The following is a 72089-nucleotide window of genomic DNA, read 5'->3' on the forward strand; positions in this document are numbered from 1 at the left end:
ATCAGGCTTCGGCCATATGGACCCAATGCTGCGGTTACTATTGTCCCCTTTCTCCATTCCAAAGGTATTATATTAGTATTGATGGTTTAAGCTTTCACTTTTCTCTCTGGGAATCTCTACACGCATTTGCGTTAGTTTTTCTGGTATTTCCTCATCTCCCACCCACTCTCCCATTCAAACACACACACACACACACCAGTGAAACCAGATTTAATAGCAGTGACTATGAGAGGGATCTTAGAGTCTTAGTGGAGAACCAGCTAAATATGATCCAATAGTGTGCAGCGGCAGCCAAAAAAGCCAATGCAATCCTAAATTGCATTAATAGAGGGATACAATCAAGATCAAGTGAAGTGCTAATACCACTCTATTAAGCTCTAATAAGACCACACCTAGAGTACTGCATCTAGTTTTGGTCACCAGACTATAAAAAAGATGTTGAGACTCTAGAAAAAGTGCAGAGAAGAGCAACCAGGATGATTAGGGGATTGGAGTAAAACATACGGTTCCACCACAAAACCACGGTTGACTAAAGCACGCTCGACGAAACCGCGTACCTGACGTCATCACAGCGCGACGAAAAAAGCACACTGTGAGCGGTAAAGCTAAAATTAACACGTAAACCTAAACCTAACCCCCCCAAACCTAACCCTAAACCTAACCCTAAACCTAACCCTTAACCTAACCCTAAACCTAACCCTAAACCTAACCCTTAACCTAACGCTAAACCTAACGCTAACCCTTAACCTAACCCTAACCCTAACCCTAACGCTTAACCTAACCCTAAACCTAACCCTAACCCTTAACCTAACCCTAACCCTAAACCTAAACCTAACCCTTACCTTAACGTGAATTGGCTTGCTTTAAAAGCGCTTTTTAAAGCGCCCTTTTTTCTCCGCGGTCGTTGTTGTCGCACTGCTGATGATGTCAGCGACTCGCTTAAATCGGGTGCGCTTTAGTGGACCGCGGTTTTGTCGTGCCATGAAACATACAGTATGAAGAACGGTTACAGGAACTAGGCATGACTAGTCTAGTAAAGAGAAGGACCAGGGGAGACATCAGAGCAGTGTTCCAATATTTGAGGGGCTGCCACAGAAAGGAAGGAATCAACCTATTTTCCAAAGCACTGAAGGCCAGACAAGGAGTAATGGATGGAAACTGACTAAGGAGAGATTCAACCTATAAATGAGGAACTTTCTGACAGTGAGAACAATCAACCAATAGAATACCATTTCCGATGGTAGGGAAGGGGACCACCTTTTGGATTGCCATAGAAAATAACCTCTAAACAATAGATAATACAGGTAGCCCTCGACTTACAACAATTCATTTAGTAACCTTTCAAAGTTACAATGACAGTGAAAAAAGTGTCTTATCACCATTTTTCACAGTTACGATCTTTGTAGCAGCCACACAATCATGTGACCAAAATTCAGGTCCTTGGCAATTGGTTCATACTTATGACCATTGCTATATCCTGAAGGACATGTGATCCCCTTTTGTGACCTTTTGACAAACAAAATCAATGGGGAAGCCAGATTTCGCTTTACAATCCTGTTACTAACTTCTCAATTGCAGTGATTCACTTAGCAACTGTGGCAAGAAATGGGGCAAAACGCACTTAACAACTGTCTTGCTTAACCACAGAAATTTTGGGCTCAATTGTGGTCATAAGTCAAGGACTACCGGTACATTCTCCCAGAAGTTTTCACCTGCAGTAAATTCTTGTTTATTTCTTCAGGTTTTGATCACCTCCTTTTCCTACATTTAGTCAAAGTAAGGGGAAAGAGTCTTCCCTTCAGGACTTTTCTTTTTTTTAAATTATCTTTATTATACTTTTTCCTTTGTTATACATAACATTTCCATTTCTGCAACGGCAGTGTGCTGTCTGCATCAAGTCTCTTTTAAATACACATAATTTTATACACACCATAATTATAACCATTATTCTCATAATACTTACAATATAATCTTCCCTTCTAATCATTCTATACAATTTAATCTATAATGAAATGTAATGGTATTATTGCTTATATATATATATATATATATATATATATATATATATATATATATATATATATATATATATATATATATATATATATACTTTTATTTTATTGATCATCCTTAATTATAAATTACTAACTTCTGTTTCTATTTTCTAACCATTTATAAAATAGGTCCCAAGTTAAATAGTACTCTGTTTCCTCTTTATCCTTCATTTTCATCATTAGCCTGTCCATTTCGGCACAGTCTAATATTTTCTTTATTACATTTTCATCTATAGGTATATTTTCATTTTTCCAATTGTGTGTGTACGTAATTCTCGCTGCCATTACCACATGTAATATTTAATATGTAATTCTTTTACTATATTTTCCCGGTAATATACCTAGTAAGAATTAGACTATTGGCAAAAACTCTGGGAAAGAAACTATAAACTAATGTTGTCAACAACATAGTAAATCTTTATAAAATACAATAATACAATAAAATAGCAGAGTTGGAAGGGATCTTGGAGGTCTTCTAGTCCAACCCCCTGCCTAGGCAGAAAACCCTATACCAGTTCAGATAAATGACTATCTAACATCTTCTTAAAGACTTCCAGTGTTGGGGCATTCACAACTTCTGGAGGCAAGCTGTTCCAATGATTAATTGTTCTAACTGTCAGGAAATTTCTCCTCAGTTCTAAGTTGTTTCTCTCCTCGATTAGTTTCCATCCATTGCTTCTTGTTTTGCCCTCAAGTGGCTTGGAGAATAGTTTGACTCCCTCTTCTTTGTGGCAACCCCTGAGATAGTGGAACACTGCTGTCATGTCTCCCCTAGTCCTTCTTTTCATTAAACTAGACATACCCAGTTCCTGCAACCTGTCCTCATATGTTTTAGTCTCCAGTCCCCTAATCATCTTTGTTGCTTTTCACCCCTGCCTGACACTGACACCCCAATGGTGGGAGGGATGTTAGTAAAGTTCATGGAGTTGCAGGGAGAACAGGATTTTTATTTTTTCCACATGGCAGTTGCTGATTACCTTAGGTTAGCCAAACTAAAATTATAAGAAACTATATAACTAGCTATACAACTTGATAGAGTTTCAGGGGTATACATTTGCCACAAATCCTTTAAGATGAGTAATGGTTTATCCAGTTTTTCATCCAAGTCAGCTTCTTATAATTAATTGCCTCACTTTAAATGGCTATTATGCAACAGATTTAAGGGGAGAGGATGTATAGGAATCTGGCTACATATCTACAATTATAAGTATGTTGCTTAAGAATTGTGATTGATGCTCTGGAACTCAGTTTGGATATACTGAAGTGGCTTCAGGAATCTTAATGCATCTTAACAAAAGTTATTTACAAATCACCTGAAATCGTCTTCTTCTCTTTTAAGTTATGTTCTATGATGCTCTTGCCCTAAATGTATTAATTATTCATCCTTAAGTACTTGAGCAAAATGGTTTGGTTGAGCACTGCATATATGGGACTGATTGGCATAGATTTTAGGGGTGACACCAAAATATTTTTTCCATATTTTATCTATATCTTAAATTCGTATTTTATTCCAATTTAATTTTAGACTGTATTTTATTCCAATTCCATTTTTTTTAGCAAACTTTAATAATAATTTATTTCTGGAACTCTACACTTTGATATGGCCCAAAGGCTAATTAATCAATCAATAAATAAAATCTAATTATTCATCCAATAGTTTCTTGAGTTTCTTTGCAACCAAGGCAGACTTCCCAACATTAAAAAGGTAAAGGTTCCCCTCACATATATGTGCTAGTTGTTCCCTACTCTAGGGGGCGGTGCTCATCTCCATTTCAAAGCTGAAGAGCCAGCGCTGTCCGAAGACATCTCTGTGGTCATGTGGCCAGCATGACGAAATGCCAAAGGCACACAAAATACTGGTATTCCTATTTTTTCTACTTGCATTTTTACATACTTTTGAATTGCTGGGAGAAGTTGAGACAAGTAACAGGAGCTCACTCTGTTACACTGCACTAGGGATTCAATCTGCCGAACTGCCAACCTTTCTGATCAACAAGCTCAGCATCTTAGCCACTGAGCCACCCCATCCCGACATTACATTTATATAATTGTTTTGGGAGGAGAGATGAATATAATGTATCATTTTTCCTCATTTTTATCTCTACCCACCATTCTGTGAGATAGGCTGGGTAGACAGATCAAAACTGGTACAGTGTTGCTGCACTCTGTGCCCAGGATTGGAAAAAAACCAGTGTTTTTAAACTTGGCCCCTGTGAGTTGTGTGAACTTCATCTCCCAGAATTCCCCATTTTGACCTTTAGAATTACTTCCAAGCTTTACTTGCTCTAGGCTCCATTATCAAGTTGAATTTCAGTTTCGCTACACCACCTTTCCTAATGAGTATCATCATGAAGCATGCAGCCGAACTGTTGATGGAAATCAATTTGCTCTCAGTCTACTTACTTCTGAACCAATCTAGCCTTTAGATAAGGCACATTTTGAGAACTTAATTAATGCCATTTCTGAAAACCAGATCCACAATGTCTTTACAATAAGTATTTTATTAATGCATTTTCAACAAAAAGATAGAAAATCATAGTGGTTACTTCCCCAAATATTTTCTTTCCTAAAACTGTATGCGCTAAAATTGATCAAACACTGTTTTTTCTCCCATCGTTCCTTGCTTCGTTCCCACTTTCATACAAACCAAAGAAGGTTGATCAGTCTTACTTATTTTGCATTTAAACTTAATGTTATGCTTTGTAGGTCATACCACTAATATAATTAGCGGAATAAAATTGAGTGTGCTTTTGCTAGTTTGATGACTCAACGCAACTACTTGGAAAAAAAAATACAAGTTTTCTTGGAGAAAAGTAAATAGCCTTCAAGGAAAAATAATAAAGGTTAGCCTCAGTAACCATGTACGTGCATGTCTGACTGCTCTAAGTTAAGGATGCTGTGGGAAGCAGCATCGGTCCCAACAGGCTCTGGCTGCCATATAAATGTCAGCAAAGGAGGTCACACTGGGTCTGTTTGTCTCACTACCTGCACACTTTGGGTGTTATTTGAAAACCTGGAAAGCTGAATCACTAATCTAATGTTTGCCATTGATGCTAGAGGAGATTTGAGGTGAAAGATAATTCCAATGGTCTCCCCAGAGGTGAGTTTCTACCGGTTCGGACCGGTTCAGCTGAACCGATAGTAGCTTGGCAGCCTGGGTCACTGGAACCGGCAGTGACCCAGGCCTGCCACACCCCCAAACCAGTTCACCCAGCAGTGCCATAGGAGCTGCCATCTTGTTTTTTGCTTCTGTGAATGCACAGAGCTATTTTAGTCATACTGCGCATGCGCACATGCGCACCGCGCCCCTGAGTGAACCAGCAGTAACTGTCTCTCTGGAACCCACTCCTAGGTCTCCCCAAACATTTCCCCTTGCAATTGTGTGTGCACACATAAAAAGGCATTGGTATGGCTCTCTTTCTCCATAACCTAAGCAGTCCTGTGGCTAAAAAGTTGTTTTGCTTTCCTGCATTGTAGTTGACGAGGGGAAAGATAATGCTAGGGCACTAAGTTTAGCAACTACAGTTTGGGTTTGATTCAGTATTTGAATCCCTAAGAAACATTCTGTGAATTTCAGACTATAAATATTATTTTAATATTATGTGCTATATAAACAGCTGCTTACTGTTAATTTAGAGATCAATTGCTCCTAATCATGTGAGCCAAACAACTTCAAAGCATCTTTACTAATAGTTGCAATATTTTTAACTGCAGTTTTGTCATTCTCAGTCCATCAGAAAACCTACAACTTTCATCATTAATTAAAGTTATAAAATTCTACTTAAAACCACTGGAGGCTGCGCGACATTCTTCAAAAGTAATGAAATCCATTCAGCACTGATTTTAAGGGGATATACTGTAAATGTCTAAAGTCATTCTTATGATACCTACCAATATAGACTACACCAGTAATTAAAAAGAGATTGACATAGCTGATATATTTTCAGAAGAAACAGCTTTGGTAGTTCCAAGTAAAACTTGTCCTGCTTTCATTTATTTTTAATTCCAAATTCTTGATAAGTAACAAGACACATGCGACAAGTTGGGGTTCCAACAACAGATGCAGCTACATTTTGGAAGCTTCCCACTGAACTCTCCGGACCAATGTTCTGTCTATTGCTTCTACACTTGGACAACCTAGACAAGAAAAAGATGAATCGTTATATTCAAAATAATAATCCAACAAGCGTTTCCAATAACAGTCCTGAAATTGATTTTTGTATGTATTTACACAAATCATCGGATCTCCTGCTCTATTTTGTAAAGATAAGTGGCTAATAACTAACGCCTTTTTCTCAACTGGTATCCCTTTGGAATAATCTTCCTTAAAGAGGTCCATATGGTATCATAATGTTTATCTTTTAGATGCCACATAAGATTAATTTTATTTCTGAGTGCTATTACTCCAAAGATGTTGGAATGAGGTGAGATTTTTCATAAAACAAATACTATACCCAAAAGAACTTTCCTTGGGAACACAGTACAGCATGTTCTCTTCTCTTGTCTCTGTACTTATAAGCTCTGTTACCATTATCTCAGTTAATTCTATTTGCATTTTTGAAATCCCTCAACTTTAACTCTACATTAATAGCCAGGCTTAGTTTGGCCCTACAGAATTTCATTAACAATAGTTGTTGACTTATATTATGATAATATAATAATATTATTAAATTTTAGGAAGGGGATGGCTACAACTAAGTATCAGCATTCATAATTTATGTATAAAAGATTCAAATAAGTGCACTTGAAAAGATCAAGTAAAAGTGGCTGAGAAAGCTTTCTAATACACAAGCCACCAACATGAGGTGCCCATGTGAGCTACGTGTAACATTCCATTGTACAAATCCTATTTTCCTATCAAATGTGATCAACATATAAAGGGTAAATAAAATAATCCCAATATAGATAGTCCTGGATTTATGACCATAATTGGGACCAGGATTTCTGTTGCTAAACAAGGCATTAAGTGAGTTGCACTCAATTTTTACAACCTTTTTTGCCATGGCTGTTAAGCAAATCACCAAAGCTAAGTGAATCAATCTTCATTAAGCGAATCTGGCTTCCCCCATGGAGTTTGCTTTGGGTTGTTTGCTGGGAAGGTCGCAAATGGCAGTCACATGACTCTGGGATGCTGCAACTATCATAAATACACATGACGGTTGCCAAATACTCAAATTTTGATCACATGTGATAGCTGTAAGCATAAGGACAGGTCATGTCACTTTTTTCAAGAGCCGAGGTGGCGCAGTGGTTAGGGTGCAGTACTGTAGGCCACTTTAGCTGACTGTGATCTGCAGTTCAGCGGTTCAAATCTCACCGGCTCAAGGTCGACTCAGCCTTCCATCCTTCCGAGGTGGGTGAAATGAGGACCCGGACTGTGGGGGCAAGTTGCTGACTCAATTTGCTAAAAAAATTGTAAACCACTTAGAAAGGGCTGAAAGCCCTATGAAGCGGTATATAAGTCTAATTAATAAGTCTAATTAATAATAATTTCAGTGCATTTGTAACTTCAAATGGTCACTAAACAAATTGTTGTTAATTGATTACTACCTGTATGCTTTGCATCTTACCAGAGAGCGCCATTGCTAATTTGAATTCTTCTTTCAGTATCTGAAGAACTTCCTTCACACCATCTTCACCCTGATTAAATTAAAGTACATTGTATGAATATAAATGTAGTGGTCCTAGCTTTGTCCCAACTGACAAACACCTTATTTGTCCAGTAAATTAATCTTTCTGAGCCAAGGTGGCGCAGTGGTTAGGGTGCAGTACTGCAGGCCACTTCAGCTGACTGTTATCTGCAGTTCGGCGGTTCAAATCTCACCGGCTCAGGGTTGACTCAGCCTTCCATCCTTCCGAGGTGGGTGAAATGAGGACCCAGACTGTGGGGGCGATATGCTGACTCTGTAAACCGCTTAGAGAGGGCTGAAAGCCCTATGAAGCGGTATATAAGTCTAACTGCTAACTGCTTTCTTTACTCTCCACAACTTAGCTTACTGACAATTTCAGGTCCAGCTGTTTTGAAAAAGAAGCTGAAACCTTCCTATGTTTCCTATTGGACCATTAGGAAAATGGCAGAGCATACCAAGACATTTAATTGACCTCATGAGCTTTTTTTTTTAAGACATCATGGTGCACTATATTTAGGCTGACTTAAAGGTATCCATAATATGGTTTGGTCGTTTTGGGCTTAGCATATGATGGATTTTGGCACTTTGGTGTGTGTACCATCATGTTCTGGCTTGGAATTTATGAGACCAGTGGGTTGTGTCTTAAAAATCATTGTTAAACAAATAATAATGTAAGATTAAATCTAAAATACAAATTGGAAATCCATTATTTTTAGCCCATTTCTCAAATCTATTAAGTTCATCCTTAGCTATGTAGAACATTCCCAAATCCAATATATGACGTTGCCGTCTTCAAATTTATTTCTTCATATCTTCATTCATGCATGTCTTCTTCATGTCTTTCTTCTATTTTCCTCATGTCTTCATTCAAATTATTAATACCCATATGGTAGTGGCCTCAGGATCCAGCTATGCAGTTTAACCAGTCAGATCCTTTGGGTTATCCTTTTAACATTATAATTGTCATTTTGTTGTTTTCATCCAGAAGCACTCCAATGACTGCTAAAATGCAGAAGGAGATGTCTTTCAGACAAACACTGAAGAACAAGAATGATTTGCATTACCTGGTAGGCAAGACCCCAGATTACAGGCCTTCCTACAAAGACCGCTTTGGCCCCAAGAGCCAGGGCCTTGAGAACATCTGTGCCTTTTCTTATTCCACCATCTAGAAATACTTCAGTCTTCCCTTCCACCGCATCTATTATTTCAGGCAGGACCTCAATCTGTAAATGAAAATGAGAAGGGAGGAGAATTCCATATTTGACATGCCACATTTTTCGTAGTATAAGACGTACTTTTTCCCCCCGTAAAAGAGGGTGAATATTTGGATGTGTCTTATACACCGAATGTAGCCAAAAACACAAGGCACGGAGGAGGCGATGGTCTGTAGCAATCCCTGCAACCTGGAACAGCTGATTGGGGGTATTCCGGGAGGCAAATCCACCCGCCAATCAGCTGTTCATGCTGAATCAGGCTGCAATAATGTGCTGAAGCTGACCTGGCTATTCACTATTTGCTGCAAGGAAGTGCCAGAGTTTGCAGTAGCCATCACATTCAGAAAGCACACACAAGTAACTGATTCAGCAGAATTCAATAATTTCTTTTTATATATAATATAACACATTAAGTAAATATACAATACTAACAGCAGGTTTTCCAATGTGGCAGTTCAGCAGAGGAGGGAAGTTTCACTTTCAGTTTTAGTTTCAGATATCAGCACAGCATACAGCTTTAGTCACACCCTGGCTCCTTGCTGTCTCCTTCCTTGTTGCTCACACAGCAAGTACTGTTTGTTTCCAAACAGTCCTCAACTCTCTCACACATTGACAGGATGCTAGCCAGATGAATACCATGAATGGTGGTAGGCAAAGACAGAATTTTTTTTTCTTATTTTCCTCTCCAAAAACTAAGGTGTGTCTTATACTCCGGAGCGTTCTATACTCCAAAAAATATGGTACCTGCAGAAGAATCTTTGAGATCCAACATTTAAATATTTAGAAGCCATAAATGCTGTGGCATTTTATTATCCTGTTTGATAAAATTCCAGCTAGCCTGCTTCAAATGCTAAAGTAAGAACTATATATCCAAGTGTCTATTACTGAAATCCCTAAAGCTTCTGCACATTCACTGGGAAACCACAGGCCATGTTCAGCACCATATAATTACTAACTGCAACTTAGACTCTCAGTGACACCTCATCGTATTAAAATCCATCATTATTATAGCCTTGCTGACTCATTCTCCAGAAATCAGTTGCTAGGTTCTACTGAATCTGCCTTCCAGGGATTAGGGAGTGTCAACTGGCAGAAAGTCTGAGATGTATAATTAATGCTTGAAAGTTTCTGTCACAGAGAACTACAAACAGAATAGAGATCCCAGAGCAGCCGCTTCAAATTTGTTGGACGGCATTTGCATAAGTCACAGGAAATTGTAATTCAGTCAATCTGGACTGATGGAACAGACTTTTCAATATATAGGTAATCCTTGATTTACAGACATAATTGAGTCCAGAATTATGCTGGTCATTAAGGAATTCATTACACATTATACAAACCCAATTTTGTGACAAATTTTGTCATTCATTAAGTGAGTCTGCAATGAGGGTTTTTTTTGCCAAAAACTGGAAGTAATTGCAGTTTCTGGCACAAAAATGTTATTAAAAAGAGCCATGGTGGTGCAGTGATTAGTATGCAATACTGTAGGCTAACTCACTGCTCACTCCAGAAGTTTGATTCTCAGCAGCTCAAGGTTGACTTAGCCTTCTTTCCTTCCAAGGTTGGTAAAATGAAGACCCAGATTGTTAGGGGAAATATGTGGACTCTGTAAACAGCTTAGAGACGGCTGTAAAGCACTGTGAAGTGGTATATAAGCCTAAGTGGTATTGCTATTGTTATAAATCACAGTCACGACCACAGAATGCTGCAAATAGCTGTAAATGTGAGCCAGTTACCAAGCATCCAAAATGTTCTGACAGTTGTCAGAATCACATATCTGAGATACTCTTTTTTAGGTCTGTTGGAATTTTGAATAGTCGCTAAGCGACCAGTCATAAATGGACAACCACCCATAATAGATAAGTATTAGGCTTTTTAAACAGGGGAGCTAGATAACTGAAAATTAAGAATATTGTTTATATTGACATTGCCTGTGGTTGGTTCCAGGATCCCATATGGTGTTTCAAGATTTAGATTCTAAATCAGGGAGTGTCCAAACTTGCCCACTTTAAAACCTGTGGACTTCAACTTTCAGAATTCCCCAGCCAGCTTGATTGGCTGATGCATTCTTGGTCCACAAATCTTCAAGTTGCCAAGATTGGACACTCCTGCTCAGAGGTGGGTTCCTACCAGTTCGCACCTATTTGGTAGAACCGGTTTGTCAAATCTACCGAACCAGTTAGAAGAGGTTCCATCAGTGGACCCGGAAAGCAGGCCACACCTACAGAAGAGGTTCCAAAAATTTTTGAAACCCACCACTGGTCCTTGGATATGATTATTCTACACTATCATGCTCATATTTATAAAACTCAGTGCCTCTGTGAAAGGTAAGGATGACTACTGCATTTGTGGTGCAATCAGAACATTGTGTGTGTTGAAGTTGTTTTAACACAAACCAAAGATGCCTTTTAAAAAACAAGTTTACATCATATTCTTATGGATGCCAGTGCTGTGTCTGAGGTAATTTAAGGTGGTTCTGACAAGTGTCGTCGGCATCTTCATATCTGGTCACATGGGCGGCAAGCCACTCCCATCTGGTCACATGGGTGGCAAGCCATTCCCACAAAGGAGGCCACACCCACAGAATAGGTTCGAACAATTTTTGAAACCCACCACTGATCCTGCTCTACATAGATCCTCAAGCACAACCTATAATTTTATTGTCTGTTTGTTTTTTCGACAGGCCTGGTTAGACTTTTCCAGAGCTGACAAGATATTTCCTTTTTTGTTTTCCATTGCTGTCCTTTCTTCTCTCTCCTTCTCTCTATCTATACAAAGAACCGCAGATATGTAAGTATACATATACACAATGCTTTAGTATAACAAACATATACTTTTAAGTTTTTTTATCCATTTCAGAACCATTCTACGTATATCAATTACATTTCACATTCTCCTGTTCCTCAAGCATTAATTTCTTGAAGCATTATTACAGATCCAAATTCTTGGTGAGCTGTGAATATTTGAGTGTATATGGTTTGCAGGGCCTTAGATATTGAGGCAGTTCTTGGCTTACAACCACAGTTGAACCCAAGAGTTCTGTTGCTAAGTGAGACATTTGCTAAGTGAATTTTTGCCCAATTTTATGAGCTTTCTCACATCCTTCATCCACCAGCCCAAAACTACTTGGCTTCTTTCTATAATAACATTAGGGTTTAAGTGAAATGCAAGTGAGAAAATTCACGGGCTGACAGGCTCCAGCTAAAAAGTTTCTTGCTTCAAAGGGGATCAAGAGCTGTTTCTATCTGACTCAAGATGATTAATTAGTAATTTAATCAGCATTATCAAATACCTTGATTCTTTTCCCTTTTTTTCTCTCTTTCTTTTTTTATTATTTTTATTTCTTATTTTAGATTAAGTAATTCTTGCCTAAGGAAGGAAAATACATGTTTAAAGGGAGAGAAAACCCAAATCCAGGATTAAGCTAGAGAGAACCAAAGAGATAGGGAAAGTCTGTTCTAGCCATGTTATATAGGTCTAATTGGTATTTAGAAAAATGTATGTCTTTGTATAACACTAAAATTATGAAAATAGTGATTAATGAAGCGAAGTGTAAGCTGGATGGTCACATCCTTGAAGATACAGTATGCAGCAGCAGCATTAGTGGCTTTCCTGCTGACAAAGTAGAGATTGCCAAGGGTTGATATTTGCCTATTTCCTTAAATCTCAAAGGGAATTCCCAGATATCGCCAATACAAATATTTTCCTGCTAAATCTGTCATTGTTTTAACAGGACCCACTAATTAGCAGTACAAATGGGGAGGCACAGGGGGGATGTTTGCACATGTTGTTATGAAGGCAGCCCACTTGTCTAGTAGGCTTGGTAAATCTATCAGCCAGCCAGATATGCTTGCTAACCACTATTTGTTTGTGTACTTGTTGTATTTTTGCAGCCACCCATCTTACGAAACACAATTCTGGGAGGATTCCCCAATAATAAAAGGCTAAGACATCCAGAGCAACAAGTCTCCATTCTATCTAATAATACCATCCTTGGGCTCCAACTTTATTCTATCCCAATGCTGGAGGTGGGGGGAAGGGAGCCAATCTTTTACAACTTTCTGTAAGGCTCAGAGAGTAAATTTCTGTAAATCTCAAGGAGAAGGTGTTTCACAAGGTAGAGGCTGCTGTAAAAAAGACACACTACCTGATCCAACTAAATGGCAGCATCTCAGAGGAAGCGGTGACTCAGTGGCTAACATGCTGAGCTTGTCGATACGAAGGTTGGGAGTTTGGCGGTTCGAATTCCTAGCACCATGTAATGGGTTGAGCTCCCGTTACTTGTCCCAGTTTCTGCCAACCTAGCAGTTCAAAAGCACGCAAAAAATGCAAGTAGAAAAATAGGCAGGGACGTGCAGTCACTAGAGGCAATGGAGGCGGAGCCTCCCCAGTCTCCTGAGAGAAAGGAAAGAGTTTTAAATATTTTTTAATGAATTAAAGCCAGGATAGTTGCTACCAGATTTCAAGTCACAGTGGCTTGGTGTCTGCTCTCAGTGTTAACTAGGAGGAGGCAAGAGAACTCGGAGCCTCTTTTGCTTAAGGAATTTTTCGCCTTTTAAAAGTTAAGGCGGAGTTAAAAAGCAAAAGATTTAATATGCCAAAGAGGCACTGATTCTCCCGCCTCCTGATCTGGGAGCAGCGAATCATGTCTTGCATTTGAGCGACTGCGCAAGTGCAAGGGTGATTCTGGAGAGGTTTTTCTTTCACCAGCCGCCATTTCTTCTGCAGCCAGCCCAGCACCGAGTGGGGAGGACGAGGAGGAGGAGGAGGAGGAGAAGAGCGGTGAGCCCTTGTGGCTGGCTGGGGAGGGACTCACCGCTCTTCTCCCAGCCAGCCAGCCACTCACCCCCACCCGACCTGCTCCCTGCCTGGCCGGCCAGCCAGCACAAAGACAAACCGTTCTTCTCCTCCCAGCCAGCCAGCCAGCCACCCCCACCCAACCTGCTCCCTGCCTGGCTGGCCAGCCGGCACAAAGACAAACCACTCTTCTCTTCCCAGCCAGCCAGCCACCCGACCTGCTCCCAAGAATGTCAGCAGGGACAGAGGAGGCAGGTGGCGAGGTGGCAGAGCGCAGCAGCGGCGAGAAGCAACACCCCTGCCGCTGTGTCCAACAGGCATCTCGCATTTATGTCCATCATAAATGAGAGACGCCTGTCGGACACAGCGGCGGGGACGTTGCTTCTCGCCGCTGCCGCGCTCTTGCCTCACCAACGATATCCCTCACCGCACGTCACTGAAAATAGGGATCACCTTTGGTGAGAAGGTAACAGCGTTCCGTGCAGCTTCAGCATTTAGTCATGCCAGCCACATGACCAAGGTGACATCTTCAGACAGAACTGGCCCTTTGGCTTTGAAACAGAGACGAGCACTGCCCCCTAGAGTTGGGAATGACTAGCACATATATGCGAGGGGAACCTTTACCTTTAAGAGGAAGGATCTGAAACGTGCCACCCAATCTAATCTGATAGGGCAAGTAGATATCTCCAAGAAGAGGCAGTCTTACAAATAACCTGGCTCTTTGCCTTGTTAGGGCTTAAAGGTAATAATCAGTTTCTTGAACTATATCCAAAAAGAAACTGTGAGCTACTAAAACTCACACAATAGCAATGTGATTTGAGCAACTGAAGAAGCCGCCAATACTGCATGTATCACTGTATTCTGGCCCTGTTCTAATTTCTGAGTAGTATTCAAGGGCTGTCCCATAAATCCTACACATTGCAATAGTCCAACTGGGAAGTGACAACAGTATGCCTGATTGTGAACCCACAATGGGCTCAATTGGCACCTAAGATATATCTGTGCAAAGATTACTCTAGCCATGGCTTCCACCCCCCTCCTTGAGCAGAAGTCACAAATTGAGGAAACCCCTCCTCAAATTGTGTAGCACCTCTATCCAGGGAACAGAGATAATATATCATCAGACCAAAACCTCCAAAGCACTCTATCTTGTTGGGGCTTAACCTGAGTCAGTTCTTCCCTATTAAGAGCTTCACAGCCTCCAGATAATAAGAAAGCACCAGAATCATCTTTCCAGCAAGAATTGGAGATGTTCAACTGGGTATTACCAGAATACTGATTTAGAATTTAGAATAGAATAGAGATGGAAGGGACCTTGGAAGTCTTCTAATCCAGCCGCCTGCTCAAGCAGGGGAACCTATGCCATCTCAAACAAGCAACTGTCCAGTCTTTTCTTAAAAACCTCCACTGATGGAGCACCCACAATTTCTGAAGACAAGCTGTTCCACTGGTTAATTGTCCTCACTGTTAAGAAGTTTCTCCTTAATTCCAGGTTGATTCTCTCTTTGATCAGTTTCCAACCGTCATTTCTTGTCCTGCCCTCTAGTGCTTTGGAGAATAATTTGATCCCCTCTTCTTTGTGGCAGCCCCTCAAATACTGGAATACTGCTATCATGTCATGATGATGATACCACATCCCATGCTTGAATTTCCTCACCCAGCAGGTTCAAGTAGATCTTAAAGAGGAATGGTGGGAGACCCAAGCGCTAAGCATCACACAATGCAAGGGCCTAGGGTTAAACCACTTCCCACAACAACACACCAATAGGAACTGGCATCTTCACAATTAAAAGTGTTTTCTGTGCTTTAAGCTTAAGCAGAAGATGGAAACTGCAAACACTTTGAACCCAATTTAGAGAGAATCAGTCAATGTAATAAGTAAAATAAGTACATGCAATGATTATTCCTACTAAGTAATAGTTGGGGAAGATATTGAGGGGAGACGGGATGTTAATAAAAGCAGAATTTGAGTACGACTCATGTTTTCCAGTATTTTTTTAAAAAACTTTTGCTAGGTAAACAAATTCTGGCTTCTTACACTGTGACATTTTCTGGGGAAAATCCTCCTTAACCCCACTCCAAAGGTGATGTAATTGGTTAGGATGAATTCTTCAATAGTTTACTTTGACTCATATAAAAGTAGTGCGTAAAAAGCGGTGCCGTTTATCAATTGTACAAGCTGCAGCATTCTCTGTGTTAGACATTTCCAAACCCTTTTCTTTGAACAGGACAATATAATCATCTAACAAAAAGGTTATTGTTTAACTGCTTCAATAAGGATAAAAAATGGCTTTTCTGCACACGAAAAGCCACAATGTCTAACAATTCAGCTCCTTGCTCATAGATATGATTGGACATGACACGAAATCATGACAGACGAGTTCCATGTCTTAAATTGCATGTCAACAATTCCTCCCAAGTCTAATATGTTGATATGCAAAAGAGCAAAGGAATATTTGTATGTATAAACTTAATTTTTTCATATTCTGAAAATGATGCTATAAGAAACAAGCAGCGGCAAGAGTGATTTCTTTGAAGACAAAATCAGTGGCCCGAGGGGGATCAAAACTTGCAAGTTCAATTTGCTATATTCCAGTTGAGGTTTTCTAATCATCTGGCACATAATAAAAGAGATTGTTTACTCTCTTTAGGTTTTGCTTTCGAGCCAGAAATATTTCGGTCCCACTTCCGTATATGTACACTCACTGTCATATCCAAGCACATTGCCCCAAGTGCTATTCCTTTAGTACTATGACACAAGTCATAATTAAAGCAATCATTTCATCCATTTATAACCAGGCTTAGGAAACAGCCACCGCTTTGGAACAGATTTGCTCTGAAGAGTAAGCCAAACTTTATAGACAGGTTTCAAGGACCTAAAGGCAACTATCAGAATTTTTAAGTAATTATTGTATGATCATTCAGATATTTCATGATCATTCAGTGACATCTTTTGCATGTCTTGGATCACAAGGCTGGTCCTGGCATCTACCATTTAAAGAGGCACCTCAGCAGGGCAAATCTGGTAATCCAGTAAAACAGTAGGATAAATCCAGAGCTTTGGGGAATTGCTGCTATTTAGAGTAGACCAGTGACTTTTCCTCAAAAGTAAGGCAATCTCCATTTGAGGCAGACTGGCATTTCAGGGGGTTTATCCTGGTGTTGTGGCCCGCCAGTGGAGCTGATGGCAGACTCGGACAGTGAGGAGGTTGGGGAGAAACATGGGCCAGTCCTGGAGTCTGCGGAAGGCTCTGATGAGTGATCTGCGTCAGAGGCAGAGATGGGGTCAGGGCCGTCTGACAGTTATCAGCTGCCTTTGGAGTCAGAGATAAGTGGGGCTGAAGAGTAGCTGAAGCCTGCTCCTGATGTGCAGACGCAGAGCTATCAGGAGAAGGTAACAATTAAGGAAAAACGTGGACTCGGGAATAAAGGCACAAGGGACACTGAATCCTACCCCCCCATAGGAAATAAATAGGAGCAAAAGGGGAGTGGCAAAGTCATGTCCGACCTATCGTGACCCCATGGACAATGTTCCTTCCTGTTCTCTACCATCCTCTGGAGTCCATTCAGGCTCACGCCTACTGCTTCAGTGACTCCATCCAGCCACCTCATTCTCTGTCGTCCACTTCTTCTTTTGCCCTCAATCTTTCCCAGCATCAGGCTCTTCTCCAGTGAGTCCTTCCTTCTCATTAGGTGGCCAAAGCATTTGAGTTTCATCTTCAGGATCTGGCCTTTTAAAGAGCAGTCAGGGTTGATCTCCTCTAGGACTGACCGGTTTGATCGCCTTGCAGTCTAAGGGACTCACAGGAGTCTTCTCTATAAACCATTATAAATGACTATGTTATAAGGTCAGAAGTTTTGCTTTTTCACCAAGTAGAACATATTCCTTCCAGTTAACTGCTGAATAGGACATTGGGACATTGGCCATCTAGATTAGGGGTGTTAAACTTGTGACGACACGTTGTCACATGACATATCACAACTTTTCCCCCCTTCGCTAAAATGGGGGTGGGCCTGGCCAGCGTGTGACGCATCCAGCCCTCAGACTGCAAGTTTGACACACCTGAACTAGATGACCTGGCAAATGGTGAGGGTGGGACTTGTTCTCTGTCTACCTGTATAATAATAATTTTCATCTATTCCACCAGACCTCCCATGTGGACATTCTAGATTTTATGAAGCAAAAAAAATATTTGCAGGTCAGAGATTTGCTGCTATGATAGGATTTTCTTAGCCCGGGGGAGAGGGGACCAAAAAGCAGACGTTTCCAAAATATTGCAGAACAAAAAACAGATGGACATTTTTGTGGTCTCAAATCACTAATTAGCATCCTGCCCATTAAATCAAGACTAGATTATAAAGAAGATCAAAGGCATTAACCAGGCCCTGCCTTAATGTACTTGCTGATAATTGATGGCCAAAATATACATATTCAATTTACAGAGATTCTGGAACCTTGCCCCCTTTTCCCCCCTGCAATAAACCTGCCCATCTGTAAGAATCTTGCTTTCTTGTTGTGAGTCTTCGTAAGAAGGTTTACAGCTGGACTCCAGCACAATTGCCTCTCCCATCTGGCCATTGTGCTTGGCACATTCAAATCCACATTTGCTGTGGCTGTAAGAGGGATCGGACACCCTACTGGCATAGCCTATTCTCATTTTTTTTTTTAATTCAGACATGGGAATACAGGTAGTCCTCAACTTACAACAGTTCATTTAGTGACTGTTCAAAGTTACAACGGCACTGAAAAAGCGACTTATGGGCATTTTTCGCACTTATGACGGTTGCAGTATCCCTAGGGCCATGCGATCAAAATTTGGACAGCTGACTCACATTTATAACAATTGCAGTGTTCCAGAGAGACGTGATTCCCCTTTTGCAACCTTCTCGCAAGCTAAGTCAATGGGGAAATCAGATTCGCAACAACCATGTTATAAATTTAAGAACTGCAGTGATTCACTTAACAAACATTACGAGGAAAGCCGTAAAATGGGGCAAAACTCACTTAGCAAATTTCTCACTTAACAAAATAAATTTGGGGCTCCATTGTGGTCATAAGTTGAGGACTATCTGTATTAATCTTATGGGCGGGAGGAGGAACATGTTCCATTTACGGCTGAATATTTATGATATTTATAGTAATGTAGGACATTTTATTACCAACAGGATGACTCAATGGAGAATATAGCATTTCTAATCATCACAACTCGCACACCTAACACAGTTCTTCCAGTATAAAGAATTGGGGTTTTCCTTATGCATTATTACAGTTCGCTGCATTAATGTTGCTGTAATTTGCTACCTATAAAAACTAATTGTACAATAATATTCTGCCTTCACTTAGTAACAATAGCAACTAGTCTTGATTAATGTTCAGATAAGTAGTAATAGCCTGTAGCCTGGAAGTCAGATCAAGATAATTTTTATACACTCAGCTAATTTTTCATGCTTTCCTCACATATTCCCTCATGCTGAAAAACTCATAGTTTCTTTTTAAATATACAACAAGGAGTTACTAATAAGCCAGTGTCAGTATTGGACATTTACATTTGTAGCAGCTTTGGAAACAGCATTCAAAGTATCCTCCTTTTTCCATTCAGAGATTGTATACCTGATTGTATGCACAGTTTCACACTGTTTTTAGTTTAAATAATTTACCCACTTAATTCTAATTTTGAAATGCAACATTGTACCACTTCAAAAAAAAATGCTTAAATATTTTTTTCCCTTTCCCTTTTCCAGAATGATTAATCTGTTCTGAGCCTGTTAAACTGTCATGCCAGCTGCAATAAAGTTATTTCTTTATAGGTATAGATGTGAAAAAAGAGTCATTTTTTCTGAAAATAAAATCTATCAATGCATGCTTATCTTAAACACACCAAAGATAAACTTGATTATCCCTCCCCTTCCATCAAACTGCCTTATAATTACATAACTAGATCAGGAGTGGGTTTCAACCAGCGTTACTCCTCGTTTGCTCATGCGTGCAGCTCGCAGGTGCTGGATGAGTGCTACACGGGCAAGCACAGTTCATTGGAAATTGTTCTGCACATGCGCAGAACTCAAGAAAAAGATGGCGGCAATGGTGGCGGTGGCCAGGAAACTGGTTCAGGGGTGTGACCAGCCTGGGTCGCTGCTGGTTCTGCATATGACTATCAGTTAGGCCAAACTGGGCTGACTCAGTAGGAATCTACCTGTGGATTAGGTTCATGCAACATGCTGAACCCAGATTAAACAAACATATTCTGGATCTCCATTATAAATTACTTCCAAATGAGCAGAATATATTAGGGCTTTAATGCGCTGTGGTGTACATTACATACAAAATATCAGCTTTTGAACTTAGTGTTGGATAAGACTTCCAAGGGTACCATGGACAGCCAAAAAAAAAAACACCAAATAAATGGATCATTGAACAGATCAACCCAGAGTTCTCAGTCGAGGCACAAATGATCGGGCTTAAATTATCCTACCTCACATCATTCTGTGAAAATCTACCTCTCTGGAAAAGACTCTAATGTTGGGAAAGGTGGAGGGAAAGAGAGGAAGAGAATGACCAGCAGCAAGGTGGATGGACATGGTTACAGTGGTGGTTTGGGAAACTTGAAAGAACAGGGATAGATCATCTTCTTAGGAATCAAAAACAATTTGATGGCAGATAATCAAGCAATTATCAGACAACATGCTATGTCAATTGCTGGATTTATGTAATTTTCTAGATCACACATGGCCAACCTTCATCCATTGACAACCAGCGTATAGCAATAGCAATAGCAGTTAGACTTATATACCGCTTCATAGGGCTTTCAGCCCTCTCTAAGCGGTTTACAGAGTCAGCATATTGCCCCCAACAACAATCCGGGTCCTCATTTTACCCACCTCGGAAGGATGGAAGGCTGAGTCAACCCTGAGCCAGTGAGATTTGAACAGCCGAACTGTAGAACTGCAGTCAGCTGAAGTAGACTGCAGTGCTGCATTTAACCACTGTGCCACCTCGTATGCCATTGACATGTCAAGAATACACTTTGACTGTCCCTCCTGAATCTGTGGAACTGAAAAAGATTAGAATATACTTTTCTCCATTGATTGTTGAGGGTAATAGGCTGACTCTGTAAACCACTTAGAAAGGGCTATAAAGCCTTTGTGAAGTGGTATATAAGTCTAAGTGCTATTGCTATTCTAGCCTAGGAAATTGAGAATAAAGCCAAACTTTATACTAGGACCTTACATATCTTATTAGCATAGCAAATTTATTGTTTTCCCCCTTTGGGAATCACTCTCTTGCTTTTCACATAATTACCTTGAGCATCTAAGATAAATCAACTGGTACATTAACTAGAGTAATTAGCATTTATTGGGCCTGCATTTCATTTAATACTTTTAAGATTTAAGTTTGCCATGTTAATTACCTTTATTTAAAATGTTTCTTGGGAATACTTTACAGCAAGTAATTAGTTTACAGTTTTTCTGAAATACAGCACTATAAACATTAAAGCATCAACAGGAAAGGGAGTCACAGATTATTGATAGACTGCAAAAATAACTGCTAAACACGCTAAACCTTATTTGAAGTAGTTCTATGTTTAGCCAAGCTGAATCAGTTCCAGCCACACAGAGACTTCCAAGCTTCTTTTATATCCTTTGATAATCACGCTATCAAGACAGGGTAGATTATTTTATGATGAAAAAATAATTAGCAGATTAATACTAGTAAAAATATGCATAGGCTTGTAACATTTTGCTTTATGATGCTCTGGCAAACAAAAATAAGAAAACTATCCTTTTAAGCTTGAAAAAAAAATAAGGTTACATTTGGCACCAAAGAATAAAAGCTAATATTAGACAAGCAAATGATTTTATTTAATATTATGTGCTTTTCCAAAAACCAAGCGAGTCAATATTGTTCACTAGTATTGAATATTAGCAGGGCAGCATTTCTAAAAGCCAAACTGTTTTCTGATTTTAGAGGAATACCAGCTGCTTGATGGCTCTAGCTTTATTCAAATGATTTGTCAGTCCCTAATACCAAGTCTTGATATTTTTCCCCTTTAATACTCACAGTAGCTGGTACACCATCCAGTTGACGTGCGCCATGATTTGATACCAGAATCCCATTGACGCCAACCTTTACTGCTTCTCTAGCATCGTCAGCTGGGGAAACAAAATGCTGATTTTTTTAAAGTTGCAGCTGTCATTGTGGAAACTGCGACATGCATTAATGCCAGTTTTTCAAAAACAGAAAGCAGCCTGAAAAATGCAATTCAGCAATTGAAATGATCCTCAGAACCAAGCTAAAAAGGTAGCCTTGTTCCTAGGTACAAGGCATTGTTCATTCCTTTGAAAGGACAATCAACCGCACCGATAAGCAGGGATATGCAAAGCCTGTTGTACACAGACTATGGGTTGATCTGTGCCATGCCTGGCTTGGGTGATTGGGCCCATATATGGGACTGAACAGGCTTCTTGTTTTAGTTTTAGTTATAAACTGAAATATACAAGCAGTAGAAGGGGCAGTAGTGGGAAGGGAGGGAAATTAAGATGCCAAGGAAAAATGTGTGGTTGGCAGTTTAGGGAGACATGCCACACTGAGACATCAGCAGTGGTGAAGGGGAGGAAAAGCAGGGGTGAAATGCTACCGGTTCGGACAGGTTCACCTGATCTAGTAGTAAAAATGCTATCAGTTCACCCAAACCTGTAGTAAAAAAAATGCTACCAGTTCGGGTGAACCATTTTTTTCGATGATCAGCTGTGACGCATGATTTATATTAGCTTGAAAGCAGGATTTCCTGCTTTCTAGTTAATCTAAATCACATGTCATGGTGGACTCCCTCCCCTTCACTGTTCACTTATCTTTGCAGGCGCACTCGGTAAGAGGCTCCACCCACCCACCTGGATGTCATCACATCTATTTTGGACACTGTGCGCATGCACAGAAGATCCTCACCTGCACGCTCACATTGCTACCAAATCAGTAGCAAAGGTAAGTTGATTTCACCCCTGAGGAAAAGGGCTGAGTAGATGGGATGGATGGGTGGTCCAGTACAAGGCCATTCAGATGAAAGAGAAGAGGGACTGATGTGCACCAGTTTTGTTTTCCCGACCTTGCAAAATCACTCTGAGATCCCTCCAGTTGTTGTTTCAGTTTTGTTTCTGTTGAATTCAACCAATCTAAACAATTCGGCAGAATTTCTGGAATGTTTCCACTTCAAAACAAAACTTAGCTTCCATGTTGTGCACATTTCTTTTGATAAATATTCATCCTCGTCATCACATCAAAACCATCCCTCTACTACGTGAGAGACTTATTCCAGACCACATTTCATTATTTTAATAAGTTATACAAAAGATTACATCAATTACTTCATGTTGATTAAATGTCTTCATTATCCCAAAGAGAACAAAGTAGACTTAATCTTTCTATATACTATAGGCAAGCCAGCACAAAAGGACATGTACCTATAAAGAACTAAATATATTATTTTTATATTTATTTTATTATATCTAAATAGACCAGATCCTTGAGAGTTGTAAGAAACTTATATCAGAAACTTATCTTGGCCACAGTATCTTGGCCAAGATACTGTCAATCTTACATGGGAAAAGATCCGAATACGCCAAGACAGACAGACAGACAGACAGACAGACAGACAGACAGACAGACAGACAGACACACACACACACACACACACACACACACACACACACACACACACACACACATATATATATATATATATATATATATATATATATATATATATATATATTAGATTTTACAACGCCCGGTATGCCCAAATATGGGAGGAAGGTCACTACTTCCATTCTCTGTCCTTCGGCTCGTCACAAGAGACCATCCAGGCAGAAACCCAATATTTTTTACTGTTGCCTTTTTGTTACATTTTTTGTTGTTGTTGTTGTATTTGTGCTGATAAATAAAGGGAGACTAGTATAGATCTATTTCAAGCTATTTAGCTCTCATCAGCTAGCCATACAAATCCCAGTAAGGGTATGGCTAGCTGATGAGAGCTAAATAGCTTGAAATAGATCTATACTAGTCTCCCTATATATATATATATATATATATATATATATATATATATGTGTGTGTGTGTGTGTGTGTGTGTGTGTGTGTGTGTGTGTGTGTGTGTGTGTATGTGTATGTGTATGTGTATATGTATATGTATATGTATATGTATATGTATATGTATATGTATATGTATATGTATATGTATATGTATACGTGTGTGTGTGGGTGGGTGGGTGGGTGGGTGGGTGTTTATCAGCACAAATGCAACATATATATATATATATATATATATATATATATATATATATATATATATGTGTGTCTGTGTGTCTGTGTGTTGTATTTGTGCTGATAAATAAATAAAGGGAGATAAATAAATAAATACAACACAAATGTAACAAAGGCAACAGTAAAAATATTGGGTTTCTGTCTGGATGGTCTCTTGTGACGAGCTGATAGACAGAGAAAGGAAGCAGTAGGCTTCCTCCCATATTTGGGCATACCAGGGGTTGTGACACTAAATATAAGAAAATGGTTGAAAACATCATAAAACCACTCCAAACCAAGATCACAAGCAAATTTATGTGAGATACAGTTAAAAGCTGTTAGAAAATTACAAGGATACCATTTTATTCTCTAATCCTACTATCCAGTATATAAAATGTAAGTTTGTTTGTGGATTTGAATTGGCAAACACAAAAAAGGGAATTGTGACATGACATATTCCTAATAATGTTGTGAGAAATTGCATGAAGGAAAGGAAAGGAAAAGTTCTTGTTTTTTGTGTCTTGATGGCTGATGATAACTTTCTATTTCATTTACTGGTCTTCTTGCAATTTCTCACAACAGTCTCACAGAAGATTGTGAAGAAACATTTCAAATCATATAAAGAGATCATGCCTTAATTAAATCAGAGTGGGAAATTCTTCCACTTTCCAAGATTCTGGATTTACTCCAAGCATCTTACTAACATGTTGCGTCCTTGACTTTGTCCATCTAAGCAGGCCTTGTGAAAGAGAATTTTTCCCAAGGAGTTTATTGTACCAGTGATCAGCACACAATTACACTGATGTACAAATTGACTTATTGACATGCTCAGTATCAAAAGAGTCCTTACAATTATATAAACTTGTTGAAATATAAAGCAGTCTGTGCGACTGATACCTTACCGAAATCATACACAAAATCATATTTCCTTAGATAGAACCTCTAGTTTAAACAAAAGGCCTAAGATTTAGTAATTACTCTGTTATTTTATCTGGAATCCCAGCACTAATTTTTAATCGTTTGGGACTGGCTTGCATTCTAGCAGTTAACACTTTCACTTCACTTGTTAGCATCTTGGTGCCTTTGGTGTGTTGTCTGTTTTCTTCTGGGCTTGTACTACCATACTATTCATTTAAAGAGTGCACATGACTTAGGGCCAGAGATGGTATTCAGCAGGTTCTGACCAGTTCTGGAGAACTAGTAGCAGAAATTTAAAGTAGTTTGGAGAACCAGTAAATACCACCTCGGACTGGTCCCGCCCCATCTATTCTCTGCTTCCTGAGTCCCAGCTAATCAGGAGGAAATGGGGATTTCCCAGTAACCTTCCCCTGGAGTAAGGAAGGAATGGAGATTTTATAGTATCCTTCCCCTGGAGTGGGGTTGGAAAGGAGATTTTACAGTATCCTTCCCCTGCCAAGCCTGCCAAGCCACGCCCACCAAGCCACACTTACAGAACTGGTAGTAAAAAATTTGGAATCCACTACTGCTTAGGGCCCAAAGTTGAACCCCTCAAACCTTTTTCTTTGACATGTTGGAAGGACAGTAAAATCAGGAAGGTAGGATGGTGCCATATATCTTTATAGAATAGCAGTTAGACTTATATACCGCTTCATAGGGCTTTCAGCCCTCTCTAAGCGGTTTACAGAGTCAGCCTATTGCCCCCAACAATCCGGGTCCTCATTTTACCCACCTCGGAAGGATGGAAGGCTGAGTCAACCCTGAGCCGGTGAGATTTGAACAGCCGAGCTGCTGAACTGCAGTCAGCTGAAGTAGCCTGCAGTGCTGCATTTAACCACTGCGCCACCTCGGCTTAGAATGCAGTCTTAGGAAGACATTCCATTGTTTTAAACTCCCTAGAGAGATACAAAGGCAAGATGTCTTCCATCTTAGATTTTCCGAGGTGTCCTATATAGTAACCTATAGCACCTTGACAGTGTGAAGGCTCTTTTATACTTAAAACTATAGTATTTAATAAACAATCCATAATCCGCTATCTTCTGAGGGAAAAAAAAATGATTGTATCCCAATTAAAAAAACCTTTTTTGAAATTAATATCAGTTGAGAAACTCCCCAGGTCCATTGCAAGGAGGGTCCCTGTAGGAAAACCATACGACTGGAGTCTTGCCTTCAAACAGCAACTCCAAGAAGTTTGATAGATCTATCAGTATAAAGGCAGCCAAACCCAAACAGGTTAAATTCAGTTTTAACAAACGCCTAAAAATTATGATTCTTCAAAAGTAGAGCCTCAAGTCACAAAATGACATTGGGAATAGAGTAGCAACTTGAAAGATTGCCCTTAAAAATTGATTGAATTAATTCCAGGAAGTGTAAATAGGGATATGACCTAAGCTGAGCTCCATATAACATTTGTGTTATAGTTTTTCTCTTCATATTCATACCTTGTTACGTTTTATTTCATGTATAATCTAGCCCACCCAACCCTAAAGCAAACAAGCACCTTTTAGAAAACAAATTATAAACTCTCAAATATTATTTGCTGTGTATGAAATTATAGTGCCAAAACAGTACAATTTATACCTTAGGAAAAGAGCATCAGAAAACACTTTTGCATTTTTCCTGCAAGTATATCAGTATTATTATTATTTTAACTGGAGATATATTTACATCCATGCTTATATATCAAGAAAGAGAAATGGGACCTATCAAGATTAATGAATCAGATTGTCTACTGATTAAAATTAATTGTCTGCAAGAGAAAGTCAATTTGATAGATAGATAGATAGATAGATAGATAGATAGATAGATAGATAGATAGATAGATAGATAGATAGATAGATATAGATGATATAGATATAGATATAGATATAGATATAGATATAGATATAGATATAGATATAGATATAGATATAGATATAGATATAGATATAGATATAGATATAGATATAGATATAGATATAGATATAGATAGATAGGTGTGTGTGTGTGTGTGTGTGTGTGTGTGTGTGTGTGTGTTTTATTTGTGCTGATAAATAAATAAAGGGAGACTAGTATAGATCTATTTCAAGCTATTTAGCTCTCATCAGCTAGCCATACCCTTACTGGGATTTGAACCTGGGCTATATTACATACTAGGCAGACATCTTAGCCATTAGGCCACAGGCTCTTATCCGTTATCAGCGAAGCCAGGGTGAAAGGTATCTATTAGATTTTTACAACCCCTGGTAAGCCCCAATTATGGGAGGAAGCTAACTGCTTCCATCATCTGTCAATCGGCTCGTCACAAGAGTCCATCACGACAGAAACCCAATATTTTTACTGTTGCCTTTGTTATATTTGTGTTTTTTTATTTGTGCTGATAAATAAATAAAGGGAGACTAGTATAGATCTATTTCAAGATATTTACCGTACGTCAAACATTCATCTTCATTACAATGAAATTTATTGAATACTAGTTGATAACCTGGAGTTGCCTGGGTATTTATTTATATGGGGGGAAATGTCCAGACCAAACATAATTTCCAAATGTTGGATTTTCCCCCTTACCAGAGGGAGCCCCCTTATAGAGTACAGTGAAGCCATTACCATGGCAATTCCACTGCGCTGTACAATAGAAGCCAGTATGGCAGTACGGCACAACAGCCTGTATTTTAACAGAACACATACCCCGAGGAGTGTTAAAGGTATCTTACCCCCACAGTATTTGTTTCCAGAGAGTAAGTCATCTGTGTACCAAGTTTGGTTGAAATTGCTCGAGGCATTCCAGAGTTATGCTGGAACATACACACACAGATAGATGATAGATGATAGATGATAGATAGATGATAGATAGATAGATAGATAGATAGATAGATAGATAGATAGATAGATAGATAGATAGATAGATAGATAGATAGATAGATAGATAGATAGATGAGAGAGACAGACAGACAGACACAGACTGACTTACACACACACACAAAAAAATACACATACACACTATAGAAGCTTTGTGTACTCTTCTATTCAATGTTAAAAGTCATTCAAAGATGTTAAGTTGCACTCTATTTGTCTCTTCAAACTGTTATTTGGACCAATATTTGATTCCCTGCTCCATCTACACCCTTGCACCTTTTGTTCAATTAAGCAAGCAGCTGTCCTGTATTTATGGTGGCTTCAGGAATCAGTTATTTATGAAATAAATGGGGACTGTGGGGGCAAGTTGCTGACTCAATTTGCTAAAAAAAATTGTAAACCGCTTAGAGAGGGCTGAAAGCCCTATGAAGCGGTATATAAGTCTAATAAATAAATAAATAAATAAATAAATAAAATAAATTACAAGTTGTTCCTTCCGATTGGGGAAGGAAGTTCTACAGCCCCTCAAATATTATAGAATTTTAGACAAGCAAACCAACCTCGGAGGATTCCTTTAGCAACAATGGGCAATGCAGTCAGTCCTCTGAGCCATTTCAAATCATCCCAGTTGATTGATGGATCTATTGCCTCTGTGACATAAACAGACAGGCCACTGTTTTCACCATAACCTTTCTCAGATGAAAATGCCAGATCATTGGTTTCAAAATTTTTCATTCTGAAATTGGAACAAGAAAGCAGGGGGGGACTAAGAAGAGTTAACTGAAAAATATCAACATTCACCTCTGCCTTAAAAGCTTGCGTGCATGTGTATTTGTGCGCGTATAAATAATAGCTGGAGAACTTTTTGGATTAACATTTACTGAATGTCATCGTGTGCAACAATATACCTTATTTCACTGGTGCATTCCTCTTTTCTTCCAAAAAGAAAACAAAAGAAACAAAAAGGAATTTTTGGTTTTTTGATACAATATACATATAGTATATTTTGTTCACTTATAGAATTAGTTACTCAAGATGTCTTAACTGTGACATTAAGTAGCTTTAAAGATAATTTGAAAACTCCATGGAAGCCAATAGAACTGTTAGTAAGAATTATCCATACATAGAAACAAAATAGACAAACCTCTGTACTGAAGGGTACTGTATAGCCACATACCAGACATTTGGAATGGAAAATTGATTCACACTAGAAGGACTTATGACTCAGACCCTCCCAGTGGCTTCCTGAAACTGTTTGGTTAACTACTCTTGACTACAAGATGTTGGACAAAATAAACTTTTAGTATGTCTGATTCATTACAGTTTGTATTCTGTTGTGGCTCAGGTGAAGTCTATCACTGAGTGTATCCTTAGAATTGTGGTATGTATGACACATCCAGCCAGCTTGTGTTAAGCAAAAATATCACCAACAAATGTTGAGAAGAATGGCCATTGTATTGTTTTAATGCACAGCATCTGCAAGAAAGAAAGAAAAAGAGGAAAGAATCCGATTCCCATCTTCCCACAGTGCCCCAAAATCCAACAGGAAGGGAAGGAGAAGAATTAATTAAAGCTAACATCTTGCTTGGAGCTTCAAAGCAGCTGTTGGCCATCTTAGCATCCTATTTTGTACATGTGTGTTCAGAATATTAGAACAAGTACTCAAAGCAGCTTTGCTAGATCCTTCAAAACACAGCTGCCTCCCAATGGTTCATAAATCTCTAGTCTTGAAGGCAGTATGGGAACAGTGGTCTTTTAGACAATATGGAACAACTGTGCCCAGCATCCCCAACCAAGATGGACAATGTTGAGGAAACTTGAAGCTGCAATTCAGCAGTATCCAAAAGGGCACCATTTCCTGTTTCCTCCATTAACAGGGAGAAACAGTGAGCATGACATAACATATCAAATCAATGTTCAACTTTCCCAACACTGGCAGCAAATTGAATGATATAAACCTATATGAAGAGGGATAAACTCAATAATTAATTTCATTCTGTTAGTCTAGGGAAAAATAATCCTTCAACGTGCCATTATTAAAATGAATATATTTGAAAGAAAAAGACATTTTCCATTTCAACTGCAACACCAAAATTTGTTTTTCAGCACATTTTTGGCTTAATTAAGGATGGTCTTAGGGATCCCATAAAACACCAGTAAAACTGTTTTTACAAATGTATGGACATGATTCAAGGTATGTAAAATTATCAACCTGCATGACATATTTTTCTTTTCCATATTTACCATACTAGATATGGAAGGCATGTTTAGTAGCTTATTGTTAGAATAATAGCATGATATTTAGATGTAGGATTTGAACCTAGAGAAAAAGATGGAAAGTTGATACTTCTGTCCCTAAGTACCTGAGATGTGGAGACAGACGAAACTTGTTGCGTACATCATCTAAGCGCTTTCCAAGATATGGGGTGTCTACAGTCACAAAAATGCCTTTGTAGCCAGCTTTTTCGGCCCGATGCACTAAAGATCTGGTGACATCACGGTCCTTATAAATATAGAGCTGCAACCAGAGAATTGTCTTTGGAGCTGCCTGAGCAACTTCTTCTATGGATGTTGTGGACCATGAACTCAGCATCATTCCTGTTCCTGCTGACCTACAGGCTGAAGAGCAAGAATATTAGTCACAGGAGGACCATAGCACAGAAATTAAAATTCCTTTTTTTTTTCACATTTTGAAAAAAAAAATCTGCAACATTTTAATTGCCTTATCGCTTTCATTGCAAGCACAAAAATATATGTATTGGCAGCAGGGAATTCAGTTTGTTTTATGGCCCGATGAATGCCAGATGATTTCACAGTTGGCTGGATGCCTGTTTGTTATCTCTGACTTGATTACAGCATTTATCATTTCCTTGTAAATAGATCAGATTAGCTGCTACTACTAACAGACATCTTCTGTGGAAGCATAAAGGAAGCCTGTGTTTTTTTTTAATTGTAATAATAGACATTCTGTAGAAAAACCTTTTTAAAAATATTTATGCTCTTTCATTTCAAACCAACTATTTTGTGCAGCATCAACTACCTAGGGACTTATAAACTTCATTCCTCACTTTCTTGATAGAATGAGTATATTGTATAACATCCACGCTGGATGTTAAGCTATACTACAATTATGCTAGCCTGGCATTTCCCTGGTCTCCAAATACTTCTGTGAGGTGAACACTCACATATAGGATCTCTTGCCTGCAGCTGAGAAAATCTCTCTCCCACCAATCCTGAGCAAGAATGCTAAGAGGAAAGTGAAGCAGTGGATGTGCCTTCCTCCCTGGTGATTGCTTGCAGATCATTGCTTCACAGCCCATGCCAGCGAGTCATTTCCCACTGGTTTTCAAAGGAGCCTTGTCAGCTTCATTGTCAGTCACAATCCAATTAATCCAAGTGACTAAGTAGGCAGCGGAAAAGAGTACTGATTCCCAACTCTTCCTAGCAGCAGAAAATCATGTTTTTAATGCTGAGACAATTAGCCATTTAGCAGGAGGCCACAGCAATTCCAAGGGCCCTACTTTGGCGACCATAATTTCTTCCGAATGCCCACTAATTTTAGAAATACTTTTTAGTTGTAGTTGTCTGTTGAACATTAAATCACATGAATCATGAACCCCTGTCCAACTAATCATACAATCAAAAGATGAAAACAGAAGCTTAGAATTTATACATTCCTAATAGCAAGTTAATGGCCAACTCTGCTTTTGGGATAGTGGTTCTGATATATTTGAACCATTCATGTTGTTGACTCTATATTGCAAGTAATTCCAAAAGAATACTGATGTGCCAGTAAGCTTTAAAAAGAGAGTAGAAGCTTCTCCATATTACATATCTACATTCAAATTCAACCTTAATGTCTACTTGGTCACATGCATCTGACTGTGTGTATGTATATGTGTGTGTGTTTGTGTGTGTGTGTGTACACATATGTGAGAGAGGTAGGGTGTAAACAATCTATGTCAAATAACATTTGAATTAGAAACAAGGAATTTAAAAATAAAACAGTTCCAGGTCTTTTATATCGAACACTCTATTATCCTTCTGAAATACTCTTTTTATTCACGCTGCTTCCTATTAAGAGCTAGACTGGTTAATATTTATCAATCTATCCCAAGAAATTGTCACAATATTAACAACTTTGGAGTTAAGGAGTATAGTATTTGCTATTAGAAGTATTAGTGCTCCATCCAGTGGACATAGACTTAAATGTCATCAGCTATTTCTTGGCTAATTTAGATTTAGATTTTAGATGTTTGTTTTAATCTTGCCTTTATTATTTTTATAAATAATTCAGGACTAATACTCATTTCTCCTCCTATTTTTCCCACAACAATTGTGTGACGTGGTTTGGATTAAGAGAGAGCAGTGGTGGGTTGCAGGCGGTACGCCCCGGTACGGGCGTACCAGAGCCAGCCTGGAACACCAGATACTGTTCTGGTACGGTGCTCTGGAGGGCCCACCCACCCACCCGAGCTCCTTACCTGTGTTTTAAAGCTTCTGTGCTGCCGCGCACGTGCATGGCGCATAATGCGCCTGCATGACGCTCCACGGAGCAGCTGGAGCATCGTGGAGGCACTAATACGCATGCATGTACTGTGCACGTGTGCGCACATGCTGCACACGTCCATGAAGATGCCGCCAGCCCCATTCCAACCATACCGGTTGGAACGGGATTTGAAACCCACCACTGAGAGAGAGGAACCGGCCCAAAGTCACCCAACCAGCATTCATGTCTGGGGTGGGACTAGAACTCAGTTTCCTGGTTTCGAGCCTTCAGCCTGCATGTATTAATATTTCCACAAGGCAAAAACTATGGCTCTGAAATCTTTGTGGTGCACTTCAAAAAAGTGTGGAAGAAAAGCCTTCTTGTATGTTCCTGATGCAGTGAAAGGAGTTGTTTCTACATGCATGTTGTTGTATGAATGTATGGGGAGTATTATTCATTACCAATCAGCATTCTTGCATTTACTATAAGAATTCAGTATTGATCTGCAGTGTTGATGGGCTCTCGGTTACAACTCTTCCTCTCCTCCTTCACCAAAGATAGAAATACAGCAGTCTCTAGCTTTGTGGCCAGGGGAAGATAGCATGTTTTATTTAGCATGAAATGTTTGTAATCCACAAACCTCTAACTCGCTTTAACTTTCTTTAAAGCTTTGTTGCCTCTCATCATGATGCTATGGTTTTAGATGGTTTTCTATCCTCTGCTGGGCCAAAATGTGGACCAGAAAGAGGCTAAACAATAAATTTGCCCATATTGATTAAGAATTAAAGCAGTTTCTAGCTGAAAAAATCCAGAGGGCATCAAGTTAGAGAAAGACAATGGGGAAGAATCATAGTTTTAAAAGCAGCTGGCGGATGTGGAGAGGATAATCTATGGTAATAATCAGAAGAATGTAGTTTCTAAACCTTTTAAGTGAACTGCTTCCTTTCTAACAATAACTAAATATCTTGATGTGCATACTGTACTGTTTAATTACCTCTTTTCATAGCTAACTATTTTTTGTAGAAGCATCTACTAACATTGACTCTTCCATTAATTATCATCCCTAAAGTAGCTACTTAGATTTCTGTAATTTCTGTTCATGAATTATATTACTGGAAACCTAGAAACAGATACAGAGAATAGATTTTGCCTCTGATAAATAGAAGGCATGAATGGTCAGCCTTCTGTTGCCTGAAAACTGCATTATTGGCTATTATAAGCTGCTAGTTCAGGAAATGAATTTGCTTATGAGACCATAGAGAGAAGTATGAAACCTGATTAGGACAACCTGCAACTCATCAAGTTGTAAATGATGAATATTTGGCAATATGACTTTATCGAAAACCACTCTTCTGTGTCTTCAAAGAATAACAACTGTGGAAGATTTATTAGTGGGAAGCAGGTACCTTGAAAAGACATGTGAACAGAGAAGCAACTGTTGGAAGAAATGTCCTCCTGAATTCAGTTCCAAGTGAGGAAAAAGACATTGAATTCATGGAAGTTGCTTGGAAAGAAGGTTTATTAATGATGGACAGGACCATGTGATTTGAGGTCCTGGGGGAAAAGGGAAGAGATGCTGAGAGTGCCTGAGTTTTATACCCTCTTGAATTTGAGCTTGTATTCTGATTGATTGTCAGACTCCCATGGGGCCATGCAGGGGCAACTCTCTAGGCTGTCCTGAGCGTGACCCGTCAAAACCGCGGAATACAAAATCGCGCTCGACGAAAGCGCGCATGTGACGTCATCACAGCGCAACGAAAAAAATTAAAAATTGAAATAAAATTAAAATTAAAGCAAGCCGATTCACATAAAGGTAAGGGTTAGGTTTAGGGTTAGGGTTAGGGTTAGGTTAAGGGTTAGGGTTAGGTTTAGAGCGTTAGGGTTACGTTTAGCGTTAGGTTAAGGGTTAGCGTTAGGTTTAGTGTTACGTTAACGGTTAGGTTTAGGGTTAGATTTAGGGTTAGGTTAAGGGTTAGGTTTAGGGTTAGATTTAGGGTTAGGTTTGGGGGGGTTAGGGTAAGGTTTTTACTTTATTTTTACATTTTTACATCACAGCGCGATGTTTTCGTCGCACTGTGATGACGTCAAATGCGCGCTTTCGTTGAGCGCGATTTTGTACTCCGCGGTTTTGTGGTGGAACCGTCCTGAGTCCCAGACTTGGTTGAGCCTTGCTGGATGATGTAATCTTCCCAGGTGCCATCTAATGAGATGGGTAGAGGGCTTTGGGCAATTCTTATTATGGCTCTGCCTGAAGGAGGTAGATCTTTGTTATGTAGAATAGACTGTCTCAGGCCTTAATGGCCTATTGACAAAGGTTGCGGGGGGGTGAGTTTCTGCCTGCCTTTTAGGGGAAATATTCTGCCCTTTTAATATTTCCTAAAATATCTCACTTTTCTCAGAGAAGGGTGGGTGCTGACTTACTACACCACTAAGGTAGGGTTTCCCAACCTTAGCAACCTTAAGACATGTGGACTTCAGCTCTCAGAATTCCTCAGCCAGTCGTGCTGGCTGGATAACTTTGGAAGTCGAAATCCACATGTCTTAAAGTTGCCAAGGTTGGGAAACTCTGAACTTAGGGGAAATACTTGAGTGGGGGGGAGACATGTTTCAGTATTCTATGGGTATGCAGATGAGCTGTTCTTTGTAAAGATGCATGGAAAACTTTAATTTCCCTTGTGCAAATTAACATACTTTTTCCCTAATTAAAAATCTTTAGCCAAGAGTGGTTGCCATCTTGCTTCAAAGTGGCCCAGTTTGCTCTGACTTGTTTGCCACCAGTTCATCTAAAGTTGATTCTCTTTTCTGAGGTACCTCAGGAAAAAAAAAATGACTGCAGAAACATGCTCGATCAGTGAACTAGAATGTGCTTCGGGATGAACACTAGATATGGAGCTTGAAGGGTGTGGAAAATAGCTTGCACCTTGCTTCTGCCCCTCATTCATTCTTTTATTGTGTGAAAGAGGCTGACATCTCTATCCTTCTATTCAGAAGGGAATGTTTTCCATTCTCCAATAGCTAATCAAAACATACTAAATTACATCAGATCCCAGTTCTTGTATTCTTAATGTAACATTACCCCTGGCTGAACTGTTTGTGTTTGCCTCTACAAATTTAAGCAGACTTTTTGAAAAAGAAAAAAAATCCAAATAACCTTGTAATTTGTCACAGGAGCAACTTTGGAGCAAAGTGTTAAAGCAGTGTTTCTCAACCTTGGCAACTTGAAGATGTCTGGACTTCAACTCCCAGAATCCCCCAGCCAGCATTCGCTGGCTGGGGAATTCTAGGAGTTGAAGTCCGGACATCTTCAAGTTGCCAAGGTTGAGAAACACTGTGTTAAAGTCTGATTTTGCACCTTCAATGATTCACTAGAGGGAGCTAGCTTATTAAACATTTGACACTTTTCTCGTGTTATCAGAAAGGTATAAAAGGACATGGAAATTTTGAGATCCCTGTGATGAATGCAGTAGAAGCAAGGAAAGGTGCAAATATTACTGCATTATCTGTCTATCATCCAGCCATGTATCCATCCATTATCTATCTATCTATCTATCTATCTATCTATCTATCTATCTATCATCTATCATCTATCTATCTATCTATCTATCCTATCCTATCCTATCCTATCCTATCCTATCCTATCCTATCCTATCCTATCTAAATTTATATGCTTCCCATCTCCTCAGTTTATAAGGATTAAAAGGATAAATATAAAAACATTAAAAATTTAAAACTATACTAAAAAAAAACTAGAAACAAGGAGAGGAATGGCAAGGGAATCAGATATTCCTCATCTACCCCCTCCAGTGGTGAACACCCTTCCCCCACTCCCGGCCCCCATTTTTTCCTCTGCCCATATACAAGAATCGTCAATGCTGTGTGAAGTTTTGCCAGACCCCAAAGTCTAACTGTGGTGCCTAAGGCCCTTTTCTTTCTTGGCCAACTTTGTGTGTTTTTTTAAGACATACAAAGTTTTAAGACCCACACCCATTCTTCACAGCTAGCCAATTTTTTGTAGTTCAACCATGAAGTTCATAGGCCATTTTATGGATCTAATAAAAGGAACATTGAATAGAAATAGTTTTAGCTTAAAATATTTTAATTGCTATAGTCCTTCACTGGAAAACTGAATTCAATTATTTTATTAGCCCTTGTAAAGAATCCCTTTGTTCTTATTCTCTCAGGAAGAATAGACAAATCAAATAAACCTTTATTATGGCCTTTGGGCCTGAAAAGCAAAAATATGCAAAACTAAGCTATTCAGATGGAGCATATGTGAACAAAATTATTTTTTTTAAATGCTGTATTGCATATTATATATGTATATGTATGTATGTATGTGTGTGTGTGTGTGTGTGTGTGTATATATATATATATATATATGTGTGTGTGTGTGTGTGTGTGTGTGTGTGTGTGTGTGTGTTTTCTGAGGTTTTCGCGGGTGTTAGTATGTAGGTCTCTACTCCAAGACTCCACATACAAACCCCTAAACACGGACCCCACCACCTACCTGGAAAAAACCACTAGAACCAAAATAAAAGCCTCCCCCATCAGTGAAGAGATCCAGCAAAGAATCATTCCCAGAGAAAAATCATCCAGATGTCCCAAGCTCTATGGTCTACCCAAGATACACAAAGAAGGAACTCCACTTAGACCAATAGTCAGCTCCATAGGCTCACCTTTACAAAATCTAGCCAAATTTCTTGCCAAACAACTACAGCCCTATGCAGATTCCATCACCTCACATGTAAAAAACTCTTTCCACTTCATAGAAATCATAAAGAAACAAAACTTACAGCCCAGTGACCTACTCGTGAGCTTTGATGTCGTATCACTCTTCACCCAAGTACCAATCAAAGAAGCCTTAACAGCCATCCAAAACAAATACAACCCCCCCAAACACATCCTGGATCTAACCAACCACTGCCTATCTAACACATACTTTATTCACAATGGACAAAGATACAAACAGATGGAAGGAGCACCCATGGGATCACCCCTCTCACCTGTCATTGCCAACCTCTACATGGAAAACTTTGAAACCCAAGCTCTAGAAAAATCTGATCACAAACCTAAACTCTGGCTCAGATATGTAGACGACACTTTCATAATCTGGCCACATGGGAAAGAACAACTGGACATCTTCCTTACACACCTCAACAGCCTACACCCCAAAATACAGTTCACCATGGAAACAGAAGTAAACAACCAACTCCCCTTCCTGGACGTCTTAGTCTACAGGAAATCTAACGGCTCCCTAGGACACACCATCTACCAGAAGAAAACACACACTAACCGCTATCTGCACGCACTCTCACACCACCACCCAGCCCAGATCAATTCCGTAGCCAAGACACTCATCTCCAGAACAAAACGCCTAGCTGATGAACAACACCTAAAAACCGAACTACACACTCTCACCAACGTACTGACATCCAATGGATTCCAAAGAAATAAGATCACCAACCTAATCCAAAAGAAACCCCCACTAAAGTCCAGGACAGAGAACAAGAAAATGGAAAAGCCCTCCTCCCATACATAAAAGGCACCACAGACAAAATCAGCAAAATCCTCCGCAAACACAACATCAAGACAGCATTCTGCACAGACCGGAAATATCCACCATCCTAAGAAACCCCAAAGACAAAATTGAATTAGAAAATCAAGGAGTATATGAAATCCCATGCACTACTTGCCCCGCCACATACATCGGACAGACCAACAGAAGAATAAGTGCACGCATTGAAGAACACAAAAATGCAATCAAAAAAGAAGAACCAACTTCTTCCCTGGTCCAACACCTCAAAGCCACAGGACATAAAATTGACTTCAATAAGACAAGAACCATCGCCAAGGCCGAACACTTCAACAACCGTATAATCAGGGAAGCAATCGAAATAGAAAAACACCCACATAGCATGAACAGGCGAGACGACACCTCCCGCCTGCCAGCCCTTTGGAAACCCGCCCTCATCAACAAACGAATCCCAAACATGAAGAATGAGACCAGGCCCACACTCACAATAGCCACACAGAACACTACCAAAAAACATCCACAAAGAAAACAACCAAAAACACAAACTGATGAGGAGGCACGACCCAGAACCAGAAGCCAGACTGCTAAAGCACAATCAGCCTCTTCAAAACCCCTCCTACCCTCACGGGAAACACAACCCCCCAAACAATCAGAACAGAACACCCCTCCACCAAATAAGGACACACTTCCACCTAATCAAGACACACCCAAGCCCCCATTCAATCAGTTTTAATCCCCTACTGGCAGTTAAAACTTAATCCCCTACTGGCAGTTAAAATTTAATCCCCTACCAGCAGTTATAAGGAACAAAACAGCCAAGATCCCACACTACTGCTGGAAACACCAAACCTGAAGTAGTCATCTGTCTTCGGCTCGTCACAAGAGACCATCCAGACAGAAACCCAATATTTTTTACTGTTGCCTTTTTGTTACATTTGTTATATTTATGCTGATAAATAAATAAAGGGAGACTAGTATAGATCTATTTCAAGCTATTTAGCTCTCATACACATATACTCATACACATATACGCATATACACAAACACACATACACAAACACACACACATACACACACACATACACACACACACACACACACACACACACACACACACACACACACACACACATATATATATATATATATATATATATATATATATATATATATATATATATATAGTGTCACAACCCCTGGTAAGCCCCAATTATGGGAGGAAGCTAACTGCTTCCATTATCTGTCTATCAGCTCGTCACAAGAGACCATCACGACAGAAACCCAATATTTTTACTGTTGCCTTTGTTACATATGTGTTGTATTTGTGCTCTCCCTTTATTTATTTATCAGCACTAATACAACATACATACATACATACATACATACATACATACATACATACATACATACATACATATATATATATATATATATATATATAGAGAGAGAGAGAGAGAGAGAGAGAGAGAGAGTTCGAATCCGAGTAAGGGTATGGCTAGCTGATGAGAGCTAAATAGCTTGAAATAGATCTATATTAGTCTCCCTTTATTTATTTATCAGCACAAATAAAAAACATATACATACACACACACACACACACACACACACACACACACACACACACACACACAGTATTTTTCGGAGTATAAGACAGATCTTTTTACCCCCCAAAAAAGAGGGTGAAAATCTGGGTGCCTCTTATACTCCGAATGTAGCTCCACCCACCCGCTCTGTGCGTCGCATTTTTGGGTGGTTCCATGTGGCGGGGAATCCTCACTTTCACATGGAGCCTGATTCCCGAAGCAGCCCGGGGAATTGCGTTCGAAGCCTTCTCAATGAAAGCATTTTTGGGCGGCAGCACCACGATCCCCTCTCGATTCCAAAAAGGGTGCATGCACTGCAGAGGCCAAAAGAAAGTGCATCTTGTTTCAGGTGGCAGGCAGTTCCAGCACGCGCTGCCACCTGAAAATGCTTTCATTCCCAGTTCCCCGGTGCACATTGCAGAGCCATGCACCTTCCTCCTGCTCTACAGGCTCGCTTTCTGTTTTCTCTTGGCCAGCACCATCGGCCGGAGCAGGCAGGGAGAAAAGCGAGAGGGCAGCGCGGTCGGGCGAAGTCGCAGGAGACGGGCGCGGACACAGATTAGAGGCAGCCGGCCGATTGCCGGCTTGCCGGCTCAGCTGCTGGCCACCCGGAGTGCGCAGGCAGCAAAGGAAACCTCGCGTAAGATGTTCAGGCAAAATTTGGGGATGGCAGGTGGGACAGGGGATGGGGCGGGGTGGGGCACGCATCTTACTCGAGTCTGGCAGCTCCACCACTTCTCTCTCTCGGCCGCTCTGTGCAGGGAAACAACTTGCACAGTAAAGAAAAACTTTTCAGGAAGTTTTTCTTTACCGTGCAAGATTTCCCCTGCAAAGACCAGCCGAGAGATGCAACAGAGCTGCCAGACTCTATTAAGATGCGTATTTTGCGGTGGGGCACAATTTGGGGGTGGCAGGTGGGGCAGAGGATGGGGTGCCTGGCATACCTGCCAGTGGCAAAGAAGTGCCATACTCTCCCCTCGCTCATTGGGGCATGGGCAGTGGGCTCCAAGAAGTGGCTGCCAGGGCAACTTCTTCATGAGAAGTTTTTTACTGTGCAAGATGTTTCTCTGCACAGAGCTGCCAAGAGAGAGAAGTGGTGGAGCTGCCAGATTCGAGTAAGATATGTGCCCCACCCTGCCCCATCCCCTGCCCCACCTGCCACCCCCAAATTGTGTCTGAACATCTTACACAAGGTTTCCTTTGCTGCCTGCGCACTCCGGATGGCCAACAGCTAAGCTGGCAATTGGCAGGCTGCCCCTAATCTGTGCCTGCGTGGTATTTTTTAACTTGATTTCCAGGTATGTAAAAGACTTACTTTGCCTTCCACCTATCCTCCAAGGTGTATACTTTAGACCCACCAAATGTTATTCTCACAACCAGCCTAACAAGTTAAGTTACGTGTGAGTTGTTCTCACAATCTGTAAGATACGTATCTTATGTCAGACTCATTATGCAAAGAGCTAGTGGGGGAAAGTGGAAGGAAGGAGAAGAAGAGAGCAGCCAACAAGGTGGGAAGATTCAACTATAGTGACAATGTGGTTGCCACTGGAAGAGCTGAAGGACGAAATTAGGGACTGGTTATCATGGAGGAAATCTGTCTAGAGTTGACAATGACACAATGGCACATAATTCATCAATCAAATGCTCTAAGACTTTATACCAAGGATATGCTGGTCAGCATGAATGATGCAGTTTGCAACTGCATTTTGAGGGACAGCTGTATACATAAAACAGAACACTCTCGTGAGATTTTGTTGAGAAATAAGACAGCTATATTTAGGACTGCAATTTGATATTATTGTCAAACATGAAGCTGGCCTGGCTGAGACGTTAGGGATGACACACTGGAGATGTTAGGGATGACACACTGGAGAAGAGGGACAGGGAGTGGGGAGGAGAGCAGAGGTGGGTTGCTCCCGGATGGGGTAAACCAGTAGTAGTGGCGGCGGGAGGGTCGCGCGTGCCCAAACCGGTACTAAAAAAATTGGCACCAGAGTAGAGATAATTGGGGTTATCTTTCTTTCTCATGGGAGCCAAGAACATTCCTGCAAGTGCTCAGGAGGAGGAGACTGGAGTCACCTAGCAACTGGACTGTATCCTGATTGGACCATGTGACTAATTGTTTTGAGAAAGTGATCATGAAAACCATGGAAATGGCCAGAGTCAGTTTTCACTAGCCTGTCCCAAAATGACATATCCAGTAAACTTATTCTTTGCAGAAATTCCCTGCCTCAGAGTTTTATTTGCTATGGGTATGTTACTTAGAACTCTTGACAACTACTTCATTTCAAAATATGGGAAGCTAGTTCTGTTGTGTTTGCAGTCTCTCTTGCTTGAAGCCCTTGATTTGTGGGGTTGGCTGTCACTGGTGATATGTGAGATTCTAGACAAGATTTGAATTATTTATTTATTTATTTATTAGACACATTTATATGCCGCCCAATCCCGAAGGACTCCGGGTGGCTTACAAAAATAAAGAGGAAAAAAAAACACATAACAAAACACATAACAAAAGAAACAGTTTAAAAACAACAACACCTCATACATTCATTCTAATCGGGGCTGGACCTCAACAGTGAGGTCAACAGCCCCAGGCCTGCCAGAACAGCCAAGTTTTTACAGCTTTCCTGAAGGCCATGAGAGTGGGTATGGTCCGGATCTCCGGGGGTAACTGATTCCAGAGAGTCAGAGCAGCCACAGAGAAGGCTCTCCTCTGAGGGCCCGCCAGCCGACACTGTCTGGCTGACGGCATGTGGGAACTTACTGGCCGCTGGGAGGTATGTGGCAGCAGGCGGTCTTGAAGGTATTCTGGCCCTAAGTCATGTACGGCTTTAAAGGTGATAACCAACACCTTGAATTGTGTCCGGAGACTAATTGGTAGCCAGTGCAGCTCGCGGAGGACAGGTGCAACATGGGTGTACCCCGGTGCACCCAATATCGCTCACGTGGCCGCATTCTGCAGTCTCCGAACGCTTTTCAAGGGTAGCCCCATGTAGAGCGCGAAATTGTTATTTCCCCCACCGTCCATGTTTGGTCCTCATTATACTGTAGCGTATACCTCTGTCTTCCTCTCATAGTCTTGACATGGCTTACCTGATTATATGCCATTATTCCATAAGTACAGCAAATGGGGTGTTTTCAATAGCATATACAATCAATAATCCAGACAAACATTTTACTTGGAAGAAATAGCCATTAACTGGAGCAATAAACAGCTACAGTCCCTTATATGAACGGTACTGTACATGTTAATATATTAGGGTTAAACTTTCATTTAATAGCACCCAGATGTCCTCTTTTAGAGCTTTAACATGAATTTGAAATAATTAAACTGTATTCGAAATTGGTATGTCTTTCTTGCCTGAAGAATTCAGCTCAAAAGATTTTATTAAATTGAGGCAGTGAGTTGACCAGGGAAGATGAGGGATTCAGCCTTTAATGTCATCTTGGGAGACTCCTCCCTGGCTATTAATTAGGACACAAGGGTAAATATTCAGAGATCAGTTGATGGCAGGGTGATTGGCATGGTGGCCTAGAGGTGGAGCTCTTGCCTCAAAATCAGAAGGCTGTGAGTTTGATCCTAGGTAGCAGCAGATATTTCTCTCTCTGGGTGCAAAGAAAAAAAATCTGCTGTGAACTCTGTGTAGGCCTCAGAAAGGGCATCCAGCCAGTAAACACTCAGCTCCATTCAATCACCCCGACTCCCACCCTGGTGCAAGGGAATACTCCCCCCCCCCAACGAAAGTATTTTTTTTCACCCAAGTGAAGCTGGAGTAGACTTCTCCAATGTAGCAGGTGAGGAATGTATATATCTGTTTTTTAGGATGGTTGCATAGGCTTTTTTTATATGGTCAGCAAATGTTAATGTTTCCACTTGAATGTGCCTTCTCCTTCCTCCTAGCAAGAAGTCAGAACCACTCCGTACAGAGGGTGCACACTATACACAATAATACCACTGTTGGGATTCAGGAGGTGTTGCAGTGACCCATCTCCAGTCCTCTGCAACTTACTTATTCATCCAACCTTCATGGCATAGCCTATAGTGATGGATTTTGCAGGCAACTCTAAATCAGCCTTAAGGCAATCTTAATTAAATAAATTCTAGAAATAAAAAATCCTGAAGACACGTAGGCACTGGCATAGTAAACTTGAGAACATCAGTTAGTTTTTCATCAAATGACTTATCTCAGAAAATTATTGCAGTATTGGCTCATTGTTTTATCCAATATATTTTTTAAATTAGTAAATTTACATGTACTCTAATGCATTAGCAGCATAGCTAATAATGCAATGGTCAGGCAGATAATGGTATGCACTCACAGATTCCCAAGAATAATTTGATTTTTCTCAGTAAAATACAATCAGAGTCATTAAACTGGAGAAATTTGTTGTTCAGTCTGCTTTGGCACTGAATTGAATTGAATTGAATTGAATTTATTATATTTCTATGCCGTCCTTTTCCCCGAAGGGGACTCAGGGCGGTTCACAACCCAAGTCAAGCGGGGGGGGGGGGGGTACAAATAAGGAAAAAAGACGAACAAAACAATACCACAATTAAAAACACACAACAACCATACCATTCGAGGGGGGACAAAAGCTCATTAGCCCCAGGCCTGTCGGAACAGCCAGGTTTTAAGGGCTTTGCGGAAGGCCTGGAGGGTGGTGAGGGTTCGAATCTCCACGGGGAGCTCGTTCCATGTTATTGTAGTTAATTTTCAGCTGGTGTTTCAGGATCTCCTTAGTCACTTGGACTACATGTAGTGCAGTGGGGGATTCAGCCAGTTCGCACCTATTCGGGAGAACCGGTTGGTAACTTTCTAAGTAGTTGATCTACTTAGATCTGCACTATTTAAATATATCATGAACTTGTGATTATTTTATAAACTTTGATCAAGACTCATAGCAAATGACATGCTAAAATAGTGTTCATCTACATAAGCAGTACTACTTTTCTAGTTAACAGTTAAAACATTTAAAAAATAGTTAAGATATCAGTATTGACTAATTCAAGCCCAGTGTCGTAACAGTAACAAGCCTCATTTCCAAATGAAAGTTCAATTCATATCTTTTCTTCAGAATGACTACTTCTTACCTCTTTGCAATAGTGGCGAATAACTCTTACTGCTATTTTGCAGTGTAAAACTACAGTATAATGTTTAATAAGATGAATACTCTGTATAACTGATTAAGAAATCAAAGAATAGACTTTTCTTTAACATACTACTTTATCATAAATACACGTAGCAGTACTAGAAAGAATATGTGTGGTGCAAAGCCATAGAATAAAGTAGTTAAGTTCCCGCTCTAGTATCATGATGGCGTACATTTAATAAAATGTTCCAGGAGAATCAGATATGGAACACTTTTTATTTCTAACATAACACACATTTATCCCAAAGCGACTGTTATTGTACTTAACAATTTTCAGCTCGTGTTTTCAGGATCTGCTTAGTCATTTGGACTACATGTAGTGCAGTGGTGGGATTCAGCCAGTTCGCACCTATTCGGGAGAACCGGTTGGTAACTTTCTAAGTAGTTCAGAGAAACCGGTTGTTGGAAGAAATCTCCTTTTGTTTTTCCCCACTTACAGGGCTAATCCTGTAAGGAAGGCAGGAAGGAAACATTCTGGTCCTGTTTCTAGCCTGATCTTTATTGCCCTGCTTACAGAAGATGCCTCTCCGATAACCCTTATTACATTGCAACAGCTAAGGTGAAGCGCCCATTGACCTGAGTGATGTTGAGTTGGCCACGCCCACCCAGTCACATGACCACGAGCCCCACCTACCCAGATGGTCATTAGGGCAGAGAACCGGTTGTTAAATTATTTGAATCCCATCACTGATGTAGTGTCCCATTTCCAGAAAAGTAGCCCTATTGCAGTGTGCCAACAGAGGTTTACTTTTTCCTCCGCTCTAGTTTAGCAGATTATACTGGTTCTAAACCCTTAAAAGGGATGCCAGTGCTAGATTGTAAAAGCATTCCTGATTAGTCAACTAAATATTGCATCCCTATCATTTTATTTGCCATGTTGCCTTATATTTTGCTCGGAAGTTCAAAACATGAGGTATAGTATTAACTTCTTGTTCCCTATGCAAAATATCATTTTAAAATAGGCATAACAGACTGGAGAAATAATATTCTTTAATTTGAACAAAGACATTTCTTCCCTTAACTGAACCATCTTCCCTGCTGATTTGCTTTCGTGACCCGACAAATGCGCGTACGACAAAAGTGCACTGAGAAACCACGGCGAGAAAACCGCGACATCATAACACACGCCCACAACAATGCGCCAACAAAACCGCACCCACAAAAGTGTGATTTAAGTTAAGGTAAGGTTAGGTTCAGGGTTAGGTTTAGGGTTAGGGTTAGGTTTTAGGGTTAGGTTAGAGTTAGGGTTAGGATTAGGGTTATGGTTAGGGTTATTAGGTTGTTATAGTTATTGTTGAAGGCGCGCTGTTGTTGGCGCGCTTCTGCGCTCATTCGCCGGCACAATTTCGACCTCACGGTTTTCTCGCCGTGGTTTTGTCGCGTTCTTTTGTCAAGCGCACATTCTGATGGTGAACCATTTGCTTTACAAGGAATTTTCATACCCGGAACATACCTCTAGCAGATGCAATTTCCCCATCTGCATGAGCCATGCATTGCATGGCAGTGGCTGCCAATGCATATTGGCATACTGATTTTTCTCTCCCAAGACAAAGTTGTCAGGTCCAGGGTTGACACATTTTCAACATCCGGGGGTATAGTCTTAATCTGCGTGGATGGAAAGGTCTGATAGTCAATAATTCATAGCAAGGATTCATTTAGAAAACAAAGTGTGTGATGCCGACGCAATAAATTGCTGCCTCCAATATTAACTGACAAAAGTTTGGTTTTTTAAAATGACTCATCAAATGCTGAAATCTGGAAATGACCGAGGGCAGTGACGTCAGCTTTTGTTAGTTACAGATGGCCGGGAATCAAGAGCAAGTAAATAAAAAGCAGCCAAATGTCAAAGAGTTTAAGCTAGAATTTTTAATACCGAAGATCTAGTGCCGGATGTACAGCCTGTGAAAAAATAGTTATGAAATTATAGTTTTCATATCAGACGTTACATAATACATTACTGACAGTAATTGCATAATATTGGATTGAAATGGAATCAAGCCTAGTTTTTCTTCTTTTTTGAAGCATGGTTTTCCGGGAACTTTCAGGGGAAGCATGGTGAACTGAAGAAGTCTCTGTGACGGCAGAAACCACAACAAAAATCAAATAACTGTTAGAGTATGTTCATAGACTGGAATAGACATGGCAACAGATCAGCCAATGTGGACTGTTGGATAGACATGGTAACAGGTCAACCAATGGGAACCATCTGGATTTCTTTGCATGGGGCCATAAGAGCCGTTTTGGAGTCGGACGTGGCTTAGACTTGCTGAACTGTTATGTAAGAGTTGGTTTGGCCTCTGTAACTTGCGCAGCCTTCCTTACAATATTAGCCTCTGTATCTCTCTACTCTGTAATGACTTGTTTCTATGAATATTGTTCCTAGTTTTGTATGCTGAATTCTCATGTCGTTATTGTGTTCTGACCCCCACCTTGCCATTCAGAAACTAAAGCCAAACAGAACATTCAAAGGAATGTTTTTATCAGTCCTGGCTCTTGCTGGCTGCAAGCCCAAAATAAACACAGATAAATGCTCTGGCAAAAGTCCTCATTCAGAAACTACTACAAACAGGACTTATACTAATCCAATCACTTATCAAGTGCTTTTTCTCGATGTTACACACAAACGGAGAACTTGACTAGAACAGAAATGGAACGGAACGTTGACTTCTGCCACCAGGGCGTGGCACCATCAGTCTTTCATAGCAGGAGATTCTAACGAGCACAGCTGCTCGTTATCATCTCCTGTGAGTCTCAATTGTTCTTCCGTCAGTCAGCCCTTCTCCTGCGTACATCCCGAAACAACTCACCGGAGGTTTCTGTGTCAGCTTTCTCACTGATCCAATTCTCAGTCATTACCTGGGGACCAACTAGTCGCTCTGAGCCCTGCTCGGAGTCAGAACACTGTCCAGGCCCTCCAGCTCCTCAGGCCTGACTCATAGGGCCCTCGCTGTCAGGGTTGATAGCAGCTCCAAAGGTTCCTGCCAAGCCACAACAGATTGTATATAAAGAAGTTTCTTACATATAATTGAATCTGCTGAAGTTCATTACTGTGTGTGCTTGCTGGATATGCTGCTGCAGCAAAATACTCTGACAATAACTGATGAGTAAACTGGTTCTTTGGGACCTCCCTAGACAAGGAGAGGAGGGGAGATTGCCCACATGTCTTCTGAATGGCTGCTCCTTGCGAGGAGACCACAGGACAGTGGCGCTCCATGGGTTTGAGCTCTAGGAGGCTAAAGAATTAAGCATCTTTCTCACAACAAAAGCAGATCCCTTTAAAGGACACTATGGGAGGAAAAGATATATGCTTGGAACCTTACAGGGGATGAAGCATTACTAGATTTATTTACATTTGCTGTAATGAAGGTTGAAATCACTTTTTTAACGTATTTCTGTTCCATAGTCTTTTCTTTCCTCAAGTTTAGATTGCATTAGTTTTTACTATTGCAATCAAAATCCTTAATACAATTTATAATATAAACTTTATAAAAAAATATAAAAATTACAAGGAAAAGGGAGAGGAGGAAACATGCCTCTCCAGGATACAGCCCATGTACCAATTACAGTCCAAACTGTCCCTTTTTTCATCAACATGAACGATATCAAAATGGAATGTGACCAAGAGATGCTATCTGGACAGCCATGTGAGTTCCAGGAACTGACTTAGGTTATGCCGAAAACCCCTTTCAGATCCAAGATATCTTTGGCAATTATTCAGGATAAAGACAATCATATTGAAAAATATAAATATTCAGACAGCTGGTCTAATCATAGCATCTATAAAATTATTTGTGTTTCTTTTAGCTTGCTTTAAAAGCATTACATTCTGTCCCCCCTCCATGCTGGCTTCTCTCTGCACCCAACTTTAAAGGTGTATTGGTGAAGACATCAAGCTATAAACTGGGAGACCTAAGCCTGCCTTAGGCATGGAGCCTGCAAAGTGATCTTAGGCCAGTCTCATTTCTAGAAGGAAGATCAGGGCAAAGTACTTCTAAAATTTTCCAAGAAAACTTCAGAGACTAATTAAAGAGGTCAACAGGAGTCATCATGAACTTGAACCCACATATAGACAGAAGTATTGAAACCACAATATATTACAAAATGTAACAAATTTACCTCTAGCAAAGGGGTGTCAAACTCAAGGGTCAGATCCAGCCTACAGGGTGCTTAGATCTGGCCTGCAGGGCCACTCTTTGAAACGGCAAAGGATTGGCCTGCGGTGCCTCTGCCACTGAAAATGGAGCTCCGGAGGGCTGCGCACAGCCCTCCCAACCTCCATTTTTGGCTGAGACTGCCTCCTGCAGCCTTCTGCCAGCGAAAACGAAGCTTGGGAGAGCCGCATGTGGGCTGCAGGAAGTCCAGCTGGCCACACCCACTTGGGGCTACACCTAACTGGGCCACACCCACTCAGCTCTCCAAGGTGAAACACAACCCTGATGCAGCCCTCAATGAAATAGAGTTTGAAATCCCTGCTCTAGCACTATTAGCCATCCCTAATAACTTTCTTTACCAATCATTAACAGAAAAACATATCACTTTAACCCAATAATTCCTTATCATATGTGTTCGGCACCCATCATCACCACAACCATTTAACAAATCTCAGTAGCACTCAGCTCCAGGAAAAAAAAACATGCTTAATATGATTAACTTCGTTAAACAATCTGTTTTTGGCTTTCCTTTTTGTCAGTAAAGAGCATCTTATTTTCTGAAGACCTTTAGAAAATCAAAGATACAATCTATCAGAATTCATTATCTGCAATCTGATCATTTTCTCTCAATCCCAATTTAACATGCTGAAATAAATATTTTAAATTGATTTCCTTATAAGTCAAAATGCCATCAGCACCATGACTTTGTTAAAAAAATCAATTTTCTAATAAGTGAGCTGGCTGAAAGAAATTTGGAACCTATCAAAAATAGATGACATCTTCTTTTAGTTCCCCCAAACTACTTTGGACTTTAAAAGAGCCTAATAAACTCACTTGTTTAAGAGATTTCAAAACACGATATAATTAAGCTTTTAAAAATACTCACATTAAACTCCCATGTTTTTTATTTTGTTGTTAAGAGATAATATGCAGTTCTAAGAAGAGGTTTATTGCAGATTGGCTAAGACACTTATTTTCAAAACCTACACAAGCTTTCCCTTGCATTATTAAAGGGTTCATTTATTTTATTCTAATACTTCCTCCCTTCCTATTAACACTTTTTTAGAATGGTAGACTTCGCTTGGTTGTAAAAAGCACAGATATAATAATCCTTTTAATCTTTCTGTCTGAACTGATAGATAAAATATGTCAGCTTTATCTCTATAATATCTCCAGCTGCAACTTCTCTTTTTTTTCTTGAACTTGAATGGAAAAATATAAAATATACTATCAACAGTGGAATGAGCCATCATTCCAAAATTCAAGATCATAACCTGTTGATGTCTCCAAAAATCTGCCCATCACAGTAAAGTCTTGGTATATGGAAATCATTAAGAAATTTGTGTCTCGGTGACTAAATTTAAGTTGCATGGTATTTGTATATAAAAGAGTCTTCTTGGTTTGTACTCTTTCTCTCAACTAGGATGGGAAAGTGTTCATTATCATTTTCTTCTTTTTGATCAGTTATCTTTTAAAAAGTAAAGATGAAATCTCCCTCAAACTCAATTCCTGATAACTTCCTGGAACCGGAATTACAGAATGGAAAGTTTAAGGACTTGGAGATAATTTAATCTGACTCATTGCCCAGTTGAGAAATCTAATCACTATCAGAAGGAAATTCAGCTTCTGTTTAATAATAGAACAAAATAACAGAGTTGGAAGGGACTTGTAACCCACTGTTCAAGCAGGAGACTCTGTACTATTCCAGACAAATGGCTGTCCAATCTTTTCTTAAAATGGCTGTCCACTTTTGCCAATAAAATGAGACCAACACTTGCCAAGATATTTTTGTGGAATAGCTTATTGTTTAGATTATTCTCCATGTCCAATTGAAATTTGCTTACTGCCTATTCTGTCTGCCTATCTTATGTCAGAGTTCCAAAAAACACCCAACGAAATAAAACTCAGAGGCTTAAGTTTCCTCAAAGTTCCAATTTATTAGAGATGTCATGTTGGCACATCTAAGAAAACCCAAATCCAAAAGCTTCCAGATTTTCCCACCCAGTTGAAAGTTCAAGACCCTGCCCCAACACCCAGAAGTCCATCACATGGTCCAATCCTTCACTGCCATGAAGACAGATTCCTCCCATCCACATCCGGCCAGGTGCAGAAACGAAAGTGACCTTAACTTTCTAAGAAGAATGCTATTATGGCTAGACATCACCCAACTCCATATAACCCCCCCTCCCATTTTCCCACAGTGGAAAATGTGGCAGGCCTGAAACCCCCCAAAAAATGGCTTGCAGGTCTGACATCTTTCTTGTCTTCTCTCGTGGAACAAACCTCCTTAGTTATTACACTCATCTTCCATTTCCTATATATTTTTTTTAACTCTTAGTCAAAAGCTCCAGGGGTATATATAGTTGTTTCTTTCTCTATGGTACAGATTGTGATTCGACTTCTAGGATCTTATTTTTCACAAATCTCCAATCCCCCTCAGCCCTCTCTGACCCAAAGATTTCTTCTGAGACGCTGCCTAACATTTCTCTAGTTCAAGTTGGCTGTTTTGAAATCGAATGTACATGTGGAATTATCCTAATTTATTTTCATATAGAATCCTGAACTTCAAAATAATGGGGTTACTTTGTCCTAAAATTTCCATTACTCAACCCTTCATTAGTTAAAATCCAATCTAGGAGGGTGAATCCATTGTATATTTCACTTCTTCAGGAACAACACAAAAGTGGTTTGGTCCTTTTTTTTTCTAGGATTTGATTTGCCAGTCTAGTGTACAGTTCTTGAAGTTAAAGCATGAGAACATTTCTCCCTAAAATTTTGCTTCGACTAATATTGCTTCACTGGTCTACCTCATTCATCAAGGTTATTCCATTTTGAAAAAAATGATAAAGGCAATTCAAATGTGTGTTGAACAAGAGAGGAATTTTTTTTTATTATGCTTAGTGACATAAAAAAATAAAAAATACACTCAAATATGTACATTAACTCAGAAAATTTTAAACATTAATTGACAGTTGAAGCCATGTTTCTTTTGTGATTAACAGAAAGTTGTAAACTTGTGGAACTTATTGTTATAAATGAAAATAGAAGCAAGACTTTTACATACACAACAGGGAAAAGATTTAACATTGTCCACAATAGAAAAGTAATGATGAAAATGATGAACTTGCTGGGATGGATAAATTGGAAGCCTTGATTAGATAAAAAGATACTGATTAATCGTGATTGGAAATCCTTTTGGACTTTTGGCATGAAACAGGAAAAAATAGAATTATTCTATATGAGTTTGATGATCTGAAAAAATAATAGATAGAAAAAAAAAACTATGTTGCAACCATAAAGGTCATTTCAAATTTATAATTGCTGTAAAAGAAAAACAGAACTCATTTCTTTCTTTCCCTTTTTTCTACACTTTTGGCTTCATTATTTTTTCTTTCTCATCTTATTAGTATCAGTTTTTATCTTTAATGCTTAAAATGCAATAAAGTGACCATAAAAAAGATTCAACTGAAAAAAAATTGTTTTTGCCTAGTTACAAACTGCAACTTTTGTCTTTGACCTTTTAAAGATTTTTCAAGAAGCAAAACTAATGATTGATATGCACAGCTTCAACACAGAATAAAGGAAAGTTCTCATATTCTGTATTCAGTTTATTTCATTCAAGACAAAATTGTTATGAAACATTTTAATTACATAATCTATGCTCAGCATCATTTTCTATTAAGCATATTGATCTTTCTGTGTGAAAGGGATATAAAACGGATGCAGAAGCAACATGCATTAATTATGCCAATAACCTATTTTATTTGTGATCTCTCACATATCTCATTCATACTAGTTTATGAAATACAAGGTAGGTGCTATTATTTTGCCCCACTTATTCCTTTTTAGGACTTTCAATTAAATAGTCAAGAAATGCCATCCCAGTACAGCTGATAGGTATTTTGGACAATGTTTGAAGAGGGTATCATCAGTCAAGATTATATGAGCACTGTAACTCTCCCAGTTTCAACCTAATCACTGAAATGAGAATGAAAATAAATAATAAGCTGGAATTCTGTGTTTTTATCTAAGGATTTGCAAAGAACTACTTAACTACCAGTAATTTTCTGAATAGTGAACTGAGATAGGAACTGGATTTTCTGATGGATCACTAACAATTGTTGACAGGAATTGTTACCATCAATCAGAATAGACATCTTTGGAGACTCCATTTGGCTAAATTAGGCATTACAATGAGTAAAACATTTCCCACTAACTCAGGATAATTTATATATTGCACGACTTATTCATCTTCCAATTCTCCTTAGTCATCTTTGATTTACCAATAATTTCCATTACCCTTACCTGTTTTACCAATAGCACAAGAAAAATTTTCTAATTTCTCAGTTCCCACACCCATTGAAAAAAAATCCACTTTCAAATCCTCTACAAGCACAAATCTTAGATATTTTTCCTAAAATAGTAATTGAACATTTGATTTAAACATTGGATAGTTATCAGAGATTTATGATTATCTGACTGTCATATTGCCAAATATATATTTGCCAAATGTATTTACTAGACAAGCATTTGAACAGGAATTAAGTTATTTTGGTAGATATATTAGCCACAGGACTGCTTTTTAAGCATCACACAATTTTTTGCTATAAGATCAAAGGCTCATCCAATTCCAGGGTAATGACTTGCAAAACTATAATATTTCATATGAAATCTGAATTTTGTTTCACGGTATCCCCTGATATCCAGAGTTAAAAGAAGCAAATGAATGCTCATTCAAATTGTACATGACCAATTTATTTTTAGTATAACCAATTCCAATCATGAATGCACTTCAAATAATGTACTGTTTTTCAAGTCTACTTTAATTAAATTACAAGCTATTAAATACAGTATTTGAATTGTTAATTACCTTGAAAATGCAGCTACATTTTCAGCTAATGTTTGTTGATCATCAGCCCCAGATTTATAGTAATCGTACACAGACCTTTGAAGAAATTTCTTAGCATATTCTTCAAAATCAGCAATGCAAATTGGTCTTTCAGACATGATGTCGATAACTTTGTTTTGTCTTTAAATCATTTAGTTCTGGTAGTTTTCAACTGGTTAATCATTAAACTAAAGCAAAGTTCAGAAAACCTTTTTTTAAGTAACCCAAATAATAAATTGACATTTCCTGACTATTCTTTTGGACTTTGACATTCACTAAATTAAGATGTCTCCACTGTGTATCAGAGAAGGAATACGGAACAAAGTAATATACTATAGTATATAGTAAATATTCCATGGTGCAGAGTCACTCTCTACAATTAGAAAGACAAAATTACAACAGCCCCACTGCAAACTCATGCCATCTCTTTCCTCATGTAATTTATGTATGATTTAACTAGAACGTCATTTTTAAAGGGGGGGGGAACAGTAACAAAGGAAATTATCATCCAGATTCTTTAATATATAAATGAATGTACACACAATGGCTCTATAGTTGACTACCACTAAAATTTCTTCTAGTGTGTACTCCAATGTAAAAACATAAGACACATCATACATAGCTTTTACCTTCTGTATCCATCTACTTCTCCTTATGTATCAATGCATTCAATACAAGCTAATGTATTCAATCAGATGATCTAGAGGTGCTGCAGATTAGAATTGGAGATACTGTCAATCAGCTGGACAGCAATGGTGGCAACCCAGAAAAGCTTGAATTCAGAGATTCGGAACGTCTGGTGCTATGGGTGAGTGCCAAAGAGCAAAATTGGCCTAGGAGGAGAGTTGAAATTTGTCCTCTACATGCCATACAGCCTATCATTCTGGCAGAGGCCATTTTGTCTTTTACAGATGGCAGCAATTGCAGATGAGATAATGTATCCACTTGTGCCCCTTTCAGCACTGTGTGCCCAAGGATTCTTCTGCACAGCACTGAAGGACTTGGAATGAGAAGTGAAAGGACTTTCAATCAGTATTTGGAGCTAGCTGAGGAGATCACCTAGATTTCCTCTGGCTTTTATATGGACTTTCTGGGTTGGTCCAGCCAGTGGTGAGTGCCTATTTGGCCTCTCAAAAAAACCCTATGAGTGGGGGAAGGGATTTGGGAGTGTGGTGTGGATGTGTGATGGGAATGCAGCTGACTGGCAGATTGTTGCATGCTAGATCAGAGCAATTCACAGGAACTAGTTAACCGGAGAAGGAGAAAGATTGCTAGTTTAGGACTGGATGGAGGCCTTTATCAATGGGATGGATGGTACAGGTCAGGGAGAATTGGCCTTTTGGGAAAGGAGCACACAACAGAATCTTGGACAGGAGATAGGGCAGGGCTGGCTGGTCTTGGGGAAGATATTTCAACATCTCCAGTTGATTCCAAGGCTATTTCCTTATGCCTGGTTACCAGACCTTGGCTTCCAAATACTACTATTAATGCCAGGTTGATCAATAATTAAGCCTCTCTTGTTCATGGCTTCGTGGGTATAAGAGGGCTGACTTGGCATGTATAACCAAGACCAGGTTGGGTGACCCTATTAAATCAGTCAGCCATGAGGGCTGAATGGACCCTATTTGTTCCAAAGGAAATTCGGGGTTAATCCTGAGGCTCTGGTACATGACTACAAAGGTCTCAGTTCAATGCCCAGAAAGCCCTCTGACTTTCAGAGGATTTCTGGAAATGGAAGCAACAGTTGAGATAGAGTACCAGGAGAGAAAGATGAGGAGTGAATGTGATATAAACTCTAACACCTTAAATAAACAAACATTAAGCAAACACAGAAATATATAATAAATAAAATTTATAGTGAATAATGAAGCAGCATTTTAATATAAATGTTTTACATAGAAATCATGTCAAACTAAACTAAAAACTGAGCATGTTTTTCATTTAAAGTAACAATCAGAAACACAAATGGTAATGTTGCTTTTAAAATTTGATGCAAAACAGCAACCTCTGGGCAAGTTACTTGCCAAATATTAACTCTTAAGAATCTTCAAATGAATTAGCTTAGTCTACTTGCTGCTTTTAAAAGCACCTACACATTCAAACTTATGAATAGAGGTCATAGTGACGACTGTTTCAAAAATCATTTCACTTTTGTCTGTGTTAAAAAAAACACCCTAATTAATAATTCCTTTGGAATGCTTTGCAGTCTTCTTTATTATAAGCCAACTTAAAGCAGTGGTTTATATATCCACGTAGACATCAACTCTCTAAGCAAGAATGAATTGAACTGAAATCTTATGAACTAAGTTCTAATATTTTATCTTGTAAAAAAATTGGAAGACAAACAAGGAAGACTGTGAAAAATATACCGAGTACTGTCATACTGAGCCCAGACTATTTAACACGGAATCCTTTTACTTAAAAGTAAACAGTTGTTTTAGTTCCATGGACACACGTTTAGGATAGAATCCTCATGGACCAGCTTTTCAAACAACTACTCAACCTGAATCTCACGTTATCAAAAAAAATATGCTTGGTCATATTACTAAGGTTCAGATGTTTAAGACCCAAATCAAATAACTGACAAACAACTTATCTTTTAGGTTCTTTAACTGTGCTATGTTAAGATTCTCCAACATGGTTTTTTAAAAATAAGTATATAGTTGTACAGGTTAAGTATGTACATTTAACATTTATTTGACATTAAATGCTTCCCCCACCCCCAACACTTAAATCTATTTGCTCTATATTCTGTAACATTAACAAAGTGCAATGGATAGTTTTACTAAAACTTGTTTAAAAAGGTATTTTAATAAGCAAATTGTATAGCTGTTAAGACCCATTTTAGTGCAATAAAAGGTTAACAAAAATTTGAAAATAGTTCTAATCAACAGAGAATGCAACTGACAAATATTGTGACAGCATGTACATAAAGCAAATATAGTGCTTTATTTTTACTTTCGTCTGAGCCTATCATTTCTTAGGTTCAAAAATCTCTCCACCTGAAAGTTGAATAGATCCTGACATTTATTTTAATTCGCTGGATACCACTGAAAATAATTGTCTCTAAATAAATACAAAGGGAAATAATACTGTTCTGAATTGCTTCTTTGATAAACTTAATTCATTATCATAACTCATTCAACACTTGCATAACCTTACAAGGGAATACTGATACTTATATGATTACTTCATAGATCTACTCTATACAGAACTTTGACAACTATGGGACGGAATAAGTACCTTGATTATTGAGGACAAACTAAAAATCAATGTATGTATCCAGACATTCTGTTTGCATTAAGAAATTTGCAATGATATTTTTTCAGGCTTCTCCTGCATTGGGGGTTGAATTGGAATACCTAAAAGTATCAATGTTATATCAAAGCAGTATTGAATAAATACAAAGGAACCTAAAAATGGCCAACAAATCAGATACTGAGATATTGACTTGACAGATTATAATATTGGGACAATGGATATGAAACTGATTGTTGTAAGAAAGCCACATCCATATTTAAAAATCTCTTCCTGGCTTTCAAGAAAGCATGCTGAAAGTAAACCTGGCAGCTTGTAAACTATATTGAAAACATAGTTTTTGTTATACAATGCTCTCCCCTGAAATACACATCACAGCTCTGAAGCCTGTAGAAGTGCCTTAGGTAACTGGATCCAAAGACCTCGGAGAGGTATAAACAGTTATCAGTTCAAGCATATCAAACAGTAAAACCTTATTACTGTCTTAAGCTGCCTTCGGTCTTCTAGATTTTTGTCTTCAACTGTACATTTTGGAATTAACTTGTACCAGCAAGCCCTCAAAACTTTTTTTTTTTTAATACTTAATTTGCAGTTGTACAGAATGACACTTCATCGAGTTATGATATGGCTGCAGTGGTGGGTTGCAGACAATACGCCCCGGTACGGGCATACCGAAGCACCGGATACCGGTACGGTGCTCCGGAAGGCCCACCCGAGCTCCTTACCTGTCCTTTAAAGCGTTTGGCGCTTCCACACATGCACATGGCACATACAGCGCCTGTGTGACCCTCCGCCGAGCAACTGGAGTGTTGTGGAGGCTTGTGGAAACGTTCCTGGCAGCTACGACGCATGTGCGCGCCATGCACATGTCCATGTGGGCAACCCAGACCCGTTCCAACCGTATCGGTTGGAATGGGATCTGGAACCCACCACTGTATGGATGATGCAACAAAACCTCTTACCTATCCCTGAACTCAATGTGGTTGTTTGATTGTCATGTCTCTGATTTCAACGTTAGTCGTATTTTACATTCAAAATATTGACCTTAAAAATAAAAACAGAAGCTTTCTGGCAGTCAGCCTATATTTAGCTGCAATGTCGTATAAGTCAAATATTTGGCTTCAGCTGCAAAACGAAGGTCCCAATCATCTTTGGTCCACTTAAAAGTATACACTCAAGTACTTTCACTATAGTTCAGGCTCCATCTGATTTTACGTTGTCTTAAGGAGGTCTCCTCTAACTTGTCAGATTCAAAAGGCTCTAAATCATTTTCTCCCTCACATCCTTCAACTGCTGAATCAATCTGAGGAATTGGGCTGAGACTCATCTTCTCCCTCTTCTTCATTTTCTCCAATAGACCAAACCCTTTTCTGGAATTTCATCCCCTGCTGAAAGTTCCAATGTTTGCTGTTGATCTTCTTCTATCTTCTTCTCATCAGGATCTACGGAATCTGAAGTAAAAGAATTGAGGAAACAAGAGCTAGTATTTTTTGTACAAATGGAATATTTTGTTAAGCTACAAAGTGCCAACTTTCAGATCTAGCCCTTGTGATTCATTTCCCCAAACATCTTTACCTCTGTGTTGAACTACTTACAGATTAAATAGAATAGAATAGAATAGAACAGAACAGAATAATTTTGTCACTCTGAATGTACACTAATTGGCATAAATTAAAATGAGATTTAATTGTTTACATCTCCCAAAGGGTCACGTCTAATATAAATATAAACATGAGAAAAGATAAATACCATACATCCATACATATGCATGTACCCTCATATATTATATGACATGGAGAAACAACACAGTCTAGTTCAGATGCATACAAATATATCAATGCTCTCCCCTGAAATACACATCACAGCTCTGAAGCCTGTAGGAAGTGCCTTAGGTAACTGGATCCAAAGACCTCGGAGAGCTATAAACAGTTATCAGTTCAAGCATATCAAACAGTAAAACCTTATTACTGTCTTAAGCTGCCGTCGGTCTTCTAGATTTTTGTCTTCAACTGTACATTTTGGAATTAACTTGTACCAGCAAGCCCTCAATATTATATCTACACACATACACACACATACACACACACACGTCAGACCAAAACAATTTCATTATGATTCAGCATGATGTTTGAATCCAGTGGTAAGGTTATTTATCAGAGTTGAAATTAAGGAAATACTAAAAACAGGTTATTATTCAAAGTGGCATATTTCCATACCATTTGAAAATGTGTTCTACTTCCATGTAGATGTCATTGGACTATTGCAAAGTGCTCTGTATGGGGCTGCTCTTGTTGGTAAGCTGCAGGTGCCCATGCAGTACTACTGCTGCATGAACTGCCTTGGCCCTTGGCTCCTAGTAAGCTTCCGGGTGCAATTCAAGGTACTGGTTGTCACCTTAAAGCCCTATGTTGCATGGTGCCAGATTAACTGTGGTACAGCCTATTCCTAATGGTTTCCACCCTCCTACTAAACTGACAAGGGGAGTATGCTCCAGGTCCTCTCAGTAAAACAGTGTTGCCTGGTGGGAACGTGGAAGCTTGTCTTCTCTGGCATGGTGCCCCTCCCATGGAACAGCCTTGTATTGGAGACATAGATGGCCCTGGCCATGTTGGACTGCGGGAAAAGAGTGAAGACTTGACTTTACCCCCAGGACACCGTGGTCAAGATGTTGATGGACCTGGCACTGTGTGGTTAGTAGATGCATGCAAATTTTATCAGGACCTCAGCATAATTTATTGTTTGTTTTAAAGGGATTCTTTCAGTGCACTATATTTGTATTTTGTTTGCTGTCGAGTTCTTTCTGGAAAACTATACACAAACACGAAAAGCACTAGCATTATGCATACGTACCAAAACTTTCTTCTTTGAACTTAGCAGGGCACATGCAGTCTATAAGCAAAACAAATATCTAAAAGGAAAAAAGAAAAAAGTACTGTAAAACTAATCTAGGGAATTTCAAACCTGGTCAAATATCTCAAGACTATTATATGAGTGGTTTGTAATTATGTTGCACTTCAATGCAAAATATCCATATTTTTCTGCCAATGAAAGTCATGAGCTGTGCTAAATAAAACCATAGATCAAAGCCCTCTCTAAATGCTTTTTTTTACAACTATTCATACAGCAATTTTTAAACCAGATAAACCAGGACTTTTCAGAATCCTTAATGAGATCCTGATCTATTGATCTAACTATATAGAAGTTCTATCTAGACTATAATTTCTCAAGTGATATTTGTGGTTTGTGTTTTAACTGATGGTGTGTAACTACAGCAACAAACTACACCAGTGATTATGTAATACAAAAGAAGCTACATATACCGTACCGATCAAAATAAAACAAACTTAAAAGCTAAAACTAATCCAAAAACATACTTGATATCAATATAGGTTAATCTAAGCCTCAATGTCTGCTTATATTATATGCCATCTTTTCACTTTTGGAACATGACATTTCAAAAATAGATTAAATAATTATAATAAATCTATTCCTTGATATCAGGAAGATAAAGATAGGATTATCCTCTTTGCTGCATTCCAAGTTTAATGAGCCAAAATTTATCATAATATTAAAATTAAAGATTAAACATTACATCTTTGACAGTAACATTTCTTTTCAAAATTTATTAACATATTAAATACTAATTTATCTTGAGTTTTATAATTCATGGACCAGGATCACTTAGTTGATAAAAAGTAAAGCTCAAGAAAATATAGACCAAGAGTTTGAGAGATAATTCTCTACATTCTCTTGGGATCAAGAGAACCGGAAAAAATACAGGTTCTTAATTACTATTTTCTCTAACATAATAGAAAGATTTGATCTACCATTTTTTCCCACAATTCCCCAATACAGTAGGAATACCAATGTTTTCTTGATCTATAGTGAACTCTTCAGATGATACCATTTGCTGTGCTTGTTATCAATACATTTTGTTATTCCCATTTTTCTACATCTTGGTTTAAGAATATAAAACTTTTTCTTACCAAAGCCAAGATAAGACCTATCAGAAGGGTGGCTAATATGAAGATGGCGTAGGAAACCCAAGTATGAATCCCAAGAGTGCCAGTAAAATAGTTGTGGATTTGCTGCAACAGAAACATAATTTGAATTGAAATTGGTGTTCCATTATCTATCAGTTATCGTTTGGAATGACATTTGTACAATATATCTTCAAATCTTCATGCATTCTGAAAATGTAATTACAGAAAAATACTGTTTTGTTTTGTTTTGTTTTGACTTTGAGAGGTTTGAATCAATTTCACATAAATCATTTTACAAATCAACATCCTTTATAAAACCATCATTGGCTGTGTCTTTTGAGGATAGTAGGTAGTGCCAGCTGGAATATGTACCTATCTATGCTCAGCATTTGAGTTTGTTTTTTTTACTAGATTACTATGTTTTTCAATTTTTTTAACATTAATTTTCAGATGAGGCACTCCCTGCAGGTTTTAAGTTACCAACAATTGTTGACGGAAGCAATTCAATTTATTGAACAAAGCATTTTTATGTCTACTCTAATTTCTCACAAGACACACTTCACACTCATCAATACAGAATGAGATTATTCTGATTTTAAAGCTTAGGTACCGACAGGAAAAACACAGGAGCTGCGCATACATAAAGCCACTGGATATTGGGAACCTACCCCCAGAGAAACTGGGAGTCTTGCTGTGCTTGTTTGTTGTTCTGATTAACTTTCCAACTGTTGGTTTCTCAGGCTTATAAGTAGCATTAATATTAGAACTTTTATTTCTGAATACAAGTGATAGCATTGTCTAAATATACAGGTAAACAGCAACTGTGTATTTTCTTCTGTATGTTTTAGACAGGGGTGGGTTTCTCGCCCCGTTCCAACCGGTTTGGTTGGAACGGGGCCGGCGGCGTCGTGCACGTGCGCAGCGCACGCATGCGTACTAGCGTCTGTGTGATGCTCCAGCTGCTCCTGGAGGATCGCGCAGGCGCTGTATGCATCCTGCGCATGCGTGGAAGTGCAGAACTCGTCAAAACCGGGTAAGGAGCGCGGGCGTGTGGGTGGGCCCTTCGCCGTTCCCGGAAGTTACTTACTTCCGGGTTCGCCGACCAACCGGTTTGCGGGGACTGCCGCGAACCGGTTGAAACCCACCCCTGGTTTTAGACCACGGGCCCCCAATCCCTAAACTGTGGATTGGCACCCGTCCGCAGCATGCCAGCAACAGGGCCACGCAAACAAGCAAAGCCCAATCAGTAGGATGCAGACAGCATGCAAAATGATGCCCCCTCCAAGCGGAAAAACTTTTCTCTATGGATCTGGTCGCTGGTGCCCAAAAGGTTAGGGGCCACTATTTTAGACTCCTAATAATCCTAATAACTTCTGCCAGAACTTCGGCAGTTCAATTCTCATTGACTCAAGGTTGACTCAGCCTTCCATTCCAAGGTCAGTAAAATGAGGGGCCCAGATTGTTGGGGACAATATGCTGACTCTGTAAACCTTTTAAGAGAAGCTGTAAAGCACTGTGAAGCAGTATACAAGTCTAAGTGCTATTGCCATTTAGCACTTTCTAAATGGAAATTTATGGATTTTATATTTAATTTAAAACACTGTTTTGAAGAGTTTATAAATCTGTTAGAGCTTTTACCCATATGGCAGATTACGGAGTGTTGATATGCAACCATGTTGAAATCTTGCATGCCATCATAAAATTTACAAAATTTCAATTTGTCACAATTTGAACCAAAGTTTTAGAAGTAGAAACTTTTTCCCTGGATAGATTTGATCAGCATTAATATTGAACTATATTCTTTCCATACTGTATAAAGCTGTATGATCATTGGGGAACATGACAGACCTTTTAAAACCATAGATCAAGTGTAAAGTTTTTCTGCATTACTTAAGACACATATTGCTTACTTACTCTGATCCATCCAGATAAATGGAAAAGTCCTGCCATTCCCACATCCTAAAAATCAATATAAACGTGATCACTAAAAATAATTAAAGATTGAAAAAGTGTGGTCCCATTTTTTTCTGGGACTTTGATTATTTCTCATGTTACTTGATCAAGAAAGACACAATAATTTAACTATGAAAATAAAAGGAAAGTGGTAGTCTTTCTCTAACCAAGCTTTACAATAGTTACAGAATGTATTAGTAAAACCAAATTATCAGATTTTATCATACTGTTTCATCTACATTTATACAAGATCTTTATCATAATGAATAAACTTCACACAAGATATCATAGCAATCTTCACTAAGCTGTACTCTACAGGAATCATCTAAATATATATATTCCATATGTCATCACCACAACCAATTAGCACCTACTATGATTTTTATTCCCTCAAAACATGGATCTGCAGCTCAAAATTAAATGCAAAATAAATACCTTCGTATAATCCTGAAAGCACTGGACAATCTCTACCAGTAGATGGTAGAGCAGAATGAAACATAAATTACCACAATAAGTCACCCTGAAAGTTAAAAAGTGTAAACAATATTCAACTGGGAATTGCTATTTTCAGCTAAGGTTGCATTTAACCTAGGATGAAATTCCAGTCTGGGACACGATAGTGCATTATAATTACATTAGAGATGAGGGAGACTTCCATCCTGCCACAGGTTCTATACTTTCCCATTTCCTCTCCAGGATATAACTCTCTAGATCCTCCAAGGTCTTCGAGCCACGATATCTGCGAAAAACTCCATCCTTTGCACTGAAAACAATTAAAGTATAGTTACGCCACTGAATCTAAAACCTTGTTACTCTTCAGTGTCGAAGAGTAGCAATCATACAAATTAACAAGATTTACAGAGAAGCAGATTCTTTTTGTACTATTTTTCTCCACATCCTTAAGAGGATTATTCCACTTGGGGAATTGGAAAGCAGGGGGGAAGGGAGATGAAAATAAGCAAGAGAAGAAAGGAATAAGGAGATGTAGTCAGGGAAAAATGAAAAGAAGTTCCTTTTTCTTATTACAACTCAATCACTTAATTACTTATTTGGGGTAGCTATCATATAGCATGTTTCCTCTGGGCCAAAAATCTAACTTGTATTTTCCAAAGGATATTGGAGTATATAAACCCAGGAACAACCTTAATTTACTACCTTGCCACTTTTATAATTAATCAAAGTATTCTGGTGAATAAAACCCATTGGATCTCATTGCAGGGAGAGACATTGAAGCAACGCACAGTGAATTCCATTGTGGTTTGTTTATGACAAATTGCTAGTGCCTCACATTACTACCTTATTTTCCAGTCACAGCAGGCTCTTATTATCCATGTTAAGAAGGGCAGCAGGAAGCTCCGTGTTTAGATCATAACGTTCTTCTGAAACATCTTGCTTTCTACTGGGGCTAATCCTACCTATTTTTCCATAAACATCATGTGTCCAAAATGCCATCTATAGAAAACTTCCTCATCTCCTATTAATGCCTCTGTCCATTTGACTTTTTTAATTGCAAATAAAAGTATCTGAACTTTTTAAAAAATGGGAAGCTAGCATACTCCAAAGCATTATTCTCTAGCATCATCTTCACTTCCTAGAATGCAGTTGGGTATTAAATGGCCAGCAGTCAATATATTTTGTAATTGCTTAAATCTGCCATAAGAACTATTCTATTCAACTATTTCCCCCCAAAATCTTACACGTTCCCAACACTCCACTCAGCAAACTAAAAAGACTGGAGCTCTTTGCAATAAGACTTTTCTTTTAAAAAACCATATTTTTTGGAGTATAAGACTCACCGGAGTTTAAGACACACCAAGATTTTGAAGAGGCAATTTTTTTAAAAAAAAGGTTTTGCACTCTGCAGACCTCCCCAAAATGGCCCATTTTTCATGAAAAGGGGCCTTTTTAAAAAAAAAGGGGGGGGGATGAACAGCCTTTAAGAGGCTTATAGAGTGCTCCTGGGGCTGGGGAGGGGGAAATTGAGCAAACAATGGCCACTTTTTGGGTCATTTTTGCCCTCCCCAGCCCCCAGGAACACCCTGAAAGCCTCCTAAAGGCTATGCATGGCCTTTTTTTGCAAAGGGGGTGGGGTTTTGGGAGGCCAAAAATGCTGTATTCAGTGTATAAGACACACCCAGATTTTCAGCCTCTTTTTTGAGGGAAAAAGGTGCGTCTTATACTCCAAAAATCTGATACTTTACTCTGCCACATATAAAATTGTAAATAGCAACTATTTTCAGAGTAATTAAAATATATACTTACTGGTAAATAGTGGGAAGAGTAGTGACTAAGAAACGGCCACTTACACCTGTGGAGAATAGATACTTGCTTTAAATAGCACTTATTATCTTGCTTCTTACACATAATCATCATCTGACAAACACTTTACAATTAAGAGCTCATTTTCATATTCTGCACATTTTGTGGGAGTTGGCAATCTATATTCCCATAGCTTCACATAAATAACAATAACTCATTTGGTCTCCTTTTGATCCCCTTAACCTCTACGGGTAAAAATGTGAATTATAATTAAAGAGGTCAGACACTGAAAGAAACAAGGGTAAGAAAGGGGAATTCCAAGTACTAACAAAAAAGAATTTGTCTTAGCACATTTCAAAAATATTCCAGAACGATTCTAAAATATCCATGAGAAAAGTTTTGCCAAGCACAGAAGCTATTAGTTCACAGACAGTCCAAAAGTATCTTGGAAAAAGAATGTATTTTCTGACTTAAGTCATGTCAAATAAAACTATTTTTACCAGCAATTCCTATCTCTCAAAAATTGTTTTGAGACAGGTAATGCATAAATTAGCATAAACCCTACAATAGGGTTCATATTTTTAAAAGGGTTCCAAGGCCATAAGAAGGCCATAGCTAACTGAAGATGTTCCTGAAGTAACAGGACATTACAACCAAAATCCTTGGCTGGATGTGGGATCCAAACTGGTAAAAAATCACTCTAAAGAAAGGAGAGCTCTCGAGATAGTCCACATGGACTCTACACAATGTTTCTCTGAGTAGATGGCCGGAACCAATATTTTTGAGGTCTGCTTATGGTGACTATAAGTCGATGGATTACAACTACACTCATAGTTGTAATATAGCCTTTAAGGACTCAAAATTCAACCATTCCTTGTTTCTTAATCAACTTGGAATTGATTTTAATAATTCTTTACATTACAAACCTCTGGAACAGCAAGTTTTTATGGACTTCACTGGATGAACTTTTTCTATTTATTACAAAAGACGTTATAAATACATGTTTAGATATTTTTTTAAAAATCATTGAGGCCATTCGCCTGGTGCGCCAGTTGCGACCCTACCTGAACGGGAGGCCCTCACAACAGTCACTCGGGCCCTTGTGACCTCTAGGCTGGAATACTGCAATGTGCTCTACATGGGGCTGCCCTTGAAGAGCATCCAGCGACTTCAGCTAGTCCAGAACGCGGCCGCGCGAGTGATTGTGGGTGCACCTCGGTTCGCCCACATAACACCTATCCTCCGCGAGCTGCGCTGGCTACCTGTTGATCTCCGGGTGCGCTTCAAGGTGCTACTTGTCACTCATAAAGCCCTCCATGGTAGTGGATCTGCGTACTTGAGAGACCGCCTCCTGCCAATTACCTCCCTGCGACCAATTAGATCGCATAGATTAGGCCTCCTCCGAGTTCCATCTGCCAGTCAGTGCCGACTGGCAACTACACGGAGGAGAGCCTTTTCAGTAGTAGCTCCGACCCTTTGGAACAATCTCCCCGTGGAGATTCGTACCCTCACCACCGTCCAGACCTTCCGCACAGCCCTTAAGACCTGGCTAGCCCGTCAGGCCTGGGGATAAAGATAATTTGTCCCCACCCGAATGATGAATGAATGTTGCTTACTATTTTACTTCTATGTATTGTTTGTGTCTATAGTCTGTACCCTCCCTTCCTTATTTTATGTAAGCCGCCCTGAGTCCCCTCAGGGAAAAGGGCGGCCTATAAATACTAATAAAATCCTAAAATCCTAAATTCCAAAAATGGCATTTGCTTCCGAGATGGAGCCACACAGCCTAGGAATGCTAAGGGGCAGAGCCCTCCTTTTACAACACAAGCTCGAGCTCTGCATATCGACAAAAGGTGGAGTGAGAAGCAGACCAAAGGCCTATGGGAACCCAAGATTAACCCCCACTTAATGACCCAAACCCCTACTCTCTGTTAACCAGAAAATAAGGTGCCTCAAGGAATGGAGGAGACCTTGGGATGCCTGATCCAGGAAGGCCTGGGCCTGCACTAGGCCTCACTCATCTGAAGTATCCCATGTTCTGTTTAATGGGAGAGGAGGGGTAAGGATCGTTAAGTGAGGCAATGTGGACGCATCACTTAATGACATCATGATTTGCAACCATAATGATTGAGCTGATAATGGTGAGTCGAGGACTATCTTACACAATAGTGCTAATTTCCAAAGCAGCTTTAGCCACTATATCATCGTCTAGATCAGTGTTTCTCAACCTTGGCGACTTTAAGTCCTGTGGACTTCAACTCCCAGAATTCCCCAGCCAGCATAGCTGGCTGGGGAATTCTGGGAGTTGAAGTCCACAGGACTTAAAGTCGCCAAGGTTGAGAAACCCTGGTCTAGATTCACTGGACTATATGTCTACAAAGCTGATTATCCCCAGTGAGCATGGGTGCTGATCACACTGATCTGGGATCATATCAGATGTCTATCAGAGTTTTGGAAAAACTAATCTAAATTTGGGTAATAACATTAAGACTTAATATCCTGTTTCCATTCTTTAAAAAAAAGCAATTAAATTACTTACATTGATTTTGTTTTTAGTGATTATTCATTACTTACCTGGTTCTTGAGTGACATCAACCTTGCCCACACTGAGTTCGAGTTCCTTACTATTTCTTGCAAAAGCTTCCCATGCCAATTCCATTTGCTGACAGACAGGACACCAAGGAGCATAGCTAAGGAAAGTGACAGTACGATATAAGCATGGGTTTCCTTCATTATCTGCTTAGTGGTTTCCAATTTATTAAAATCTATAGGTTTTTAACAACAGTTAACACAAAAATAAAGGACAAAATCATTCAGTATCTTGCATTGAATTCCAAACAGGCTGTTCTTACTGTACCATAACTTTTCTAAGAAACATGAGCACAAAACATACCCTTTATTATCTTGAAACACTTTCAAGTTCAGAGAAAGTTGAAACAATAGTTCCAAATTTACAAGATATTTTCAACTCCTAATGTTTTTTATTGCAAGAATTCTGAAATGCAGCCTGGATTTGATCTTTTTCTACCATAATGCTGCACTAAAAAGCAGTGAGAACGCCAATATTACACTTCCACAATCATTCTATTCTCCAAATTCATCCAATAGACATGCCAAAATTGATTCAATTGCACAGATCATTGACACAGCAGTGGCTGATGTAAAACTAATGTAAATTTTGTCCAACCGCTATGATAGGTTAATCCAGGACATACACTGCTATAGGCCAAATTATATAAAGGAAGTTTCTGACTTACAACCACTATTGGGACTGAAATTTTCATTGCTAAGGTCATCATGGCTATTAAATGAATCTGGCTTCCCCTATTGAGTTTGCTTCTTGGAACCTCTAACAAGAACAGGAGTGCTGCTTTGAATTCTAATAGGATGTTTGAAGCTCGTAACATCCAAATAATTAGTAACAAATACTCTTAAAATTCTTACAAAAAAAATCAGTATCTAACACCAGACAATCGGCTGCAGTCACCTTCCATATGTAAATTTTCAGGAATAAAGATAAACTTTCTAGGCAGCAAACATTTTTAATATATTACTTCATAAAAAAATTGTTCTGGCCATGAAGAACCCAACTAAAGGGAAAAAAATATGCTGCAGAAGATGCAAACTTAGAGTTATTCTGCAAAAATATATATCTGAAGGAAAGAAAAGCATCTTCACAATCAATGCAGTGTTTCTTATGCAAGGAGTTTATACTATCAAACAAGGGCATCATGCAATGTTCCAGTCCTAAAACAAGCCATTTAGTGTATTCTACATTTCAGAGAACATCCTGTGACAGAACATTTTGCAAACCCCTTCTGGAGATGTTTAACTGCTAGTTTTCTACCAAAACACATAGGGCTTCCTAAATTATAAGTATGTAATGTAATTCTGACAGCTAGTTTTACAATATTTTAGCAGTATCTTCAAATCCCCAACTCACTTGAACATGTTGCAGTTACACAAAAAGTGTTAAGGCCAGCAGTCATCAAAAGATCACCTATTCATGATATATTGTAGTGCATTCATTAGTTCTATATTTCACTTCACAGATCTATTCCTCATCCATATGATACCCTGAACCAAGTCAATGAAACCCTGCAGTAGTCTTTGTGTTTGTGTTAAGGGGGGGAAAAAACCAGACATAACCAAACGTCATTGCGGGACAACTTAAGATTTCATCCATAGCAATAGCAATAGCAGTTAGTATATACCGCTTCATAGGGCTTTCAGCCCTCTCTAAGCGGTTTACAGAGTCAGCATATCGCCCCCACAGTCGGGTCCTCATTTCATCCACCTCGGAAGGATGGAAGGCTGAGTCAACCTTGAGCCAGTGAGATTAGAGCTGCTGAACTGCAGATAACAGTCAGCTGAAGTGGCCTGCAGTACTGCACCCTAATCACTGTGCCACCTCGGCTCCTTCCATGTCCAAAAAAGAGGGCTAAGCTGAGGTGAACATGCTTCCTCTTTCAATAGTATTTCTCTTTTGCTTTATAACCATGGTATTCAAATTGTGAACCAAAGTATCTCTTGGTTTCTTCATTTGCTTGGCAATGGGGTCACTGGTGAGTTACACTGAGCAGAATTTGATTGTTTGATAAGGCTGTCTTTTACATTATAGATCTAAAATATGAGCTATTATTTTATAATGCACATCTGACAAAGCATTTGTGAATACAAATAACTATACCAAATATTTAAAAAGGCTGACAATTGCTCTGTACATTTTTCAAATGTAGGAAGCAATTGTTTTCCAACTTGTAAAAGAAACTATGTCTTGTCCACATTCATGGGTCTAATATGGAAAATGCCCTTGGCTGTCTTCTCATGTTCATGCATGGGCAGCCATTCTTTATTTCCCAAGGAAGTGGAATGGCTGTGGATCATGTACATGCCTGTAGATAGCTATGTATGCACTTGCCCTTTGAAGAAGCCTTGCAAAACATGTCTGCTTTAACGATTAAAAAGGAAATGTTTCATGCATACTGCCACTTTTCAAGAAACCCACAGAAAAGCAGTTACAAAAAAGCAACAGAAGTACTAGAATACTATATTTTGCTGTTTCAAAATTATATATCTAACCTACTTCATGTGCAAAAATTGCTCATCCTTATCAGAAGTCACTAACAGCTATTTATGGACTGCAGAGCCAATCCCTTATCCTGAATTGCATGTTTTCATACATTCATGCACTATAGTACTAGACAATCACTAAGTTGGTTTGCGAGTTCAGTTTGTTGTGAAAATTCAGCCATTGCCTTCAAGCATTTTAATAACTAGGCCATTACATTATGGCATAATATTGCTTGTTTGGGCACAACACTTTACATATATGTAGCAATTCATTAGCAAGGTTTAGCAGGTTGCAGCAGGTGTTATTTAACATCAAATACCAAATAATACATTGCAATGTAATATAACTATTACAGTTTTTTCAGTAAACTATAACTGAAGGACCAAACAGTATGGCCAGAAAAGGGGAATTCTTTAACCTGACTTATTGAGTATATATTTATAACAATATATGAGCAGGCACTGGATTGGGGGAAATTGGATTTAATTAAAGCCCATCAGAAAAGAGCTAAATCATAAAAGCTAAAACCCATATCACCTTAATTATTTACTTGCATTAATAAAAAGCCAACTCTCCAAAATGAAGACAGACGGACGAACTAGGTTTATGAACTGCATCTGTCTTAAGCGCAGGGAAACGGTCCCCACGTTTATGGACCGAAGTAAATGCCCCCAAATAAGTGCCAAGTCAAGCTATCCGCACGTGCAGCCGGTGCCCTCTTACACTGCCTTGCCTTACAACGTGTTAGAGAAACTGGCTGGGGATGATGGTGGCTGTAGTACACCCTCCCACTGGCGCCCTAAGGGAGAGAGAGAGAAGGCTGGTAGGGCTCTTCTGCCTGCATTGCCTTTCCAAGTTTGCGCGCGCCTTGGCTTACTCACAATTCCACCATCCACTGGCCCTGCAGCAGGAGGCTCCAGTTGGACCCGCTCAGCTCCACCACGTGGCTCCCCACCGCCTCCGGCTCCGGATCCAGGGAAGCCGCAACCGTAAGGAGGGACGCCAGGCCGGCAGCTCCCCAGAGCATCACCAGCAGCGGAGTTATCTCTTTTCTCCAGGCTGCAGCAGCGCCTTGGAAAGACGGCCGCCGCCATCTTGAGCAACTAGGAAATTAAACCGCCGCCGCCAAGCCGAGCTAAGGAACCGAGAGTGACGGGGCGGCCCGAAGGGCACCTTTGCTTCCGGTTCGATGCGACGGCTTTCCACCATGTGCGGGGTAGAAGAAGCGCGCTGGGAATGAGCATCAGGAACGTATTGCAAGACAATCCCGTCTCAGCGCAATACGCGGGTTTTGGGAGGGCGGTGTGATCACTTTTGGTTCTGGTTGCATGTTAGTACTATGCATACTTTAAAATACAAAACACCATTCTCAGGACCAACATTTTTAAAAAAACCATTGAAATGTTTTTTTTTTTTAAATAATATAAAGCAAGACATAATTATGACTGTTAACATGATGCAAACCCTGGATTAAAATCGGATTGATTTGCTTCTGGGCCCAATCCCGTAGTTAAATTTATGCAACTGAATTGATTAAGTAGTACCTGGGTGAATGTTGGGAGTGAAATGGGAAAAGATGAGTGGGAAGATCTGCTGGGATTCCTGGAAATGAATCCTTCTGCAGGATCGAGACTGTCAAGAGATGAAACGTAGGAACATAACATTTTTCCAGAGGAAAAATTGAGACTACAGGAACCAGAAGCACTACTCAGGACACAGATAAACCTCCAAGTGCTTCAACCACCCTCTTAAAGGATGCAGATTACCAGCTGTCTGCAAGGAATAAATCCTCCTTCTCCCATGATCCTGTCAGAGCTGAAGAAGCTTCTTGGATGAGAAGTGAAACGTCTTCAAAAGAAAAAAAAACCAAGAAAATCCAGTTGCCTCCAGAAAAAGCACCTTTGTGATAGGCACATGACCATTTTGATGCGTTATAATGAGAGACCTTAGTTGGATATCTTGCTAAGTCATGGGTTGCTTAATCAA

The 72089-nt window shown here is 39.3% G+C and overlaps 2 protein-coding genes across 2 annotated transcripts; both read right to left on the minus strand.

The window, feature by feature from the left end:
• Window positions 1–5307: 5307 nt before the first annotated feature.
• HAO1 (hydroxyacid oxidase 1) lies at window positions 5308–53754 on the minus strand. The gene is given in 10 exon segments (XM_032213779.1): window positions 5308–6191; window positions 7625–7694; window positions 8749–8907; window positions 21755–21846; window positions 28342–28517; window positions 30145–30400; window positions 45991–46045; window positions 46047–46117; window positions 46120–46142; window positions 53559–53754. Coding segments are annotated over 10 exon segments (1110 nt in total). The 5' UTR covers window positions 53696–53754; the 3' UTR covers window positions 5308–6120.
• A 3792-nt stretch (window positions 53755–57546) lies between these two features.
• On the minus strand, window positions 57547–71237 carry TMX4 (thioredoxin related transmembrane protein 4). Its single transcript, XM_032213780.1, is given in 12 exon segments — window positions 57547–58047; window positions 58050–58134; window positions 58136–58187; window positions 58189–58285; window positions 59685–59742; window positions 60821–60922; window positions 62732–62776; window position 63290; window positions 63405–63533; window positions 65033–65078; window positions 67604–67719; window positions 70985–71237. Coding segments are annotated over 12 exon segments (903 nt in total). The 5' UTR covers window positions 71131–71237; the 3' UTR covers window positions 57547–58021.
• Between the last annotated feature and the right edge of the window lie 852 nt (window positions 71238–72089).

The sequence above is a fragment of the Thamnophis elegans genome, chromosome 3 (genome assembly GCF_009769535.1).
Source record: "Thamnophis elegans isolate rThaEle1 chromosome 3, rThaEle1.pri, whole genome shotgun sequence".
Taxonomy (NCBI): domain Eukaryota; kingdom Metazoa; phylum Chordata; class Lepidosauria; order Squamata; family Colubridae; genus Thamnophis; species Thamnophis elegans.